The 70,740-nt window shown below is 32.1% G+C and overlaps 8 protein-coding genes and 1 non-coding gene across 15 annotated transcripts in view; 6 read left to right on the forward strand and 3 right to left on the reverse strand.

The window, feature by feature from the left end:
• The window catches only part of LOC129903764 (pentatricopeptide repeat-containing protein At2g30780-like), a 4,949-nt gene extending 2,004 nt beyond the window's left edge, over nucleotides 1-2,945 (forward strand). The window contains exons 4-6 of the mRNA XM_055979299.1: nucleotides 1-143; nucleotides 823-977; nucleotides 2,599-2,945. The exon at nucleotides 1-143 is cut by the window's left edge and continues 136 nt beyond it. The gene's annotated coding sequence lies outside the window, so the exon portion shown is untranslated. The remainder of the gene's footprint in view (nucleotides 144-822; nucleotides 978-2,598) is intronic.
• Nucleotides 2,946-5,544: 2,599 nt separating this feature from the next.
• On the forward strand, nucleotides 5,545-8,356 carry LOC129903483 (ankyrin repeat-containing protein At5g02620-like). The gene is made up of 3 exons (XM_055979049.1): nucleotides 5,545-6,076; nucleotides 6,512-6,921; nucleotides 7,376-8,356. The coding sequence occupies exons 1-3, from the start codon at nucleotides 5,743-5,745 to the stop codon at nucleotides 8,240-8,242; spliced, it is 1,611 nt and encodes a 536-aa protein (XP_055835024.1). The 5' UTR covers nucleotides 5,545-5,742; the 3' UTR covers nucleotides 8,243-8,356.
• A 1,377-nt stretch (nucleotides 8,357-9,733) lies between these two features.
• On the forward strand, nucleotides 9,734-18,108 carry LOC129902695 (E3 UFM1-protein ligase 1 homolog). The gene is made up of 20 exons (XM_055978064.1): nucleotides 9,734-10,029; nucleotides 10,296-10,607; nucleotides 10,690-10,956; nucleotides 11,066-11,113; nucleotides 12,838-12,903; nucleotides 12,985-13,088; nucleotides 13,720-13,813; nucleotides 14,075-14,131; nucleotides 14,267-14,687; nucleotides 14,783-14,937; nucleotides 15,529-15,594; nucleotides 15,680-15,748; nucleotides 15,849-15,938; nucleotides 16,034-16,099; nucleotides 16,499-16,545; nucleotides 16,635-16,698; nucleotides 16,905-16,982; nucleotides 17,097-17,159; nucleotides 17,615-17,707; nucleotides 17,826-18,108. The coding sequence occupies exons 1-20, from the start codon at nucleotides 9,856-9,858 to the stop codon at nucleotides 17,925-17,927; spliced, it is 2,436 nt and encodes an 811-aa protein (XP_055834039.1). The 5' UTR covers nucleotides 9,734-9,855; the 3' UTR covers nucleotides 17,928-18,108.
• A 1,918-nt stretch (nucleotides 18,109-20,026) lies between these two features.
• LOC129902509 (probable NOT transcription complex subunit VIP2) lies at nucleotides 20,027-29,213 on the reverse strand. Of its 7 annotated transcripts, none has more exons than XM_055977784.1 (15): nucleotides 29,118-29,209; nucleotides 27,846-27,989; nucleotides 27,646-27,722; nucleotides 26,326-26,434; nucleotides 26,075-26,253; nucleotides 25,297-25,678; nucleotides 23,811-24,017; nucleotides 23,625-23,720; nucleotides 22,795-22,883; nucleotides 22,508-22,693; nucleotides 21,176-21,604; nucleotides 21,048-21,100; nucleotides 20,925-20,966; nucleotides 20,582-20,726; nucleotides 20,027-20,464 (listed from the first exon to the last, which is right to left on the reverse strand). In XM_055977784.1, exons 3-15 carry the CDS (start codon nucleotides 27,649-27,651, stop codon nucleotides 20,405-20,407), a joined length of 1,983 nt encoding a protein of 660 aa, XP_055833759.1. In that variant the 5' UTR covers nucleotides 27,652-27,722; nucleotides 27,846-27,989; nucleotides 29,118-29,209; the 3' UTR covers nucleotides 20,027-20,404. The 7 variants fall into 7 exon arrangements, with proteins under 7 accessions (XP_055833759.1, XP_055833757.1, XP_055833758.1 ...); XM_055977782.1 differs by lacking the exon at nucleotides 27,646-27,722 and adding an exon at nucleotides 28,269-28,350 and having other exon boundaries at nucleotides 29,118-29,200; XM_055977783.1 differs by lacking the exon at nucleotides 27,646-27,722 and adding an exon at nucleotides 28,269-28,333 and having other exon boundaries at nucleotides 29,118-29,196.
• Nucleotides 26,326-26,406, forward strand: LOC129904854 (small nucleolar RNA snoR35). Its single transcript, XR_008770521.1, has one exon. It is a non-coding gene; the product is annotated as a small nucleolar RNA snoR35 (small nucleolar RNA).
• Nucleotides 29,214-32,692: 3,479 nt separating the features above from the next.
• Nucleotides 32,693-39,444, reverse strand: LOC129903190 (probable LRR receptor-like serine/threonine-protein kinase At1g05700). Its single transcript, XM_055978693.1, has 9 exons — nucleotides 39,356-39,444; nucleotides 38,048-38,576; nucleotides 36,587-37,065; nucleotides 35,756-35,888; nucleotides 35,538-35,606; nucleotides 35,343-35,414; nucleotides 34,549-34,620; nucleotides 33,739-34,001; nucleotides 32,693-32,951 (listed from the first exon to the last, which is right to left on the reverse strand). Exons 1-9 carry the CDS (start codon nucleotides 39,417-39,419, stop codon nucleotides 32,842-32,844), a joined length of 1,791 nt encoding a protein of 596 aa, XP_055834668.1. The 5' UTR covers nucleotides 39,420-39,444; the 3' UTR covers nucleotides 32,693-32,841.
• An 8,813-nt stretch (nucleotides 39,445-48,257) lies between these two features.
• LOC129902797 (peroxidase 15-like) lies at nucleotides 48,258-49,784 on the forward strand. Its single transcript, XM_055978203.1, has 4 exons — nucleotides 48,258-48,549; nucleotides 48,649-48,846; nucleotides 48,989-49,154; nucleotides 49,244-49,784. The coding sequence occupies exons 1-4, from the start codon at nucleotides 48,337-48,339 to the stop codon at nucleotides 49,648-49,650; spliced, it is 984 nt and encodes a 327-aa protein (XP_055834178.1). The 5' UTR covers nucleotides 48,258-48,336; the 3' UTR covers nucleotides 49,651-49,784.
• Nucleotides 49,785-58,734: 8,950 nt separating this feature from the next.
• LOC129903043 (receptor-like protein kinase HERK 1) lies at nucleotides 58,735-62,072 on the forward strand. The gene has a single exon (XM_055978522.1). It carries the CDS (start codon nucleotides 59,389-59,391, stop codon nucleotides 61,903-61,905), a length of 2,517 nt encoding a protein of 838 aa, XP_055834497.1. The 5' UTR covers nucleotides 58,735-59,388; the 3' UTR covers nucleotides 61,906-62,072.
• A 7,972-nt stretch (nucleotides 62,073-70,044) lies between these two features.
• LOC129902931 (uncharacterized) overlaps nucleotides 70,045-70,740 on the reverse strand; it is an 821-nt gene continuing 125 nt past the window's right edge. The window contains exon 1 of the mRNA XM_055978377.1: nucleotides 70,045-70,740. This exon is cut by the window's right edge and continues 125 nt beyond it. Coding sequence (XP_055834352.1) covers nucleotides 70,140-70,628 — 489 coding nt within the window. The 5' untranslated portion in view covers nucleotides 70,629-70,740 and the 3' untranslated portion in view covers nucleotides 70,045-70,139.

Genomic DNA, 70,740 nt, shown 5'->3' on the forward strand with positions numbered 1-70,740 from the left:
AATACAGCTACTTCTGCTGCTGCAGTGGCGGTGGGAGACTAGTGAAATGGGTCAAGTTTGTAATCTGGAAGGAAACGAATAAGGCTGTTGATAAGTGATAGCACATACTGGATAAATGTGATGTCTAATCAGCTTTGTATCAGGTCTCAGCCTGTTTATCATTCTGGGTTATTATACCAAAATAGTTCTATCACGTCGAATCTTGAGAATTATCATGTTTGTTGTGTTGTCAATTTGTCATATACAGATCTTTATATGATCATGTATTTCGAGTAATGCATAGTTGTGGTCCAACTTTGATCATGTATTATAATCGATGATCGTGTATATCGAGTAGCACATAGTTCTTATTTCTCACTTTATTTGTCAGTAAGATCTACGTCAAAACTGTAATCAAATAAGTTACCGTCATTATAAATATGGTCTTTTCATCCATGATGGAATTTATTTAGGGAACTTTGATATTTGACAAATTTACTACTTAGTAAGGGAGGAAATCGCTTGAGCATAACATGTATAGTTTTTTTAGTTTTTTTGGGAGCTTAATATGCGAAGGTTATCTTTGACAAATGTACTATAACATAATATGTAGGACACATTGTTTGTCAGCTGCAAAATGAAGTTGCATTCATAATATGATCAGTTGGAGACTGGTGAATTATTTATAAATATGGCCCTCTGCAACTCTTGAAGGGGCTGTTTTTACATGCGCACTCAGATTGTCGTTTCCTTTCAGATAAGATTGCATCTTATTAGGATTCATCTTTTGTAGAAGCTATCTAACTCTCGTTCTTTATTCTTTATCTTTGATGTTATACTCAGTCCAGCCCCATCTTTATTGGTCCTGAAGAGTATTGAATGTTAGACCAACTGCTTTTTTCTTCATCAAATGCAATCTTTGGTCAGATGAAATTCACCAACTGTATTCTAGTGCACAGGATGTCTTCAACTCAACTCAACTTTATGCTGTTTCAATGGTTAGTTCTACAAATTGTTAAAATAGTTCTCGTTACTAGTCTTATCTCTTAATTTTTGCTTAACTGCTGTATAGAACCACTTTTGCTGAGCTCTGTGGAGCTTAGCCTAGCGGGAGTCTCATGCGGAGGGGAAATAAGCATCTAGCATGAGGTTGAGGTCTAACAGACAATGCTACCAACGTAATGTAATTTACATTGTTAAAACAAGGCATGTGAGGGTTCCAGCAAGGCAGGAACTATTTAGTTAAAGTTGGAGCCAATTGGAGCTTGTATGTTAAATTTGGAGTCTACATTTAGTACTTAATTTTGGAATATCTGTTTTCTTTCAGATTCTCTCTGGAAACTCTTAGCTTCACTGTCATCTTTGCAATCATACAGAACTTCTGTCGCTCATAGAATATTCTCAAAATGTCTGATTCATCCCAATTTTGTTGGGATTTGCTACTTTTAGTTTCTCTAGAACAGAAATACATTGTTTGCAACATGGATAGGGGTGTCAAATGGGCGGTTTGGGTTGAAATTGAGAAATGGGTCATGAGCCGCCCAATTTGACCCGCTTAATCTCAATAATTTTAACATATTATTTTTTACCTTTTATAACCACAATTTGAATTTCAACCCAAGAAAATAAAAAATAAAAATTACAAATGGATAGATTAATCCTAAAAGATATAAAATGGATAGTAATTCATACATTTAATATTAGAACATACATTACATCAATGCAAATAAAGAGCCTTAAAACGGGTTGAAATTGGAGATTAAGCTGGGTTCAATTAAAAAAAATTTTAAAATGGATTAAGGCTTAAATGGGTTGAGATTGAACCCAATACAAATTATCTTGAGCCCAACAGATAAAAGTTTGGGCAGGTTACCTATATTTGGGCTCATTTTGACACCCTTAAACATGGAGTTTATTTCTGAGTTATTGTTGTGAATGTTTGATATCAGGAAAAAGTTGTAGAATCTGAGAATCGTAGTATGCTTTTTTCTAATTAATTAGAGTTCTGTCTAAATTTTTCACAGAAACTTTTGGTTATTATGAGTTGCATGAATATATAACACTAGGTCACTAGCTGCTTGATGAGTACTAGGAAGTGTTAATTGCAAATCTATCCTTTGGTGTTCTGCCTTGCAGCTTCTTCTTATTCTAAGCATCACTGAAATCCTTAAAGTGGATGAGATCCTTCTAGCCAACTAATCCTCTACCCTTCTGAGCATGAAATTGCATAAAATGAACCTTAGAGGAATGTCCTTTCTGTTTTATCTGTGACCATTTAACAGCTAAAGCTAGCAGATTTGTCATGAGAAGATTCAGGTTGAACATATTAACACTTAAATACATTTGTTTTATTTTTTGAGTTTTGTTCTTTCTTGCATTCTTACTTCATAATCTGTTGGGCATTACGCACATCACCATCTCAAGACTGCTGATGGTGGGTGCATTTTGTTTTTGTGCAATGATCCTTTGTTGAAAGACTTGTTGCTAAAATAGTAAAAGAGGCTGTTTTGCTTTGTTTATAAAAGTAGAGTTCATATTACTTTAAACATTTCGTTCTGTTTTGTCCTACGCAACACTTTTTATCCATGACTTAATTTCCTCCTGTTTCTTTTTTGTCAGAGTGATTCAGAGAATATGGCTTCTAAAATGCCCGGCTACAACAGGGGAGGCTATGCACTCTATAAATTAATGGTACAAGATCGTTTGCTGAATGAGAGGATTTTGTAGGCTCGTAATCTCGTCTACCTGATTTATACACGTTTGTCTCTCAGTCCTTGATGTGCAATCTCATGCTGTGATATTTCATTGATCAAAAGAAAAACTCCCCATGGAAAATATAAATGAGCTAACATGCACAGATTATGCAATTTAGTCATATTGAATTGCAACAAAACGCATTTGTCTTTGCTTCTTTGCTATGTATTGAACTGTATTAGTTTTGTTTTATCACAAGATTTATTCGAATATTGGCTGCCCACGTCTCTTTGCTTGTTCTCAAGGCTTATGTACCGATTTCCAATTTCTGGACCAAGAACTATTATGTTGGCTCATGCACCAACAATAAGGACATTTGTAGTACACGTTCTTGCACACATTTAAATTATCTACTTGCCAAAAAGAAGAAATGAAACAAATTTACTTTAAATATTTCTGGATTTAACAAATTGTATTAATCTCTGAATTTGGATCTACTTTTTCTCAGGACGATAGAGATAACAACAACAACAGTAGTGTATTTTCATAAGTGGGGTTTGATAAGGGTAGAGTGTAGGTAGAGAGGTTTTCAAAAGTTCTTTGGCTCAATTGCATCAAATCAAAATAGTTATGAATGAGGTAATATGACAACTAATATAGAAAGCAATATAAAGCATACATTTGTGCATCTTCATGCTCGTCTATTTGAGGTCACGTCTTTAGTGAGCTATAGTTGTGACATATTTTATTTAATCACCTCTCTCTCTAATAATTCGTCGGCCTATCCCTACCTCTCCTTGTTATACCATATTCAACTTCTCACACTTCCTCATCAGGACATTTGCGCATCTCTTCTTCATATGACCTTGAGAAGGTTGTATTGAAAACTTAGCCAAAGAGTTATCGAGCTCTATGCCAACACTGTTTTTCTCCAAATACGTTCAAAATTAACAAATCATCAGCAGGAAATTACTAAGAAGTATCTTTATGCAAAGTCATAAATAAGAGTGCCAAATGAAGATCGAGTTATAAAAAAAAAATTATGAATTCTATTTGCTCTGTTTGTTTTGCTCTTTGCCGTCTTCTAGTTGTTTCCACACCCTATATTTAACTAACAACAACATATTTAGTGTAATCCACGAGTGAGATCTGACGAGGATAGTGTGAACATAGATTCGTACCCCTTACCTCATAAACTCTTGGCTTAAAAGAATAATTTCAGATTTAATTCACTAAAATACAATAGGTACAAAAAAGATGAGTCTCAATTCTTTAGTCTTATGTCAATTTAAGCACTAGCCTAAAAGGCTTATTCCATTATAATCAATTTCACAATTTTGTAAAAGCACTAGACAAATTGCGTTAATTATATCCAAATTTCATAATCTTGTCTGGTTTCCTTGGCATGCCAAATGCATTACATCACCAAGCTAAAAGTTTCTATATGAACTTTCTAAAATAATATTTTTAAAAAAAGCATCAAAGTTTTATCTATTGACATGTTGGGATGACCAAATAAAATATGTATCACCACAATGGATAAAAAAAATTGGAACACTGATTTGACTAGATAAAAGCTAACTTGAAGAAAACAATTCAAGAGTTTTATTCGTTTTATTTTTGCTTCAATAATTTGAATAAATGTTTTCATCAAATATTTCACAAAATTTGGAAAACTTGGTGGCATTGGTTTCAGAAAGGGTTAAAAATGGGATAAGAGAGAGTTGCTCGTATGATAAACACCCTTCACCTCTAATCAGTGGCGGAGACAGAATTTTGATTCAGGGGTTAAAAATTTGAAGAAGTAGACACATGAACTTATCGAAGGGGGTTCGACATCTACTATATATACATAAAAAATTATTTTTACTATTTATAAATAATATAATTTTTCGCCGAAGGAACTCCTGCTCAAGGTGGCTCCGTCCCTGCCTCTAACCCTAAGATGTGGGTCGAGTCACCAACGGAGCTAAATGGCTTGGAGCTCTTAGGAAGGGGGAAAATGTGACTTATAAACAAAACACCATTCACATAATCTGTTATTTTTGAAAAAAAAACTGAAAAATCATTTCCTTTTTCAAATATCTCATGATCTCTGTCTTTCTAATTTTAGAGTGGCATGTCTAAAAATTTACAGCACAGATATATGTGTGTGATTCTAGACCTTCTGTTAATATGGTTAGTGAAATTATTAACCAACCATAGCAAGCAGTTTTTTCTTCTGTTTCATCTCAAATTATTAAAAAGCAAATAATAATTATAATAAGAATTAACCATTAATATTCTAAATGTGATTCTCAATATTCAAATCATCACACCAACTTCAAAGAAAAAAAGTTCCAAATGGAACTTTTTTTCTCTTTTTGTTCAAGAACTCAAGGTGGTAATTCTAATTTTCCCCTTTTTAGAAGCTTTTCTTCCATTTCTCAAAACCAATATACAGGGATTGTTTAATTTTCATCATAAAAAAAGCTTTCTTTTGGTGGGGTTCTTGAAATTTTATCAAGAATATTGTAAAAAAGCTGGGAGTTTCAGAAGTTTTTTCATGCCCAGGTAAAAAAAATCCCTTTTTTCTTTGACTTAATTTGCAATCTTTGATTGTGTAATGCACTTAAGGAATGAAATAAGACAACAGACATAAGATACCTAGTACTTGTTGGTGAGAGAGACAGGTATCCCATGGAATTAATTAAAGTGCGCAAAACCTGACCAGACACCACTGTTAAAAAAAGCTTCATTTTTTGTTTATCGCTGGCTAGCTAGTGTATTGGAATTCATGAATTAAAGATTGAAAATGAAAGCCCTTTCTTCATGTGGAAAAGAAAATTTTAAAGATTTTGTTGTTGTTGTTGTTGTTGTTTCCAGGCTATTGATAATGTGAGTGAAATTCAAGATTTTGGCTTTTGATGAAATCCAGGAATGTGTGATAATAGAATAAAGTTTGTTTCTTGAAAGTTAACTAGACTTGAAAAATATGATTTGTTGATTTGAGTGTTTGAGGGAAGGAAAACAAAAAGGATTTTTGGTTCAAGATTAGCATATTGGGATTTTTTGGGCACTGTTAATAAGATGGAGGCACCAGCAGCTCAGCCAACTACTCCCCGGAAAAAGATGACGAAACAATTAACAGGGAAACGCGACGATAGTGCCTTGCATTCGGCAGCTAGAGCTGGAAATCTTGTTGCAATTAAAAATACTATCGAGGAAACGGATGAGGAAGAATTGGCAGAGTTGTTGATAAAGCAAAATTCAGCTGGAGAGACCCCTTTGTATGTTGCAGCTGAATATGGTTACTATGAGGTGGTTAGGGAGATGATCATGTATTATGATCTTGTTGCAGCTGGAATCAAAGCAAGGAACGGGTTTGATGCACTGCATATTGCTGCCAAACAAGGAGATTTGGGTAAGTTATCGATGTTCCATCAGAGGCCTATCTAAGATTTAAGCTTGATGGATTAAATCTTTATCGTTCTTAGCGCTAAATTCATTGTACTTTTGAAGTTATGGGTTCAAGACTTGAAATTTTAGAGGTTTTATGTTCCATGTCGAAAATACTGAGTTCAGTTGAACCTTATAGTATATAAGCTCCCCACCTATCATTTTACCCTTTTCCCCAAGAAGGTGTGGTGCACTAAGCATCAGCTATGTGTGGGGTCCGTGGAAGGGCCAGACTACAAGGGTCTATTGTATGTAGCCTTAATTTGCATTTTTGCAAGAGGCTGTTTACACAGCTCGAACCCGTGACATCCTATTCACATGAAGGCAACTTTACCACTGCTGATGTCTAGTTTATGAATTTTTTGGTGAACTAGCATGTTCATTTTTGGTAATGTTGCAGATGTGGTGAAGGTATTGATGGAAGCACATCCCGAGCTCGCGATGACTGTTGATGTAGTAAATACGACAGCTCTGCATACTGCAGCGAACCAAGGGCACATAGAGATGGTGAATTATCTCTTGGAGGAACAAAGCAGTTTGACCACTATAGCTAAAAGTAATGGGAAAACAGCATTACATTCTTCTGCAAGAAATGGACATTTGCAGGTTTTGAAAGCTCTTTTGAGTAAGGAGCCAGGGATTGCAACGCGGATGGATAATAAGGGACAGACCGCACTTCACATGGCTGTCAAAGGACAAAATCTCGAGGTTGTGGAGGAGCTCACTAAAGCTGATCCTTCATTAGTTAACATGGTCGACAATAAGGGAAACACACCGTTGCATATAGCATCTCGTAAAGGCAGGGCTGAGGTATATTTCATCTAAAACTTCTTTCTGTAGCTGCTGTTAGATGGAAAAACAGTACTTAGAAAAATAAAATGAGAAAGAAATAGAAATCAGTCACTATGAATGCAACGTCTGCGCGAAGTTTGTGGAAATGTCATTTATCACACATGTAAGTATAAGACTGAATCCTAGATTTGCTCTCTGTGTCCGGGACAGAAAACGAAAGCTGTACAATATTTCAACTTCAAGTGGTACAATCTTTACCTGGAAGCTGTGCAATGTTGCTGTTCTTTTCGCACCGTTCACTTAGAGACAAAAATTTACACTCTTTTCGTGTCTACGTCTGTCATTAGCATGTCATTGATGTATTTCTTGCACTTGAACAAGTTACTTCATATATGAGCCAAATTGTTGATAGTATAAATGAAGAGGAATTGTTAATCACAGAGGAGAACTGACTCATTTTGAGCTTATGCAGGTTGTCAAATTGCTGCTTGCACAGAAAGAAACAGATGCGAAAGTTATCAATAGGTCACACGAGACAGCTCTAGACACTGCTGAGAAAATGTCACATGCTGACACCGTAGCTATCCTGCAGGAATACGGGGTTCAGAGTGCCCGAGTCCTCAAGCCACAGGCAATGAATCCAGCTAGAGAGTTGAAGCAAACCGTTAGTGACATTAAGCACGAGGTGCACGATCAGTTAAAACACACAAAACAGACAAGAAAACGCATACAAGGCATAGCCAAGCGGTTGCACAAGATGCACCGGGAAGGCCTTAACAACGCGATCAACTCAACCACAGTTGTAGCTGTACTCATTGCCACAGTTGCCTTTGCAGGAATATTTCAAGTGCCAGGGCAATACTATATGGATCCGGATAACCTCCCAGAGGGCCATATAATCGGAGAAGCAAACATATCAAACCATCCTGGATTCCTCGTCTTCTTTGTCTTTGATTCAATCGCGTTATTCATCTCACTAGCAGTTGTGGTTGTCCAGACAACAGTGGTGGCAATAGAGAGCAAAGCAAAGAAGAAGCTGATGTCAATCATAAACAAGCTAATGTGGACAGCATGTGTGTTTGTATCAGTTGCATACTTGGCTCTATCATTTGTAGTCGTTGGCACGCGTTATAGGCTGATGGCGATTATTGTAACCATTCTCGGAGCAACAATAATGGCTTCAACAATCGGAGTAATGTTATATTGGGTCATTAAACATCGGATCGAGTCATCGAACAAGAGGAGCATGAGAAAGAACTCTCTGGCTAGCAAGTCTATGGAATGGTCTGATTCAGCTCTCTCTGATGACAACAATGAATTCAAAATATATGCATTATAAATTAATGTAACTTTTTTTTTTCCTTCTTCAAGTTAGGGGGATTTGACAATTGAAATTTGTTTTTTGGTGGAAAATTTTGAGAGTAGATATATGGCTCGAATCTCCAACTTACTACATGGCGATACGAATGTTCAATCCAAGTGAGATATTGTCTAAACCTTCTAATCAAGTTAATGGGATCATTCCTATTGACATTATAATTTGGTGGATTTCTCTAATTTTGATTATTTGGCATCAAGAGCCACGATCACACAGGTTAGTAATAATAGTTCTTGAATATTTACAGAATTAATCAACTTATAATAAGTTTTGAGTGGCGTGTCACATATATTCCCTACTTCAATAATAAGTTGTATATTCCTAATTTGTTTTGGAATTGAATTTATTGAGCCTAGACATTAAAAGCAAACATCATATTTTGAATTCATCTAATTTCAAACTTTGGGACTGAAAATATATAGTTCTTCGTTATTTAGACTATAATGACGTGGTAAATATAGTCGACGACATCATATTAAAAAAAAATTATACTATGATCTATTGTTTATATTTGTCAATTGAAAAAAGATGTATATATTTTTTCGAAAGGGAAAATGATTGGTTTGTGGATCTCAATAATATATATGACATCATTAATTAGCATGGAGTTGATATATTAATTTAAATAGAGTTATTTTTTATAAAAACAAAAAATTAAGGTAAAATTTGAAGGAAAAAACTACAGTGAGAGTAAAAGAAAAGTGAAAATAAATTGTTGAATTTTTTCAAATTCTAAATAAATTTTCAAATTGTATTTACAATTTTCATAATCAAATGTTGATTTAAAAAAAAAGTAAATAATTTTCATGATCTTAATTACTTAAGTCATATTTTTGTTTACAAAGTATAATACAAAAAGATAAATTTAATCCGTTTTCTTATATATAAAGTAATAAAAATAAATATAGTCTCATAGGATTAGGGCTGTGTATCAATCGGTTTGGTTCAATTTTGAAGTTTATGGATTTGACTTATCGGTTATCGATTTGTAAATATGTTAAACTATTATGAAATCGTTAAGATATTTGCTTATCGGTTATCAGTTTATCGATTATTGATTGTTATAGGTTTGGTTATCAGTTTAATTGTTAGGATTTGACACAAAAAGATATCGTTAAAAATTATTTAGAAACAAGGTGACCACCAAATGAACCATACACATGAGTTGACAGATTGTATCTTGGACAAAAACATACGTTAACATATGGTAGAATAATCAAGAGTTTGAGACAATCAGAAATAGAAGTATGAAACTAAGCTCTAAGTCAAAGAGTTTATATATCGAATAATATAAATATAATTTATTAATTTACTATCGAGTTATCAATTAACCCATTAAAAAATCCCATTAAAAACGTATAATTCAATAATAAAAAAAAATTAAAATCATTACTCCAACAGCGAAACCAATAATGATACTTTTTTTTCGATTTAAATTATCAGTTTCCATCCAATTTTGAGCAAATGGAGTCTTCTACCAGACTTAGGTTATAAATTCCCAATCTTTACCAAAATTGTTTCCTAAACTGCCATCATCGTGATCGTTGGTTTTCTCTCTGCTAAATTCAACTAAAATGGATGAAGAATTGCTAGAACTGCAGAGACAATTTGAATTTGCACAAGAAGTAAAATCCACTGTTCGATTATCAGACCGAAATGTTGTGGAATTGGTCCAGAAACTTCATCAGTTACAAATCATTGACTTTGATCTCCTCCATACTATCTCCGGCAAAGAATACATCACTCCGGTACCATTCTGTCCATCTGACTTTTTAAATTCAAGAATTTGTATGGGTGGCGATATTTTGTTGTGTTTGTAAATGGTTATTTTGAATTTTGTTTACTGGTGTTGTTTAATTGTAGCTATGTGGGTGTGTTGTAGTGGCATAGAGTGGTTCTTTTTATCAAATTTTGTGAAAAAAAGATTTGATTTTTATGGTTTATAGTAAAAATTCTTTCATGGTTTTCTTCATTGGGTGTCGTTTAATTGTAGTTTTATATGGGTGTATTTTAGGAGCAATTGAGAAATGAAATTGTGGCAGAGATCAACAGACTAGGACGTATTTCCGTGATTGATTTAGCTGATTCTACGGGGGTAGACTTGTATCATGTTGAGAAACAAGCTCAGTATGTAGTATCCCATGACTCATCCCTCATGTTAGTTAATGGGGAAATTATCTCGAATACTTACTGGGATACAGCAGCTGAAGAAATCAATGAAAGACTACAAGAATGTAGCCAAATTGCTATTGCTGAAATAGCAGGACAACTACAAGTTGGATCAGAGCTAGTAGCCTCCATTCTCGAACCTCGTCTCGGGACTTTGGTAAATTTCTGTCTTTTCGGTGTAGTAATTTAGGGTTGAAATTATGTGATTGGATTTTTGATATTTTTGTATGAATGTTTAGGTAAAAGGTAGGCTTGAAGGTGGGCAGTTGTATACACCCGCCTATGTTGCCCGTGTAAGTGCAATGGTTCGTGGTGCAGCTAGGGGTATTTTTGTTCCAACGAACACGTCAGCATTATGGAACTCCTTGCAGAGTTTACTGCAAGAGATGGACGGAGCTGTTGGCATTGCTGTTGACACTTCATTTTTCCAGTCCTTGTTTAATGGCTTAGTAAAAGAAGGCCAGATTCTCGGCTCTCTTCACTCAGGAGTTCATTGGACACCTTCCGTATGTGACCTAATTTATGATGTGTTGAATCTCAATTCTAGGTCTTTGCACTCTTCTTTTGTGTGGTATAACTTTCTTCTGCTGCTCTACCTTTTCTCCATTTCTTCAGGTCTTTGCCATAGCTCAAAAGGACTGTATAGAGTCCTTCTTTTCTCAGGTGGGTATATATACTGTCCTTCTACTAATGTTTGATCCAAATTTCTAGTTACTTGCTTCGACATGCAATTTTTTCCCGATGTGGTAGTAGTAATTGGTGCTGCACCTTTTTTCTTTGAAGCATTTCAATTGATTCCTATATCAATTTCTTAACGGAAGTTATTTTAGTGGCTCCTTTTTTTCCAGCTGTATTCATTTGTTTGTGTAGTTAAATGAAATCTCCTGGAAAACCTTCAAACACTTGAGTGTTTCTATGACTTCACGAAATAAAAACAATCACCTAGATACACTTGCCTTTACTTAGACTCTATGTAGTTAAAAGCTTGTTTGGATGGACTTTTGGCCTATAAACCAAAATTCATAAGTGAGAGGCATATACCTTTCATTAGAAACATTATCTTGAGAAAAAGTGAGCTTTTGATGCCAAGTGAGTAGAAGAAAAGATTTCCTTCCTAGTAGAAGCAAATGTAGGTATTGTATATGACTTGATAAAGCTTTTGTAGACCAAATCGTTCCCAATAGAAGACAATCTACTTTTCAGGCATGCTTCCCCCACTGGCAGTAGTGGACTTGGAAAATTTGTTATGTAAAGAATATGTATGTTAACCTAGAAAACTCTTGCATTTGCCGTATGTTATAACTTCATTTAGGACAATTTTTATCTAAGTTGCGCGGACTCTTCACTTTCATTGTTGCACCCATGTGTGTGGAATCCGTACCGATATGGTCAATCAACTTTGGGTACTTTGACCAAAATTGATCGAGAAAGTCGAGACAAATACAATTCGAGACAGATACAATGATTTCTGAAATCAAAACAAATGCTGGGTGAAATTATAATGTAGACATATGTTATTTTGTTGTTAACAGAAATTTATATTAAAAAGTTTGCAACTAGAAGGTGTTTTAAGGATATCTACAGCCTAACATCATTGTTGAATATGCAATGAACTCAAGGAGTCTATCATGACCTCTATATTATTACAACAGTTATGCTGCACCAAAAACACAGTAATGAGATTTATTTGTACTTAATAATAACTACAGATTCAAACATGCTCTCAAAAATTTGTGCATTCCTTTCCTTCCAAATAGTCCACCATAATTTAGGCATATTTTTATAACTCTATTTCAGATATTTGAATTACTTTTAGCCGAACCCTCTCACTGTAGGCATACCCCAGAATCTTTAAATTTAGATCATGAAGGATCCGACCTCTAGATTCGCACCCGTATCAGACACGCTCACCGGAGTCCAAGTAACTTAAGCTTTTTTTTTTATGTATGCCCTTCTAAGGAGGTCGGGCTTCTTTCTTCGAAGCACTTCAAAATGTGTAAAGTGTAACTTTAGTAATTCTTTTTTTTGTGTGGGGAGGGGTTATTATTCTTGTGGAAGTGGTTTCTTCATATTTACACTTGTTTTTACCAAAAAAAAAAAAAAAAGGGAAGAAGAAGAAGAACAGAAAAGCTCCTCTTGACTCTCGAGTGCTTGGACTTTTCTGGGTGTTGTTTTGTGAAACTCTGTTAAAATTAGTACCTCTCGTAGGAAAAGTGTCATACTTACGTATTACAGCCTATTAGGATAGAGAAGTGAAAGGCAGAGGTCCGGATAGTGGTCCTTAACTTTGAAGGAACGCAAATGACTGTTTTACTAAATAAATTTAAGTCCTAAATAATTTTCGTTGATCCTCTTAACTGATTATATATGACTTTATTTTAATGCAGAATTCTTTTGTTACTTATCAAGCTCTTCAAAAACTCGGGATTCCGCAACCTTCTCAATTCCTGCAGGTATTTTGCTTTATTTTTGCCTAGCTGCAATTGTTCCTTGGATTTTTTCTAATTAAGTTCTGGTCATGAATGCTACTCTAGTCCAGATATCCAGATGGTATTTCTCTGGACTCAACTTTTGCTCACCCTTCTATAATTGAGATGCTGGATGCCGCTGTTGAGGATGCCATAGAACGTAATAGCTGGTAAGGGTCCCTAAGTGGGAGGAGTTACTTTGACTGACTTCATTTAGAAAATGCGCGATGAACTTAATCTGTGAAAGTTGTTTCTGTTATATGTGCAGCTCTAATTCATCTAAACATATAAGTTGGATTTACACTTTTGAATGTTCTTATGTTGAAAACCATAAAATTTCCTCTTACATCTTAGCAAAAAGCACCATTCGACATCTAAGTTGGAACTTGGAAAGGAACAAGTGGTACTGTTTCATGCCCTTCTCATGTTTTCATCTGTTCATTGAACCCAAATATTATCTTTGAATTGGGAGTTGTTTGTACGGAGTAGAAATATGACATCTGTTGACACTTGTGCGAACAATATTTACCCAAATACGAAAGCATAGAGATGCACATCCTGTTTGTACAGTACATTTAGTGGGTTGCCCTTCATCTATGGTTTCTTACGTATGATCTATTTGAATGACTTTGTGCACTAAGAGAATCCTAAATGTCATATAAAATGACCTGTATTAGAGATGTACTTTGCTCCTTTCCACTTAACTCAAAAAAGAGACTTGGCCACATAAAACTTCACCACAATCCCTGCATTGCAGGATAATGCATAGTTTGACATCTTGGGGATCTTAAATTGTCGCAGGATTGATTCGCTTTCAGTTTTACCCAATTCCTTTGGTAGCCAAGATGCATTTAAGATTCTGTCATTATGTCCATCAGTTCAAGCAGCACAAAAGGTGATGATTCCTTTTTCCTCTTGTACGCATGCTTCTTAGGTTTAATCCTTTTTGTACTTCCGTGTGCTAGTGATTCTTATGAAGGCGTACTAATTTTTTGTTACCTTTTATGTGGGATAATGTAAACCTATGTAGTATTTGGATTCTGCCATGAAGCAGCACCGTTCCAAATATGTAGTGCATGAGAATTGTGCGTTGACAATTTATAGAGAAATAATTATTTTCTGACATGATCTCACAACCTTGGTTTTACTTTTTCAGTCGAATAAAGCACTTATCTTGGGAGATACATATATTTTTAGCAATGGGTTTGTCAAGGTATTGTAATAATTTGCACTATTGGCAATTTTTATTTAAATCTATTTTCAATTCAAACGTTATATTGCTAAGCTTCTGTGGAAGTTCTGATACCTTAATCTTGTCACTTTTTTGGGGTATAAAATTTCTTAATAGGATCTGTTTGATCTGATGGAAAAGGAGATGGAAACATTAAGCATTCCAGGGCTTGTCGGTTCTGGGACTGTAGATGAGTTTCGTGTTGCTAAAGTTGGATATGATAATAGCACCATTGAAGTAAATGAAACAAGCAGTGATGCCGGTATCAGCAAACAGGCCTCGGAGAAAGGATCTAAGAAGAAAAAAGGAAAATCAGGTGGGAATACTAAGATGGCGCAATCTGTAACTGGGGCAGATAACCAGGAATCTGCCCCTAGTAAATCTAAGAAAAATCAGAGGAAAGGTAAGGTTTCATCTGGTTCACAAACATCAGACTCAAAGTCAGGTGCTAGAAAGGATGAGGACAGCGTTGGCGCTATTTCCGAAGAATGGGTAATTCAGAAGATCACATCTCTCAATCCTGACTTTGAAGAACAAGGTACATTATGATTACTCTTTTCTCAGAGTATTGTAGTTGTCTAGTGGTCTATTCCTAAGTGCCCTTACCCACTAATTTTCTTTTTTCCACCACAGGTCTGGATGACCCGGAGATGATTCTTTTGCCTTTAGCAAGACATCTGAGACCTTTGCTCCTCAATTCATGGAAGGAACGAAAAAAGGCTGCTTTCACTGAAAATACCCAAAAAATAAAAAAACTACTCGATAATTTGCAAAAGAAACTTGATGAGGTGAGCTATGGATAGTCATGTCTACTCCCACTTTAATGAACATTGGATGCATAGCCCGTCTGCTTAGATTCCTTCTGTTAAACTCTCCAAACCCCGGGTAACCTGTGCTTCTGTGCAAAATAGGTTCTCTCACTGCAAATTGGCTTTTTTATTTCAGAGAATGATGTAGTAGGATATCTTGATTCTCAGTGGCAGAGACACCCACTAGAAAGGGGTATCATCTGACACACATCACAAAAAAAATTCCTTATATATGTGGGATGTGGATTTATTTTTCTAAAAGTTGAAATTATATATTACAATAGGTCGACACTGCTTAAAATAAATACAAAGTAAATGTCAATTTGAGAGAGAAAGTAAAGCCTTAACACTAACATAGCCCTAGAGCCCAACCCACTTACGAGCCAGCCAACAGTGCTTGCCTAAAATCCTGCATTCCCCATTGTTCATTCTGCCAATGACGTACACATGCTTGTGTTTTCTTTGTTGGTTTATACTCGCTGCATACATAAAATAATTCTTTCCTTTTATTTTGGAGCAGTCATGTGGTCTATTTTGATTTGTGATTTGATTCCTGGTTTTCTATTGCAGTCATTTTTGAACATGCAACTTTATGAAAAAGCTCTCGATTTGTTTGAAGATGACCCATCAACTTCGGTAAGTTATTCAGCTCCATTACTTAGTAGTTTCTCCGGTTGTACATAAGTACAGAATTTCATTTTAGTTTCTCTTTGACACATAGGTTCTTCTACACAAGCATCTATTGCGAACTACAGGAACCTCAATGGTTGATACATTGTTGCTTAACCTGGTAAGACATGCGAACTACTTCTTTTATTGGTTTTCTTGTATCGGTCTTTGTGAACTTAAAAGCTCCTTCCTACCCCCTTCCCCTTTTATTATTTACTCAGGATATGCTCAATAAACTCAAAAATGGAGTTCCGGTTGAACCTCAAACTCCCGAATCCATTTCACTTAGCCCTGGAGATAGAAGCGCTCTGGTAAATAATATTTCACTTGTTCTTCTGTTATAAATACAGCGTCACTTTGAATAATTCTACTGTTAATATTGACGTTATGACTTTATGCTATCTAGGCTAAGAGTCTGCCAGGTAGTATGTCAGCCAAGGCCATTGATACAGTTGAAGCTTTTGAAGGGAAGGTCAGTTACCATTTTCTCTCTGGTGCCAATGTAACAGCTGCCAATCATGTGAAAGCCCCCCACCCCCAACCAGAATTTCTATACTTGTACCTTTCTTCCAAGCCACATTTCCATTTAAAGCATCAATGCGAAAACGTTTACTCTTTACCGCAGCACGGATATTCCAAGTTTCTCTGCTAAGGAAGAAAATAATATTACAATTCATGTGACTTGTTACTTTTACTTCTGAAGTCAATGTTGTGCTTGCTTCTGTTTCTTACAAATGTTTGCTTGTCTCAAAATCACACTGCTTTCACTTTATACTACAACAATGCTCTCATTTGCTAGGAATACTCACTATCTGTGTTGCATTTTCTTACATTGTCGAGTCTTTAGTAACTTAAATCTTTCAATTGGCAGCGGGTGGAATCATTTATGTCGGCACTGAGAGAAGTTGCCGAGGAAAGGTATTGCGTATTCTTCTACCTTCCACAATCCGTTTAGTTTGCCTCTATATTGAACAAGAAGAATGATATTTAGTCTGGAATATTTGCAGTGGATTAGCTTTAAAGAAGCTTGACAAGAAACTGGAAAGAACCCTTTTGCATTCGTATCGCAAGGTAACAATCAGTTTTACATGATCTGGAACTTGAGTGTTACTGATTTTATCCACTGAATATGGTTGTGAATAAGATTTTTCACTTGAACACAATTATGCAAAGGCTGGAATCTCTCGTCTTCTTTTGACTGCTGACTTGAGGACTTTATAACTATGCTTTAAATAGCTGCTGGCTGATTATATAGAATTATTATTTTCTTTTTATAGGATTTGACATCTCAAGTTTCTGCTGAGACGGATCCAGTTTCCCTCTTACCGCAAGTTATATCCCTGCTTTATGTACAGGTCAGCACTGACCCTAACCCTCTCCTTCTCTGATCCACTTCTCTCTTTCTGTAGCATATCGTCCTTAGAGATCATCCTTATCACTCTTTTGATCCTTACTCCTTATGAACATAGGTTTATGGAAAAGCTCTTCAGGCTCCTGGTAGGGCCATTTCAGCTGCTGTCTCTCGGTTAAAGGTACAATCCTTAAATCTTTTTACACTACATAAATTTTGTCATCATTAATTAAGACATATGATGGATTATGGAAAGGTGACAAGCGTTATATTCTCTAAATTGCAAATTATCTGTATTTGCTTGTGGTAACCATCCCAGTTATGTTACGATGAATAGTAAATTGGACGTCCCTCTAACAAAACTGTCCCATATGGCACTCATTTCTCACCAACTTAAAAAAGGACAACAACATACCCAATATATTCCCACTAGTTGGGGTATGGGGAGGGTAGAGACGTAGAGTATACGCAGAGTCAGAGCCTTACCCCTACCTTGGAAGGTAGAGAAGTTGTTTCTGATAGACCCTCGACTCAAACTAACTTTAAAAAGGAGCTTGGTATTAATGAGATTTTATTGCTTTAATGAATGTAGCCTGCATAAGTAAAACTAATGTTACCATCATGACTACTTTTCAGGATAAACTGGATGACTTGGCATTCAAGACTTTGGTTGATTACCAGAGTGGAACAGTGAGCGTCCTGGCTCTTATGGCTTCTGTAACTGGCGACGTGAGTTATTTCCTGTCCTTCAGATATGATCTTTTGTGTGTTGTGTAAATAAACAAAAGTTGAAGAATGCTAGTTCCCCTATAAAGTTTCTCATTTGTTCATTTTGTGTTGTCTATAGGAGGAAGATTGTACATCTGACAGAATTTTGAGCAAAAGGGAAATGTTAGAGGAATTGATGCCTGCATTGAAGGGATTTGTGCTAGGTACCTCACAGGCATAGATTAAACTTCAGGGAATGATTACAACATATGAAGATGGAAGAAACATTCACATTTCTTTGCTAACCAGAGTTTGAAGAGTTGCTAAACATCAAATAGCTAGCAAGTGATTTTCTTATTAATTTTTAGCCCTTGTCAAAGATTACTTTTAGATGTTGTATGTATCCATCTGTTTTATACAAAGTTTGCACAATCAGTTAATATAGATTTTTACAAATAGTATTCTTTTATTTCTATCTATCGAGAAAAAGTAATCTATTTAGTCTAATGTAGGGGTAAGGTCTACATACATACAGATTCTACTAGTGGAATTATATTAGTATGTTGTCGTGCATGAAGAACCAAATTTATGCATGCACACAAAGCATTAAATTGAAATAAACCCATTTTGTGCTAGATTATTATATACAACATTGCCATTCGTTCATATGAACACTGAAAAATTAGTCGATAATTATTACGATTTTTAAAAGCTTTTTCTTAAAAAAAAAAAGTTAGTCGATGGAAAAGATCTTCCAGCTTTCGAAACACAATGCTTGAAAGAGTGTGATCTTACGGTGAGGTAAGGAAGCTCAGTAGCACACGAGGATGTGTATGGTAGAAAGGGAAATATTTCTACAAAATGAGATGTTTTACTAATTTCGATAAATACGTAAAGTATTATTCCATAAACATTCATATATAATCTACGCAAACAATACAAGGGATGAAGTGAGGCATAGTGGGTGTGGATGTGAGGGCAGGGCCCAAGTGTGAGTTGTAAGGCAGGACCCGCCAATTATGTGCAATGTTACTTATGAAAAAAAAAACTTACTTTCATCGAAAAAGTCATTTTATTGAAATTTATTTTCATAAAATAATTAAAGACAATCTTCAAAAATTTAAAATGATGAATCATCATTTTAAAGAAACTTATTTTTCTTAAAAAAGAAATGAAAAACATTTTATATAAAAAGTTTTTATACATACATGTGGAAAACAAATATCAATAAAGTTAAATATATATTTCAAAATCAGACTTAATTCTGAATCTACCCTTATTTCTCATAATCATTTTTCGACTTTAGCAGCAACCTTTTCCTTCTCAAAGTCGATGCATATGATGATGAAACACTTCTAATGCCATGAGTCTGTTGAGTTTATAACTTCTCTGAAATATTGTCCTTGAGAAGAACTTTTAACTAGGGGGGGCGTTCAGTTCTTCAGTTCAATTTTGCTAAAATTCAATTTAATTCTTTGATGTTCGATTTTGAAAAAGTGTACACCATATTTTAAATCAAACTAGATCAGTTCAGTTCGGTTTTTTCAACTTCAATTCGTTTTATTTCGGTGTTTTTAAAAAAAAATAGTGTAAAAAATTCTTGTATTGATTTATTATTCTACAATTTTCTTCTGGCATAATTCCTAAAAGAACCAACAGGGAGAAAAAGAACAGCAGCAAGAAAACGTTAAGCTAGAAATCAATAGGGAAAAAAAAAGAAATCAAGAATTACCACCTTAGCTGTAAAAAGAAATAACACCTTAGCTGCACCAGACTACTTATTAATGACCGAAAAGCTACTGTGTGTTATTAGTGATCGAAGAGCCACTATCTGTTATTAAGTTTAGTACCAAGAATTACCAAGAAATCAACAGGGAAAATAAACAGAATTACAAAGCGGAAACAAGGGAATGCGGTGACCAGTGAGCTTAATTTAGGGATCCTACATTTGGGCCAAAATTTAAAATGGATCATTAGGTTGGATATAAATTAAAATGCTCCGAGTCAAAAATATATAAATAAAATAATTTAAAATATTATTTCAAATTTATTTAATAAAACTTTGATTCTTTAATGCACCATGATTTCATGACACACCAAACCGAAGAATCAAAGAATCAAAGTTTTCGAGAAAAAGAACAGACACCGAACAAAAAACCGAATTAGTTCAATTCAATTTTTCGGTATTTATGTCCACCCCTACTTTTAACCATGGTTCTGCTCATGGCTTAACAAATTTACAAGCTCTTTAGCATCACAAATTATTTTCTTGGATGCTTAGACTCTATAATTTTTTTCTTGGACAAGCCAAAAAAAAAAAAGCAGACCATCAGAGACTGGTTAGGACAACAACAATACACTCACCTCTAACTTTTATTTTTACTTTGATTGTGCACTAGACTTGTAATTTTCTTGTTTTCTTTGTACCACAATGTTGGTGGTTGAAGTACAAGCCAGCTTCCACAATGTCTTTCTTCAGTAATCTACTATTCTATCAACAGTGCCTTCAAGATGGCATTTCCACCTATGAAATTCTGAGAAATACATTTCTTTCCGATTTGCGACGTCTAAAAGATACAAGGAAATAAATGCCTAAGACAACTCTAATTTTAACAATTGCTGCCAACAGCCCAATTGAGCAGAAACTACAGGTGAACTACCTGGCTCCTAGATTAAGGAATATATAGAAAATGTACACTTGTGAACTGGCACTCCAAATTAGTGTTGAGGTAAGACAGGTCTTTTCTCCAACATTTCATAATGGAGGACAAAATTATCCTGCATCGAAGTTACAGATGAGTTAAAACACTGGAAACTTCATAAAAACTGATGTGCCTTGGCACATGACAAACACAACTAATACGTGAACTCAAAACTGTACTATGATATCCATACCTTACGGATCGTCTCCCATGTGTTTGGATCAAAACAAATGTAAGACCCTCTCTCATATGCATTCGTCTTGACAAGAGGCTCCATGTTGGCGACCCTCATAAACCACAACCGATGTTCTCTGTGATAAAACCAGCCACGGTTATACCTGCACACAGAAAATGCAGACTGTTATTATCTAGACTTCAGCTAAGCACTTAGCACATTGCACATCCAGAAGGTCAACTATGCAGTAAGAGGAGTATCCTATCATGCAATAGCTGACAAATTAGCTCTCAGGAATACAGCAGAAAAAAATATGCACCTAAGAGCAACCAATGTTGTTAAAAAAAAAAAGAAAACATACAGTTCATTTGCAGCATACAGTTGCGCTTCATCTTTTGGCATGCTGTAAAACACAATGGATCCTGTTATTATTGCATTGAAATTTCACAATCAAAGAACATTACCAGTTTACCAAAAGACTTGCCTGTAAAATATGTAAAACAAAGTATCTAGCTGAAACTTTGAGAAGTATGCTTGCTGCATCCAGAATAAAAGAACATTTCAATAGATAAAAGTCAGATCCAAATAAACAAAAATGCAAAGGCAGCTCACGTTTAAAGGTGGTGGTTGCTTCGCATAATAACATTGGGGTGCAGTAAATTCTGGATCCCCTTTGGCAGGCTCATCGGACCATGGGGAACCAAAAGTCTTGTATAAATTTTCAGCAGAGTTCAAATTCAAACCAAGTGTTGTTAGATCAATTCCAAGTGCAAGAGAAGTCAAATCTGGATCGCTCATCCGAATTACACTTAGCAAACCAAGCATACCAAACGGATCAGGAGCAACTTGGGATTGCATGGACTTTAAGCTCTGATCCCTGTATGGCTGACCTAAAGAGGACATTTGCTGCAACCTGAATTGGGATGGACCCTGATGCTGTTGGTACTGCTGAGCCTGAATGAGCTGATCATATGATCCAATACTAGAAACATTACTTGACGAATTAAGAGGCCGTAATCCAATACCAGGAGGTCCACCACTCTGAACCCAAAGAAAGATTAAAAAGATGTTAGCTCCTTCGCTCCTTCAAACCTGAATGAATGCACCTCTCCAGCACACCAGGAATAGACTTGTTCTAGCTTGACCAAATAAACTCCAGTTTCAAATGTAATACTTTTTTTTTCTTTCCCCTGGTAGTCAAGAGGGTAAATCCTGCTTTATTGCTGATACACAGCAACTTTTATGAAGAAGAATTAAAAAAATTTGAAGTGCTGATTAGCAGAAACTTAGTACATAAATCAAACCTCTGACTATCAAAAAAGCTAACTCAAGTGGGGAAGCACTTAGGAAGAAGAAGATTTAACAATGGACCAATCACACACACAAAAAAGAAAGATAGATGAAAGGCGGAAAATGTGTTACAAATGTCTTCTTTGTAAACAAAATCTTTTGTTGGAAACTATGTTGCACAGAATTTACGGGATTGACCTTACTTCGAACAAAGTAAATGCTTCCAATCGGATAGGGTTGATAAGGCTGAAAAGAACCAGCGTAAAAATAGAAGGGATTTACCATGGGCTATTCCAAACACAATATGATCACTTCTAGTGGGACTGAACTCTACAGACTTGATGGAGAATAAAGGAACAACTGCACTTAATCCTAACAAACTTACAGGAGAAGCTAAAACATACTCCTAACCAATTGTTGCATCGAAGTAACACATTTTAGTCTGTTAATCAGCAGGAGAGGGTTCATTTCCAATATACACAATGTGGCATAAAAGACTAATAAGTAGTCTCAAAAAGTTGGACTACATAATCTTTTACTTGGAGCAAACAAGATAAATATTTCTCCCCACCATCCCCTCAATCCAAAACAAGGATTGGAACAAAACACAATAACAGATTATTAAAAAGAAAAACAAAATTAAGAGTAATGCACCTGTTGATGATAACTGGAGTGTGATGATTGGAAGACATCTGGACCATGTAAATTCAGCAGATCCTGGTTGTTTATGTTTGAAAAGGAGACACCACTACTACTAACAGATGGAGCATGTTGCAGCTGCTGCTGCGGACGATGCGACGAGTATGTTCCACCCAAATTAAAACCTGTGGATCTTCCCATCTGCACCATTAGATCAAGGACAGAATCAGCAGGCCGAAGCATTTACTATGAGGTTATGGTTCTATAAAATAGCCAGTGAAGTTTCAGAAATTTATACTTACCGAGAAGTGTTGCTGTTGCATCATAGAAAGAGCATTATCATGAAGCTGCTCTTTCTGGTGAGGATCCATAGCATAATCAGCATTCGCACCTTAGTAAACATGAGAACAATAGTATTATTAGACTCCTAGCATGGAAGTGCAACCAGCAAACCCCCCTCCACACCCAGCCATTCTCCACTACCCCCTTTTCTTTCCGTGGTTCCCCCACCCCTAAAAAATCATTCATACAATAAAGCAAAGACAACATTTACAAATTCTTTTTTCCTCATTAGTAAATATTTCACAAAAATCAGGCAGAAATAACTAATAAAACAGCCATAAATGTGGAAAACCCATGTCCCTTGCCTTGCCTTCTCAAGGGGAAAAGGAACTATATGAAAAAGCAGGATACTCATAATAGAGAAGAAGTTTGAGCCTGTGGGTTGACAGCATCTACTGTCATCAGAATTTGTGAACTTGCAATACACCAAATATTCAAGTAAAGAAAAAGATGAGTTGGAAAGGCTGATTGATAATATCCTTCCCAAGGAGATGTATCGATTATCATGTTTTGGTACAGCCAAAGGGAAGTAAAAAAGACTCCCTTCTCCATTCCATCCTATTAAAAATGAAAAGTCTGACATGGAAGGTTACGAGAATCTCTGATTTCACGTCACCTCCTTAATTACGGAAGGAACAAGGTCCCATAATGTCCTCTTTTAACTCCCTACTCCTGCCCTTACTTTTGTGATCCCAGCTAAAAAGTGCAACAGCAAACATGCGTAGCATATTGCCACTTGATCATCCCACTCAAGACAAATTGTAAGAGCTTTGTGCATTGAGAAAAGCACCTTTAAATCCTGGTAAAGCAGGAAAGTCTTCATTTTGAATGCTGAATTCCTGGTTTTGCTGAACAATAGGACTGAGCCCTGGTTTCCGCAAAGAACCTGAGAAACTTGTATTATCAGTATTCTGTCTAAACTGTATGATAAAAGCACGAGCAAAAAGTGTTTAGAAGGAGAAGGAGCTTTAATTACCTAATTGTCCTTGAGGTCCTCCGGCCGAACTAGGTCGATTGCTTAACTGAGGGAAATCATTCATATCAAAAGGAGATCCATCATTTGAATTTACATCATTCAACAATCCCAAAGAGTTGAGGCTTCCCAATGCTTGGACGTGGTTTTGAGATAGTGGACCACCAGCAGAATAGGAATTTCCTAACATAGAAAGCACCTGTGGAGAGGCTGATTCCAGATACTACCATTAGCATAAGAGGATTCACCTACCTACAAACAGTGGGTGTTACATATACCTAATTAACCTATCTATCTAAACATGACATCTATGTGTGAAATCAAAGAAAAAGGCTGCGATTGACATCCCTATGTGAAAGCAAATGACAAAAACTGTAGGAATTTCTAATCGGTTTATTCAGGTACTCAAATTGAAGAAAAAACAAAACATAGTTTTTCAATCCAAATGAACTTATTGACGAACAACAAAACCATCAACCATTTTTCCACCTCTTTCTGTTGCACCACCCCTATATTTTCTTCTTCTTTGAAGCCATAATTCAGAAATTTCGAATAGAAGGCTGTATTATTTGTATTGCATCTTTTCCTTACTTTTACTTTTTTTTACTGGCATAATCTTTAATTGATGTAGTAGTTTAGTTTTGATCCAATATGTAATGTTTTTGGACAGAATATAAGCTTAGCATCAGTTCCACTCTCAACTCATGTGTGTGAGACTAGGTAGTCAATTACAACCCGACCCACACCACATATAGATATATATCTATGTATCACTTCTAGTCCACAATCTTGAGGAGGTTATTATATATTTTCAAATGCCAAGGAGGTTTTATCACAAATCAAAAACTGAGGACTGTAATTCATATTTAACTCGAACAACTTATCATGTGGAAAAATTCTCAACAATTATAGGCCGACGTAATCAAAATTCAAAAGCACACCTAGTAGAGTTTGGTCAAAGAAAATAAGAAAATATATTAATTAAACCAAAATAGCTCACAAAACTTGAACAGATTTTTGAAAATCTTATATATCCCCATTTCCCTTCCAGTAAAGATAACTTGATATAATGTGGGGGAAAAATGTCTGAAAATGAATGATAGAGAATACTGGGAAAATCCATAATTCCAGCAACTTCATCCACCAAGGTTTGTGGTTAGCAAAATTAGTACATATCACATTTATTTTTCACTACATTGGAAATTAAATAACTCCAAAGCATGAAGTAGTGCAGCAGAAAAAAAACAATAGAATGAAACTAGCTGAGGCTCTGCCAAATATGAGGAAAATCTCTTCATTCTGGATGGTAAAAAAGAGAACAACCAAGAACTCAAGGGAGTAAACAAACTAGATGAGGCCAGAGGGAAACCATCAGTAATTCAAGCTAAATTTTTTTTGAAGAAAAAATTACTAGCTGAACAACAGAGAAAACAAGGGAGCTAACAAACTAGAAGAGGGGAATCATCATATCTATTCAAAGCAAATTTACCTTGCTGAAGAACACCACTCATTATCCTATTAGGTCCTTGAACATTTAAATTTCCAGAACCCGCACTGGCATTCATATTTAACCGTGAAGCAAGACCAGGCACAGACAATCCTGCACCAGAGCTAATGCTTCTGCCAATGTTGCCCCCACCAATAATATTTCCCACTGAGTTTGTCATCCTTGGGCCTGCATTTCCCAAAATTTGGGACACCCCAAGACCTGGCACAGAATTTCGATTACCAATTCCTGCAGAGGTTGGGAGAATCCCAGGAATAGAACCTCCTACACCACTAGCATTATTGCTATATCCCGCATTACCAACAACACTCATACCACCTCTACTTGTCATTCCAGAATGAACGTGAGAATTGCCTTGGGATATCTGCAACACAAATGATAACAGACATATAAGATATGCAATACAAGTGAATGTTGCCTAGGCATATAACGGAGAAGAAAGCAAAGAACATTTCCGCAATAAAATTTAATAAATCCTTGACATGGTTTACAATATAATTAGCAGCATCTCTCAAGAGCTCTTTTCATCTTTATTTCCAAAAAGAGAATTAAATCATTTCCAGAATCAAAATCCCACACCACCCCTCTAAAAGTTCTCCCGTCATTGTTTCCCATCTTAAACTAATCTTCACCAAGTGCAGGAGAGAGCTTAAAAGAGAAAACGACAATGATTTTGAATTCTTTTCCCTCCTTTCCTTTCCACTTAGGTAATATCAGATAAAAAAAGATGGAACAATGATAAGAGAAACATTACACAAACCTGAGAAAGGGCAGCCGGAAGATTGTTTGATGAAAAACGGCCACCAGAAAGGTTATTTCCAGATTGCTGGACACCACTGGAGGGTACGTTATTTATTGCTGTGTTTCTTGAAACAAGTGTCCCGTGCATGTTAGGAATGTTGAAACTCCCATGAATGTTATGCAGTCCCTGAAGACTTCCTGTGAGGAAGAAGTTTATTGATAGATCGGCATAAATATTAGAAAGTAACGAGAATCCAGCAAATAACTCACCAGAGTGATGATAAAGAGGGGAAGCTGCACCAGATAGAGGAGGGAAAGAAGAAGGAAATGAGCGACCGGTGTTGTCAGAAAGATTTGAAGCTGATCCGTTTAGAGAAGACTACAACCAAACAGGAAATACATCATGAGTGGACTGCTAAAAAAATATTCAGCTTAGAATAGCACTTTTTCATGCATGAAGAAATCATCTAAACATTATGCTATCCAAGACATCTAATATACCAGAGAGGAAGATAATGAATCAAATAATAGCAGAAGTGGTCCATAAAGCTGCTCAAACTTCCCTCGACTCAAATATTCAACCTTTAACTTTCCTTCAGCATAAACAAGCAATCATGACATTTTTAAAAATTGCTCATCCAGCAAAAGGAGCTGGTTTCTGTGGAGTGATAGATGCATGGCATTTGATGAAAAGGCCAGTCATCTACAAATGGCTAAGAAAATACATACACCAAAGTCACAATAGGAAGCCCATAACTACGTAGTACTTAGATGCCAAATGATCAGTACAAAGCCATTAAGAGAACACACAATTTAGGAAGTCCATTCACTTTCCCAATGCAATTTAGGAAGTTCATTTATTTTCCCAATGCATCAGCCTGATCTAGGAATTAGTCTTTCCATAACTATTGATAGAAAATTTAACAAATTCCGCATTCAGAAGCCCTATATTGATATCCATGCCTCAAAACTGCTGACAGTTTCAGATAGCAGCGATAAAGGTGTAGATAATGAGAAAGACTTATCAATAACATCTGTCACAAGCTGCCACAAACATTGGACAAGTATGTTTGATTTTTATTAAATTACAGTTCATCTACAAGACAGGTTAATGCCGTGTGAATGATAATTGTCATCTGGATTTCTTGATCAGCATTTCATTCCTCAATCTACTAATGATCAGCCCCAAGGAAGTAGCGAATAAAAAAGAGTGAAAGTATATACAACTAGTATAACAAAATAATTAAAATCAAATATTTCCAGAAGAAAAAAAAAGGATAATAGCCCTACAGAAAAACAAAAGATATTCCTTTTGCGCCAAATTCATGACACCCTTTCATTTTCGGGTGCTCCCATTTGTTTGACACTATTCTATTAACAACAAATTTTATATAACTTCCACAAAGTTAAAAAATGAAATTTAGCTATTGAAAACTTAAAACTTAGATGATTTTTTCTGTATTAAATTAACTTTTCTACCATTACTTTAATACTTCCTTAAACTACATAATATGGAAGATCAGTAAAAGTAACAGCCGTGAATACAAGAGCAATTGTTAAAATCTAGGAGAGGTGGAAATTAGATTCTACCAGCATCGACCAACTTCTTGTACAATATCAGCACCTAGTCCTTCCACGAATAGGAAAGTGAACAGAAAAGGGGCCAACTAAATACAAGAACAGAACTGAATTATCAACAACAACATACCCAATGTAGTCCCACAAAGTGGGGTCCAGGGAAGAACTGAAATATCAGTAAACAAATAAATTTTATCAAGAAAGATAAGTACATTGAGTAATCCTGACATTGCAGAAATGTCAAGATGTCATGCAGAAATTTTTCCTGGTTGTACAGCAGCTTCCCTTATCCTTTTCTTCAGAAAGGTTATGGGAGAAATTATTGGAAGCCTTTCCAATGAGTTAATACCTATTATCTGAAAAGGAATGTGATTGGAACAGCCAGTCAAAAAGTATTATGTATCTCTAGAATCGACTGAGCAAAAAAACAAAGAAAAAGCATCAGAAAGTAATGAAAGAAAAACTTAAGCCTTGAGACATCCAGAGAGAGAGCCACAAAGCAAAAAACACAAAGTTCTATACATGCAAAACATTTGACCATTAAAAGTTTTCAGAAACGAGTTCACCACTTCAAAACAACAGCAAAAATTCGAAAAGGTAAATAACCATTAGAAGTTCCAGGTTTATGTTACTACCATGCAACTTGGAGATCCCCAATTTTTCTATTTACAACATTCAATGTGAAAACATGTGCTCCCACCTGTCAACAGGTTTACACTGAACTTGTGTGAGTAGGACAGCAAGCTACCCAGTGAAATAATGAAAAGCGCACAAATTGGTGCAGTCACCAAAAAAGTGAGCAACAATTAAACTACAAAAAGGTATTATGAAATCTCCCGGCATGCCACTCCATACACAAATTAACAACTTACACGTGCACATCATAAGAACTAAATTATGAAAAATGTGTACTCCCGCCAAATTACTTCCAGATTATTCCAGGAAAAATAATAAGGATAACTAAAATCCTTTTTCACTTGAGCATGAAATTCACATCTTCCAATAAGTAACTTTAATTATTTTTTCCTTTTATTTCTTTTCATAACCGACTTCTAATATTAATTATCACCAGCTACACAAATTTGGAAGAGAGTATTCCAAATTTCCAATGAACTATACACAATGTAAATATATCCAGCTAAACAAAATACAAAATATCACACTTCACAAGCTCAAACCACAGCTAAAAGTAGAACTTATTCACATAACATACTTCAATGACTAAAAAAAACAAATATCCATCCTTCTAAGACTAATCTACGCTTGCTGGTTGTTGCCTCATAGCGCTAAAACAAAAACTAACAATTCGATAGGTAAATACAGCGGAAAAAACTACGTCAAAAGAGAAAAGCCCTAGATGATAAGTAACAGTAAGTATGAACCCTAACATTTTTGCCGGATAAACAAAATCTACAGTTACATATAGGAATATATACATATGTATAGATCGATACACAGATAGAGAGAGAGAAAGAAGAGATTACCCGAGAAGAGAAAGTGCGAGCTACTGATCTTCTTCAATGGTTTCAGGTGATTTTGATGAAAGAGGAGAGGAAAGGAGAAATAGAAAAGAAAAAGGGCCAAATATATAGAGATTTTCGAAACCCGAAAGCCCAACAACAGCAATACCATTTTCAGCTTTAAAATATTTATTCCGTTAAAGTTTTATTATACTATGTATGAAGTAGGGTGTACATGAATCAGGTTGGTTCGTATTTTTTATAAATCAAATTAAATCATTTGTGTTAGGTTATTAAATCTATAAATCAAACCAAATCAATAAATATCGGATTTTTCGATATCAATTTTTTTTGGGTTTTTCAGATTTTTTTTGGGTTTTCGTGATTTTTTGGGTTTTTCATAGTATCTATTAAAAAGAATAGAGCAGTGCTTCTTAAAAAGAGCTCTAGTACAAAATATCAACATATAAGATGGAATTTGAAGTTTTAACTTTATAATATAGCTTTATAAGATGGCATTTTTTGTATGTTATTTAGATGGGCCTCTCAACTCCAAATCTAAATGTAAGAAAGAAAATAAAAATTATGAAAAAAATTTTAAAAATATTTATAAACTACATTTTAATAAATATTTTTATGTATAACATAATTTAAAAGTAGTATATCTATAATCGGGTCGGTTTGGATTCGGTTTAATTTTTTTTAGTTAAAACCAAATCAATCCTATAATGGTCGGGTTTTTTTTCCAAACACCAAACCAAGTCAAACCAAACCACTAGTCAATTTTTTTTTTCCGGTTTGATTCGGTTTATCGGTTTGATGTGGTTTATCGATTTGCCCTGTACAGTTTTATAAAAAATAAAATTGTTTCGATATACTATAATTTTTTTAAATAATGTTTTTGCTAACTCTTAAGTCTTAATTGTAAATAAAGGAACCCGAAATGGAGGGCTTTGAAGGACAATGGACTATTGTTCATTGCACAATAAAAACATAAAAGGAGAATTTAAAGGTATGTGTAACAATCTCGTGAACTCAATGAAATAGAGAACAAATAAGTCAAAAATATCACTACTATCAAAAGTTGTTATAATAGAAAAGATAACATATATGTATAAATTTCTTATTTACTTTGTAGACACTATTCATTCTCACCATGTCAATTAATTATTTTACCAAATTAAATAACTGGTTAAGTTATTGTCATGTTACCAGGAGGTTACGGGTTCAAGCCTTGGAAACAGTCTCTGGCAGAAATGCAAGATAAGGCTGCGTATAATAGACCCTTGTGGTCGGGCTCATCCTCGAACCCTGCGCATAGCGGGAGCTTTAGTGCACCGGACTGCCCTTAAATAAAATACAAATTATATTACAACTATATTAAAAAAAATCGTCCAAGGAATTGACCCCTCGAATGTTCATGTAGGGGTGGACATAAATACCAAAAAAATAAATCGAACCGAATTGATTTGATTTTTTGATTTTCGATTAGGTATCGATTCATATTTTTTGTAACTTCAATATTATGGTTCGATTTTCGATTACATGATTTATGTATTTCGATTTAACCTTAAATTTATACATTAGTATTAGACTATTAGTACTAAGACTTGCATTGTTTATTCCTCTGGAGTTATCTTTGCCATTCTCCTCTCTGATATCTTTTATGTTCATTACGCCCTCTATCTCTTATTACAATTTCTTCAATTATTTGATGAATTTTGTTAACTGAATAAATTTAAAGTTGTATTATATTAGTATTTTTTGATATTGCGTTAGTAACTTTGTAAAAGAATGTCACTCTTGCTTGTGAATATGTAAAGTGTATTGGAAATTTCACTCCCTCCATTTGATTAATTAACGTTTCTTTTGAAATGACCACCTCTTTTCTTTGATTCATAAGTATAAGAGGTCAAATGCACATTTCCTCTTTTCTTTGATTCATAAGTATAAGTGGTCAAATTTCGATTTCTAAAGCTTTTTAGTTCACTGCTTATTGTTGGTTGTTAGTATAGTATAGGTCTATTCTTACTTTTAGCCCATTAAGCTGGAAAATCGAACAAAAAAAGTCATAAAACATAAAATCTAAAAAAGCTCATTAAGCAGGTCTATAAAAAAAGTTAAATTTAATAGATTAAAATCGAATCGAATCGAATTAATTTGATTCAGTGTTCGATACACCAAATCTTGTAACTAAAAATCAAAAAAATTAAAATAAAAAAATCAAACTGAAATACTAAATATCTACCCCTATATTTATGCCTTTCTTAATAAAAGTCAATTAATTCATCGAAAATCAATCGAATCATACCAGCACCAAACTAGTTAAATGGAAAGGGAATAGTTGCACTCCTTAAGTGAAAAACTCAATTCGACCAATTTAAATAAGAAGATACAATTTTAATTGTTAGCCTCAACTACCTTAATAATAATTGTAAATCAATGTAGTAGGTGGAGTACTATTAAGTGAACCTAGAGCTAATAATACAAGAGAGAAGCCATCATATTAAATGCAATGATGATCGAGCAAGTTCTTCAATTCGTTCAAATAAAAAAAAGAAATTAAAGAATTTATTTAACATATAGGAGTAATAAATTATACAAACATCAGATCAGAAAAATTATTTACTATTGTCATGAAATACCTTAGCATATGCAATCCAACTTTTGACCTTATAGAAAAATAATCAAGCACATATACCTAAAATTAAGGATATCAAATATGACTCAAAAATTGATGACCTTCTGGTCCGTCTAAAATCTTATAAATTGGATATAAGATAATTTTATATTACATTGATTTTAGATCTACCCAATACAACTCATTTTAAAAGTAATTTTTAGTTTAACTCAATTCTAACTTACGTTTAAAATTTAGTTTAATTTGAGTTTATTGCTTGAAATTTACTTTGATTTTTTCTATGCGTCTAGGTTTAGGTCCCCAATCAAAGTCGAATCTTAAGACGTTTCGAATTGAAATCAAGTCTCTGATCTCAGATCTAGATGGGATCAAGTCTTAAATATCAAATCAAATTTTGAGTTAGGATCGGGGCTCAAGTCCAAAGAGAAGATAGGATATTGGGTTTTGGCTCAAGATAAGGTCTCAAATTGGGATCAGATATTGAATATCATGTGAAGATTTGAACCACGATCGACTATCATATCCAGATTTATCGTGTGGCTAATGATCGGTACACATGCAATTGTTAATCATTAATAGGATGCTCAAACGAGAATATAAGATTATTTATATAATGATTTTGCATAGTAAAACATTATCTATAAACACGTGTGTGTATGCGGTGTGTGGTGCCTCAGAAAATAATTTGTACTACCGATAATGTTACTAACTAATGACTTAGCTAGCTTTTATATTTGTATCTTAATAAATCAATATGATGTTGCTGACTGTTTGAATGATAAGTTTATATAAGATTATTAACATCGAAAATGTCACTAATAAAATAAATTTAGTTACAAACTTCTAACTAAAAGAAGTTTCTTTAATATTTGCAATAATATAGGTTCTTTCAATATTCTAAGATTAAATTCCTTTGAATTTTCTCCAAATTGAAAGAATCTTGATGGATAATCCCCAAAACAACAAGACCTTTTAATCACAACAAATTACAACCTTAAACATTACATTACATACATTATTTTCTTGCTAACCAACTTCATAATAAATTTGATATTTCTAATTAACCATGCATTATTTTTCATGTTGAAATTAACAAACATTGTTAAGCTAGACATTTGTTGCGTTTTCATGATGGGCAGCATCCTCTGGATCCTTGTCAAATTTGTCAGCCATTTGAACATTATCTACATTAGGGGTGTTGCCACCACTAGTTTGCCCTGAAAATTGTAACTTTTTTAGTGCATATTTAATTGGATTTAAATAATGTTAACAACAATGATTAGTAATGGTAGTGGGTTAGTTATTATTTTTACAAGGTAATTAATTAATAATTTTTTATATTAAAATGTCCAACATGTCCTTAAAGCTATATATTTCAAAGTTTATAAATTAAAAAGTAAAACAATAAAAAGAATGAATGACGAAAATGAAATGAAAAGTGAGTTAGGAGTTTTTTATTGGGAAGAGTATTTTGAAAATTATAGAAAATATTAAAAATAAAATAGATATTTTATCAAATCAAAAGTATTTAAAGTTGGAGTGACCAACTTATTATTGATTTTCCCTTATAAACACTTATTTGATCAACTTATAAATTATATAACAGTATTAGCTAAATCAAACATCCCCACATTCACCTTTAATTGTGTAAATATTTATTTAACATCATAATCCTATATAGGTGACATTTGAACATTAAAAAAAAATGTGATTTTCTTTTTAAACAAAACAATATTTGTTTTTAAGTTGAAAATGATATCTGAAAATTGAAGTTGTGTTTATACATGAATATAAATTAGAGTTATTTTTTAATTTCTGTTTATACATGATTTTCTTTTTGGAGTTTTTCGAATTTCAAAAAATTCCAAAATTGGACTTCAAATTGCATTTCGAAAAATTATAATAATTTTATGTTCGAACGTTTTTTTTTTGAAATTCGAAATTAAAATTATTTAAAAAAAAAAGTTGAAAACTATCCATGATCGAACGGGCAATAAACCTCACCTGGATTGACAATAGATGTAGTAGCCCTTTTGCTTTTGTAGTATAAAATAGCAAAAATACCTACAATAGCCCAGACAAGCAAGAAGGCTGGAATTGTAGTGCCCAATATTATAGGCAGATTATTTTTCTTCTTCTTATTATTATTTTTGGGTGATTTATTATTGGCAGATCCATTTGCTGGCTGATCATTTCCTGGTGATGATGAATTATTATTTTGGCAAGACTCATCAGATTTACTGCATAAATTTGAATTTCCTGAAGTACTGAAAAATAAAAATCAAAACAAAAGCCGAATGAGATGATAAAATTAGCCCATAAAAATAGAAATTGGCCGTTTACAATAAGGTCAATTAGCCAAGCCGTTGAAATCTACTTATTTAAAGTGTTTTTTGAGAAAGTAATTCTGGAGAATAACAATTTGTATTCGACTAAATCATTTGAGATTCTTTTATTAATATCTTACATTTTGTTAATATTTTTAAAAAGTATTTTTATGTGTCAAATTACAAAACAAAGAAGTTATTATTAAATTTAATTTGGTAAAAATGAACTTTTTATATACGCAATCTTGTTATAAAAAATATCAAAGCATTTCCATTTGGAAGAAGTTACTTTTTCGATTTCTATTTAAAAGCTGAAAATTAATTTCTATTATACTGAAAAAATACTTATTTCTTCATCGATAATTTGGAAAAACACCATCATTCTCCTAAATAAATATTTTTCTTTTGAATTAATATTTTTAACCTTTCAATAACTAAATAGTCAAGAAATATAACATAAGATATGTTTAGTGTTGCTTTTTCTTACTCTATGGTTAGGCCATTTTTGTTTGACAATGAAGCAGGGACTGGCCCACTGAACTGATTATTTGCTAAATTCCTGAAAAGAAATTAAACCAAAATCATGTATCATAACAAGATATAAATTAAAGCTTTAGCATATTTATGATAAAGGATATGTTTGAATTTAGCTTATTTCAGGTGCTTTTTAAGTATTGTTATTATATATGGATAAAATAAAAAAGTATTTTTAAACACTTATTTTTAAGTTAAAATAAAATAATAAATCATATGTTAGAAATGTCATAAGTGATTACTAAAGTTAAAAGTCATGAGTCCATTCAAACAGACTCATAATGACTGTAAAAAAAATATTTAAACAATCACTAAGTTATTTATAAAGTAATTTTAATATCGTTAGTATATATAAATTATAGCTTGTTTGGTTAAGTTTTTTAAAGAGCTACGTATTTTGACAAAAAAAATATATTTTTGGAGAGTAGTTTTTTTTTTTATCTAGTCAATTGTAAAAACATTTTTTTTAATATTATAGAGCAGCAATTTGTGCTTGACCAAAATTCCAAAAGTGTTTTGGCAGGAAAACTCTTCTTTTTTTTTTTCAAGAAGAATTGCTTTTTTCAACTTCTAAAAAAAACAACTTCTGTTACTATTTGAAAATACTTATTTTTTTATAATTTTTTTGGTCAAATACCTTAATTCTCTAAAATAAACGATTTTTTTCTTCAAAATACTTTTAGCTTCCGAGAAGATTGACCAAACAAGCTAAATAAATCCATCAAATTATAAAGTTTTGATACTTACAGTTTTTTAAGATTCGGTAAGGTGCCAAGGAAATCAGGAATAGGTCCATCCAAATTGTTGTCACTCAAATCACTGCAATCCAAAAAGAATAATTTTTTTAAAAAATAGTAAGAAATTAATTAAAATAAAATATCCCTATTTGGGAGGAAATGTATTTAAATCAAATTCGAAAAAAAAAAGAACAAGAAATATTACATTGTCTCAAGAGCATCCAAGGAACTAAAATCTGGAAGTGATCCTGACAAATTGAATTTACTCAAGTACCTGCAAAATTAATTTTATTTCAACAAAAAAAAATTACAATTATTTTAAGGGCAAACTTGGAGCAACGATAAAATTATTTCCACTTTTGAGGTACCTGCACCAGACAACTCTTTAAAATCATATATTTAAATGAATTAAATTTTGCTTACAGTGCTGTAATACGAGGTGGGTCATTGCTGCTACAATTAATCCAATCATATGTAAAAGGTGATGGAAGACAAGGATCACCAATCCAGCCTTGTAATACTTCAAATTCCTTTTGCAGTGATATTAAGGTCTCCACTATATATAAAAATATAGTACTTAAGTAAGTGTTATAATTCCTATATATATATATATATATATATATATATAATTTTATTTTTTTTTAAAAAAACAATCAAATAACCCTTCAATAATGTATTTTAACTTGTTATAGCAAGTAACTAAGGTAAAGAGCGTAGAAAAAGCACCTATTTCTGTACCGGTTCCGGAAGAGCGAAGAAAAAGGGGATGTTTTGTTAATAGGAGCGGAGTGCTTTATTTTTCAAGTTATCAATGGTTATTATGGATAGTTATCTATATTAATCTTTTAGGTATCATACTAATGTATTCATTCTTTTATACAATCTATGTACGTATACAAGCCAAAGTCATAGAGATACAAATTTTATATACCGAAAGTGAGTAAAAAACAATTATACTATCAGATTGCCTTAAAGACATAAGACAATTTTTTTTAAAAAAAATGTCTAAGTGTGTATAAGTTATTGTGGACATACAATTATCTAGATAGGTATCTTTTAGGTGACATAATAGTGTATACATTCGTTTATACTATCAAACGCATATAAGTCAAACTCATAAATCAAGATTAATTCCTATAAATTGAAAGAGTTCTCACAATTAGATAACTACTATTAGTAATCTGAAACAAGTTATCCGCTACAACAGATTAAAAATAAAGTAAATAAATAGTAGGAGTAAGAGGGCATACATACCATCTTGGCTATTTGTTCCATTAGTCAATGCATCACCAACAATGAATATTTCCAAGGCATTGATAAGAGGGGGAAGTGTTGAATTTGTGGTTTTCACAACAGAAAAAGTAGTGTCTGGTGAAACAGTAAGATTGCTAACATACATTTGAGTAAAATCTCCATAAGGTGGCAAAATTGGGTCTGAAAAAGATTCTGTGTCTTTGAAAATCCTAAATGATCTTGTTTGGTTATCATCGAGTTGAGTAACTTCAGAGAAGTACATGTTCATGTAGATTGGAACATTATCAATTGGAAGAAAACTCATGTTCCATGTTATGATAGCTAATGAATTGCTAGTGGAAATTGCATTTTGTAACACTTGTTGTGGGGGTTGATCTCCATGACTAGTGTCAATAGTTGTGGCATCACCAGTGAGTGATTCTAATGAATTTCCTGAAATCCCAGGAATCCATATTCTGTCATAGGGATCATCTGTGTTCCTGTCCATTTCAATGAAAAGAATTTTGTTTACAACAACGTAACAACAACAACATATCTAGTGTAATCCTATAAGGGGTTAAAATAAGAATGTATGTAAATTTTATCTTTATGGGGTCTAAAATAATTTTTTGTTTAATGAAGTAAAAAAATACAATGTTGTATAGCTTCGAAAATTAAGTAGCGACTAAGCCTCAATCCCAAATAAATTGAAATCAAATATAGTAAGAGGTGTTAAATGGACGAATTAGGTTGAGATTGAACAAGTTAAATATGACATAAGTGAATAAATGGGTTGGACTAAAATCAACCCAATGGCCTGAAATGGGTTGGATCATGGCCCGCCCAATTTGACCCAATTTTTTCTAATGATCCACCTTCCCCTAACCCACCCCTTACTCCTGTTTATTTGTCTCGTACCATCCATCGAGACTCAAGCCCGACTAGAGATCCGACCTTGACTCGAGATCAGACCCCGACTCGAAATCTAAGACTCAACTTTGACCCAAAGCCCAAGCCCGACCCCGACCCTAACGCAGGACTCAAGACCCGCCCTAACACGAACTCGAGACCTTACTTTGATCGGGAACTCGAGACACTTCGACCCCTAACCAACTCGGGACCCAAGACCCTAAGACCTGACCCGACCTCGACTCTAATCTAGAGTCCTGAGACCCGAACCTTGACCCATAGGAAAAATTAAAGTAAATCTCCAACCGTAAATCCCAAAAATGGAATAGAATTAGGCTAATTTTGGGTTAAAGTTAAGATAACTTTCAAAATGGGTTATAATGAGTTGGGCTAAAATCAATCCAATATGACATTATTTTGTGCCCAACCCTTAAAATTTTGGATTGATTGGACGGGCTTCACTTTTTTGGATCATATTTACCACTAACTGTAAATAGAAGTACTCTAACACAAAGAGAATCAACAAGCTATTAAGCTAACATTGAAGTAGCTAAGTTAACTAGAATATTTTACCTGATAGTTTGGTTGGAACCAAAAGCAACTCTTCTTCTCAAGAACAAAGCATGATTATCATCAACATGACTATACATAGTAGAATCCAAGCCACGAACTTCAAGTGCTGATATAAAAGGAAATTGATTATCCTCTGTCTGAGCAAGACATACAGTAAGGTAATCTCCCTTAACAACATAAATTGTCTCATAATATACAAGCTGATCACTCATAGTTGTCACACTTGCCCAATGATTTCCATCAAATTGAAGTGCAAATGATGGTGGATTTGATTTCCCATCATAATTTCCATAGTAAAAACTAGCTCTAATTAAAACTTTTTCACCCTTTTTGATCTCATCGATTAGGAAGCAATTCTTGTTCCTGCTTGTGAACACTCTTAAAGTGTCCATTACTTGTGATATTGAGTTGTTGGATTGTACAACATAAGATTCTCCATTGGCCACATAGTCATCATCTCCTAACCAATCTATTGAAGTTTCATGATCAGTGTATGCTTCCGATGATCCACAATCGAGGCTCACAAACACTGCAAATAAAAAGGAAGAAAAAAAATCAAGATCAAATAAGCCTTAAGATAATACATTTCACAAAGGGTCTGGTGGAATGGTTGAGATTCCTCCGTCATTAATCAGAGATCTTGAGATTAAATTATGGGAATTGAAAACTTTTCGATAGGTACATTAACCAACCCCCCTTAGTAGACCTTGTTGGTATGAATCTGGGATTATTTAAGTCAGTAGGTTATAGATACCATGTTGTTGATCACCAATCCTACACGAATTTGGATTAGTTTTGCTAAGAAGAAGATATCCATCGTTAATCAAATGTGTTGAGTTTAAATTGTGGGTATTGAATACTTTTGGTAGCTAGGTACGTAGCTTTACCCCCACTATTAAAAAAATACTATATTCCCGCTGAATTTTTCCATTGGAAAATGTTCATTAGCTATTTTCATAGATATTTTTGATTGAATCAATGAGAAAATAAAAAATGGTAATGTTGTCATACAGAAAAATTAAAAAGTTTCTTATTATTTCAGTGAAAATCTCTTTTCCACCATGCATTTTTCTAGTGAACTGGTTCAGTGAGAAATAAGTGAAAAAATCATGTTGTATAGCACAAATTTCTCACTGATTCATGGTGGGAAAAACTTTTATTCTAATAGTGCCCTTAAGTAGACCTATATATGATCTAACACGAATTCAGATTAATCGAGACAAAAAGGTTGCAAACACCAAATGATTAGATAGAGAAAATGAAGAAAGTTTTCAAAAAAAGTACTATAATAATAAGATGCAAGCTTACCATTAGCAGAAACAGAGAAAACACAAAGAACTAAAACAAGTAGGAGAAAATGGCTACTAGCCATGCTGCTGAGCTAGAGAATGATGAGCTCAAAAATTGAATTGAAAGACAATGAACTTTAAGGCTTACTTTATATTGGAAATATTGTGTTATTAGATGAAGTAATTATCAAGTAGGAGCTGGATTATTCTTGACCAGCAGTTTAATGTTGACCCTGTATTTTTGGGTTGTATTACCCTTCTAATTATTCACACACTAGACAATTTGTATCATACTCCTCATAGTTATTGGGTTAGTGATTAAATATTCATACATATTTAATGAATTTTCTAATATGAATATAAAATCTAAACAAAAATTACTGAGTTTGTTTGAACCTGTAACTAACTAATACTCTTCCTTCACCCTTGAGCTAAGGGATTGATCACGTTGGAGGTTTATATATTATATTTTGATGAACTTGATGATTGAGAATTGTATATGTTAGCAAATTCAATTTCAAATATCCTTTTCAACTTAACTCCAAATTAATACTTCCTACTTTTCTTCTTCTTTAAATATCACAATTTTTATGTCCAAACGCTTATTTAATCTGGTTTAGATTCTTCAAATTAGTTTAAAACATAAATATTTGGCTTAAGTTTGATAATTCATGTATTAACTACACATGCATGTTCTAATTTAGTCGAATATTTGACTCCATAGAATTACTTATGCTAGCTAAATAATCTCTTTTAATTTGCTTTGATCATAAATATTTAATTATATCCAAAAATTAATGCTAAATCATGAAACTAGGTAAGTTAACGGTAAACTTCATAGCATTGACTTTATTTTACTGAGTTGACTTCAGAAATTAAGACACGTTAAACTAGGGAAGTCAACTAACATGCCAGGTAATATGCAAGACTTGAAGAGTTTGAACTCGTCAAACTAAGCTGCATGCAGAATAATGGACTGTACTAATAAGTGAATGTATCAAATATATATTAATTTTATTATTAAATATATAATATAAAATTTTAATTATGAACCCCATTGTTAACATATACTCTATCCGTCCATTTTATTCATTTCTTAAGGAACAATGAATAGAATCACTTTCTTCCAACTGAATTTCTCACTGAAAAATGTTCAATGGTTATTTTCATAAATATTTTAATTGAATTGGTGAGGAAAAAAAATAGTATTATTTTCATATAAAAGAATTAGGAAGTTTTCCACCTTGCATTTTTCTACTGATTTGGTTTGGTGGAAAATGAGTGAAAAAATTCATGTTTTATAGCATAAATTTTTCACTGGTTCACGATGGAATTTTTTTTTGTTTCTAGTAGTGAAACGACTATAATTAATAATAAGGGTAAAATTAAAAAAAATTCTTGTTTTTTTTAAAGGAAACATCTATTTTAATATATATAATGAACAAATAAAATATATAAACAGAAAATCATTATAAAAATTCATAATGTTCAAACCTTAAATTCGCCAAATATATCGATATTTCTCTCCAATTGGACTTGTCCACTATACATGTTCCAATCATTTCTACGAACATACCATGCAATTTGCGCAGAAAATGATAAAACGACGATGGCTTTTGTGAGGTATGTAAGCCATCTCTATAATTATTATTGGGATGTTGCGGACAACGTGTGAAAGATTTGTAGACAAAATTGCTTGACACTCTTCATAGCTTTGCCACAACTTGTTATTAGAAATATACAATATCGTACAACAAGTGTATATTAGGATAATATTCACTTGATTTTATAAGATTTTAAAATAAATTTACTCCTACAATTAAGGTTTTGGACTAAGAGCCCGTTTGGATTGATTTGTAAGTTGCTGAAAACAATTTATAAACTGTTTTCAATTTTTTTGAGTGTTTGACTGACCAACTTAAAAGAAATAAGTCCAAAAAGATAATTGTGTATGTTTGGCTTAGCATATCTAAAATAGTTTATAAGTTGCTTTCAACTTATAAGCTGTTTTAGATAAGTGAAGCCAAATAGGCACTAGAAGAGTGTTTGGATTGACTTATTTTAAGTGATTTTGACTTTTACGCTCCTTTTTAGTTTTGAAAGTGTTTGAAAAATACAAAAAAGTGTTTTTAAGCACTTTTTTTTGGCTATAAAAGTGTTTTGTTAAAAAAAGAAGCCAGAAGCCAAAAATTGAGTATCCCCAACTTATGACTTTTAATTTTTAACTTATAAGTCACTTATAAAAAAGTCAATCCAATTTCCAAACACCCCCTAAATATACTTAAACCCGATTTTCTATGTAGAGGTTATTTTTGGAACCAAAATATACATGTAAGAAGGAGTTAGGAATGTACAAAGTCTCATCTCGGGTCATTTTGAATGTATAATGAACTACGAAAACTACCACCATGATATAACACCATAGTCACTTAGGCAAAGTCTTAGCTATTTAGAATATCATAATGGGTCATAAATTTTAAGAAAAAATTATCAAATTAAGCAAAATTATCAATTTATTATAAAAAAATAGCTATAATTTTAAAAAATTATCAAAAAGAGCAATATTTTGGTTGTATAGCAAATTATTTGTATCCTAATTTGATACCTCTCCTCCCTCTCTCTTGCCCTCTCCTTTCTCTCGCACTCTCTCTCTCTCTCTCTCCCCTCTCTCCCTTGCCTCTCCTACCTCTTTCTTGACCTCTATTTTTTGTATCAATTATATTTGTATTAATACAAAAACAATACGACATTCATCATCTTTGTCAAATGTATTTGTATCCAATCAAAGAGATGATGAATATAATTGTATTTCGAATACAATTGATACAAAATAAATACAGAATACAATGCAAAATAGATGTATCAATTGTATTCAATAAATATAGGTGAGAGTTTTGTATTTTATTTCAATTATATTCGAAAACTGTATTTTGTATTTTTTTTATATCAATTATATTGTATTCGTATGAATACAATATGCATTCATCCTCTCTGTCAAATGTATTTGTATCCGATTAAAGAGAGGATGAATACAATTTTATTCATTGTATTTCAAATACAATTGATATAAAATAAATACAGAATACAATGCAAAATAAATACAAAATATAATTTGTTATATTTTGAATACAAATAAATACATAATACAATGCAAAATAAATACAAAATACAATCCGCTCTTTTCCCTCTCTCGATCTCGCTCGCCTCTCTCTTCTCTCTCTCGATCTCGCTCGCCTCTCTCATCCCTCTCTCGATCTCACTCGTCTCTCTTCTCCCTCTCTCGATCTCGCTCGCCTCTCTTCCCGTAATATGTATTCATTTTGATACAAATCAGTTTGTTTTGTATTTTTTTTCTCCAAAATCAGTGAAAAAATACACTCTCTTCTCTTTCTCCCAGAACTCGCTCGCCTCTCTCCTCCCTCTTCCCCTAACATTTTGTTATTATCCATAATTAAGCAAACTATAGCTATAGAGTCCTATTTAATGCTAAAATGTTGTTGTTTTGATAAATGTCCCATTTTTTAACGAAAAAGGATAAAAATTACTCATACTATTCGAAATAGTATAAATATACTTTTATACCCTCTCATTATACTTTAGCACAAATTTATTCTTACTTTTGATGAAAGAAGACGTTACAAGCCTAAAATCAAACGAAAATGACACGCTTCTAATTTAATTTTTTTAAAAAATAAAATAAATAATCCATCCGTTTATATTAGTGAAAACAAGGGCCCAAACATGTATTCACAAAAATAAAAAAGATATGGACTTTTGCATAAGGTTAAGCGCAGAAGCAGATCGGGCCCAAACGTATTCACAAAAACAAGAAAAATTGGTGAAAATTTCATCGCGTGTCCTATTTTGGTCGCACCTTTTAAGTAACATTTATTTTATGTTTTTTTTTTGTATGAATACTCAATATTAGACAATTTTTAAGCGAAAGAATATTTTTTTGCTTCTACATTCAGATACATATAATTAAAATTTTAACATGTCTTTTTAGTTATGTATGTCAGCTGAGTGCAAACATACATGAAAAAATTGAAAGAGCGTTAAATGAATTAGTTAATTTTATTGTTATATTGAGAAATTGATGATTGAAGTTTGTTCCTAATGATACATGAAACTTATGTTTCAAATTTGAATTTATTTAAAGTAGATTTGGATGTTTAATTTTGAAAAATAATTTATTTTTATACTCAATAAAAACTTTCAGACTCACGTGTCTGAGATTTCAGGTCATTTTTAAATGTAGTTCAGTCATGTATGCATGAGTAAAGTGCAGATATGAAAAAAAAACAAAGGGGTATTAAATGAGTTTGTTAGATATGTGTGTTTTAACAAATTGATGATTGCATTTTGTTCTTTATCATATATAGTATTTATGTTTCAAATTTGAATTTATTTAGAGCATATTTGAGTGTTAAATTGTGTGTTGAATTTGTTGAAATTCGAAGCACAAATTAATAGTTTTTGTTCAAACGCACATGTCTAAAATTTCAACCCGTTTTTACACGTACATATGATAGTCATGTATGACTAAGGTGCAAACATGCATTAAAAATTCAGACATACATGACTGAAAGTTAAATCAATTTTACATGTACCTCAATAATAAATATTTGTTTTTTATCTTTATAAGTCATACTAAACATCAATTGAAAACATATGGTGTTTTCAGACGTGAATGCCTAAAGTTATCACGCTTTAGACCCAATTGTTTGACCTTTTGCACAAAGCTAATAAATTTGCAAGACAAATTATGAAGTTGATATTAGTTAAATGACGATATCAAAAACGGGTGTTTGTGCATTCTCCCAGAAAATTAATAGTAATTCATATAAATTTTAAACTCAACATAGCCGTACTTTATTTTGATAACTCCATTATAATGAGCTTCCACATAACGTATAATTATTTTTAGTAAGCCAGACTAATAGTTTGAGTAATTAGAATTTTATTTCTAACTGGTGTTTACAAGGGTAAGGATATATACAAATTTTATATCTCTCTATATTTATTTTAACATGGTATATCTCTCTCTCAATATCAACGCTAATTTTTTATTTAATTTACGAATAACATACATAGATTATATAGTAAAGGGCGGATTTACTAAGGTTCAAAGGGTGTCACGTGACATTGCTTCATCAAATTTTTTTGTTATATATATATGAAACGAAAAGGAATGTAATGAGGAAAAAAAAAAGGAAAATAGAAAAAAATGATTTTTATTAGTAAAATATACACATAAGATGTGTTAACAACAATATATATTGATATAGTTTGAGTATGTTTTATGCCTTTTCTCAAATAATTAAGGAATTTATTAACTGAGAATTCTGAAACTTTCTTTGTATGAGAAATAATGGCGTAGTCACGTATCGAAAATTAAAATATCCTTTGTCAAAAAATTATACTATATATATATAAAAGAATATACGAAGTAATTCGATATATATGTTAAATCTTAAACAAATTTTTTGATTTGGCAATGAAAAAGTCATAAACTTTTTGGTCGACATGAATCTTTTCTTTTAAGTACTATATTCAATATAATATGTTGTACAACGAGTGAAATCTGAAACAATAAATCTCTAGGCATATATTTGCTTGGTTGGCTTGGATAGTCAGTTGAATACGAAAACATTCCAATCAAGTGGAAGTGTACAAAAATAATGTTTAAATTTAGAGGAATGATTTATATCTTGAATTATTAATTATTATGATTTATAGTATTTTTTACGTAGTTTTCAAATATATAAATTTTATTTCAAAAAACTTAAAGATTTCACACCTAAATTTACGATCAAAATTAAATTGTTTGACTTTCAAAATTCGAAGGATACCACATAAATTGAGACATAAGAAGTGAAAAATCTACTCAAACACATAGTTTGTAGGATCATTGAATTTGTTTCACTAGTCTAACAGTGTAATCACATGGTTATGAAACATGAACTACATAAAAAATAGTCACAGTCTATAATCACGTACCTGTTACAAAAGTCTTCCTTTTTGGAGAATAAGTCTACACAAGAATCTTTAAATAGAACTTTTAGGAATTGGAGGGGAAGAAGGAAGAAAGCAAGAATCAAAAATATTTTTTTTTTCTTAAAACTGTCCTTTTATAAAAATAAAGAGATACAACTTTTCAAAAATAATCTGAATAATTATGTTTTTTCTCTTTTATTTATTATAAAAAAATATAACTTTTCAAAAATATTCTAAATATTTATGTTTGTTTCTTTATTTAAATGAATTCGAATTGACCGACGGGTGCTCCAAATTTAATTCCTTCAAGAAGTTATTAGATAGAACTCCTCTGGATATTATAAGGATTTGGTGAAAATGGTTGGAATAAAACTATTTTCTTTGACTATCGATAACCCTAATAATTACCTAATCAAAATAAATTGTTTAAAAGACATATTATATTAATTATGTCAAAAGTGAAGAAAAAAAACAGAAAAGTCAATGCATGTATAGCTAATGGAGCCAAAGAAAGCATTTGTCATTTTGTCAAATAACAATTATTTGCAAACATATTGGCTCATTTTTTTCAAGAAAGATATAGATCAAAATTATCTCAAAATTAATTATGAGATTTTTATCTAAAAAATTATAAAATATTTCTTATAAATTTTATTGTTTGATCTCAATCTAACATTCCTCCTCCTTTTATCACAGGTGAAAAAAACTTAGTTAATCCTGTATTAATTTATCTTAATTTTCTAAATTAATACTTTCTGATTTTCAATTTATATGATTTAGTTTGATTTGACAAGGAGTTTAAGAAATAAATGAAGAATTTTAAAATTGTGTTCTAAAAAAGAAGTCATAGATGTTTACGCGGCTGTAGATCATTTCATTAAGGGTAAAATATATATTTTAAAGTTAAATTGTTACTAAATGTAGAAATGTGTCATTTTTTGAGACTGACTAAAAAAAATGAATCATATAAATTGAGACAAAGTGAATAGATATTTTAGATCAATTATTTATAGTAATCATGATAAGTAAAATGAACAATATAAAACTTGTCCAAAAAGAGACCATATATATTTTTTGAAGCAGATGGATGTGCAAAAGTTTTAAAAACTTGAATGCAGGTTAAATTGCAATGTCCAAATAAAATACCTTAGTCTTTATTTGAAAATGTAATATTGAAATTGGAAAAGGGAATTTATGACTACTAAAATTGAATACAGTAACATATTGCTCACATTCTGATTTTTCCTTAAATTATGGGGAATCTTTGAAAATTTACTATAGAAAATGTTAAATCAACTTTAATGATTTTTATTAGGCTTTCGCAGTCAATCACAACTTGCCTCCATTATGGCCGAAGGTTCAGAAGAAATTTTGAATTTTGAGATTTAAATAATTTTTTATATATTTTTAAATATTTTAAATTATTAATTATTGTGATTTATAATATTTTTTATGTTGAAAATTTAAAGATCACATATCCAAAATTATAATAAAAATTAAAATATTTAATTTTCAAAATTCGAACGATGTCACATAAATTAAAATATAGAGATACATAAAAATCACCGGCTACTTGTTTCACAAGATTTTAATTAAATTAGAAATCTCCGAAATTTTTAATATTTTACTCAAATATTGAACAAGTCATATCATATGTGATATGACTATTTCTTTCCCCCATTTGCCTAGATCATTTTCCACAAAAGTCTGCTGTAGTAGACTAGTAACAGAAGTTTCCTAATAGGTGGAATATAATTTACTACAGTTACATAGAGTGTCCAAATATCATATTAAATCATAAATCTAATCGAAAAAGTATTATTAATTTATTGTTGTTAAATTATTGGAATAACAGTTATTTAATAGTTTTATAAAAAAAATATTGGATTATCAGTTTGATATTTATTTTTTAATATTAGATTATTGGATAAATCGTTAACTCATTAATGCTAAAATAATTTATTATTTTAATTTTTACTCATACATAAATATCAAAGTATTAAACAAAACATATTAATATAATCACTATATCAAACTATCAGTAGTCAATACAATTCACACTATGTATTTACCCTTTACACTTTAGTATTACTTGATGTTGACAACGTCAAAATCTAAAGAACTAAGAACGGCGGCGGCTACAATTTTTAACGACAACGGCAAGGGTTGGGTGATGGATAGGGCTGTGAATTGTGAGTATTCACAACAAGAATGTCTGATTTGCTAGTTTCGTTGTTTGTATGTATCGCGTCAAATTATTGGAGAAATCGTATATCTGTTTTGAAAGCATTTTCTTATTGGTTAAATCGAAAATCAAACCATTAAAGATCAAAAATTGATAAATTGATAAAAATTATCTTATTGGTTTGGTTATCGATTTTGCATATTTAAAAATTGAAAATCGATAAACCAAACTAAAAATACTTAAAACCGAACCAAATCGACCGATAAATACCCTACGGTTACACCCCTAAATTTGTTATTAAAAAAAAATACATCGTTGAAACAAATAGTTATGGGGATAAAGGTTTTTAAATAACTAAGTTCAAAGGTAATTACGACTGAGCATAGATTTTGAGGGAACTAATAATCTGAACCAAGTTTAGGGGTGTTTTAGCTATTCTGCCTTGCTAATAGGAAAGCTAAAGCAAGTTACATTTCTACCAATAGATCAAGAGACTAATTTATTACTGTCTTCCCAACAAATATTACATATATATTTAATAAATCTCTCAATATAAATACATAATTCGATTGAAAATTACTAGATTCTCAAAAATCCACACCCCACAGCCTAGATCCGCCCCCACACGCTTACAGACAAAGTTAATTATTTTGTTTGACTATGATGTTGGAAATTGTCAAGAATAAAAGAGGTAGGCAAGACACTTTTTTTCTGTATATATTGCCTAGATCTATACCTATTCATCACACACAAGTAAAAGAAATTGTCTTAGCTAGCTTCTTTTCTACCTAATTAAGAAGAAATATTAATTAAAAAAAATGTCTCCTTCAACTTTAGCATTTACATGCTTTATTTTGCTATCAACTTGTAGTTTCTATGAATCAAATGCCCAATTGAGTGCCAATTTTTACTCAAGTACATGTCCAAATGTTTCAAGTATTGTCCAAAATGTAATTCAACAAGCTTTACAGTCTGATGTGCGCATTGGAGCCAGCCTAATTCGTCTTCATTTCCATGATTGCTTTGTCAACGTAAATCAATTTCACTCTTTCTTGTTGCTTTTTTTTAACACATGATTTATACTTGTTAGCTCATCTCAAGTGACATTATTTTTATTTGTTGATTCACAGGGATGTGATGCTTCACTTTTGTTGGATAACAATGCTACAACAAATATTGTAAGTGAGAAAGATGCAGCTCCAAATACAAATTCCACAAGAGGTTTCGACGTTGTTGACAACATTAAAACTGCTGTTGAAAGTTCTTGCCCCGGTGTTGTCTCATGTGCAGACATTCTTGCTCTTGCTGCAGAATCCTCTGTTTCTCTGGTATAAAAAGAAGTTACCTTTCTATAATTAGAAAACAATTCAACTTTAAAATTCTCTTTTTACCCTTAATGAACTGATTTATAGACACTAGATCACACATTTCAAAAGTCTTTCTTTCTTTCTTAAACTTTGTAACGTGCAGTCGGGTGGTCCTTCGTGGAATGTTTTATTAGGTAGAAGAGACAGCAGAACAGCAAACCAAGCAGGGGCTAATACTTCAATTCCTTCTTCTACTGAAGGCTTAAGCAACATTACAGCAAAATTTACTGCTGTTGGCCTTAACGTTACTGATGTAGTTGCCTTATCTGGTAATCAATTAGTAATTAGTTTCGTTTTGATTGCATTTCCATTAGGGAAGTCGAACAATTTATTAATTAAATTTCGATTTTGTAATTAGGTGCACACACATTTGGACGTGCCCAATGTCGTATATTCAGTGCCCGGCTTTACAATTTCAATGGCACAGGAAATCCAGATCCAAGTTTAAATACAACTTACTTGGCTAACTTGAGGCAAATTTGTCCTCAAAATGGAAGTGCTACAGCCTTGGCTAATCTTGACCCAACGACGCCGGATAATTTTGATAATAATTATTATGTGAATTTGCAGAACAATCAAGGGCTTTTGCAATCAGATCAAGAGTTATTTTCATCAGCAACAACAGTATCAATTGTCAACACATTTAGTAGTAACCAAAATACATTCTTTCAGAGTTTTGTTCAGTCAATGATTAATATGGGAAATATTAGTCCGTTAACGGGCACAAACGGGGAGATTCGCACAGATTGTAAAAGAGTCAATTGAAGCAAAAAGTTTTGATGATTTAAAGAATTGTTTTTTTTTTTCCTTAATAAGGGAGATTAACAAATATGTTTAAATTTTGATTGGTGTACGACAAGAGTTGATTATGATTATGAAAAGCTTGACTATTATTGATATATGAACATGTTGTATAACTTCAACATCGTCTGTGATAACTTTCTTATGATCTACACAAATCTAAAGATGACAACGGAGAAATCTGATATATCATTAAGAAGAATGAAGAAAAATAGAGGATCTACATTCCATAGAAGCTTACAATATGAATGAGTTCTGCACACTATACATGTGTCGCTTTATAGATAAACCAGGATCACTGACTCTAACAGAATTTTGTAACAAACTCACGTGCTTCTAACAACTTCACGTACAACTAACTAACTGACTTCTGTAACTAACTCCATCAGAAGCTTCTTATTGCTCAATAGTCTAGAAAAAAAGAAGTTAAAGGACCAAGGTCATAAACTGAAAATCTATCACCCAATAACTTAATTGTTGCCTATAACAACAATGTCATCAACATAATCACAATAATAATGAGAGAAACTCCTTAATTTCAATATACCATACTTGTGGGGCTTGGCATGGTCCATAGATAGATTTGTGTAGTTTACACAAATGATTTGGAAATTGGGAATCTATGAAGCCAGGATGTTGTTGTATGAAAACAACACCATGAAGAGTGCCTTGTCAAAAAGGCATTGTTCACATCAAGTTGACGCAATGACCATTTGAGAGACACAGTTAGGGACTGGATGAGGCGAATTGTTGTGGTTTTAATTACTGGGCTGAAGGTGGATTGGAAATCAATTCCATGACGTTGATGGAGTCCTTTAACCACTAGCCTGACCTTATAACGCTCTATATCATTGGTAGGCTTTAGTACTAATATTTGATCCAGGCTCTAATTATTCTTATGTGTCTGCATATTTTGCTTCGGGTTTGGATGCGTTATGCGATTTTGTTGTTGTATCTTTTAATTTACTTGCTTTATTGAAGGAACGAAATGCTCATCTGTATTTGAAGGTTATTCCTTATCCAATTTAAGTTTTCCTTATTAGCATGACTTTGAATTATTGTCTTGCGTTTTAATTTCATTTGTCCCAGTGTTTTAGTGTCATCTGATGATGGAATCTCCAAATATTCTCATAATTGAATCATCATTTTTTGGAAAAATTACTGGTCAATGTCTTTGCGTCATCTAGTTTATAAAAAAACAAAATATGTATAAAGTGTATAAATAGTGTATACTTTATACATATACATATATTATACATACTTATACACAACGTATCAACCGAAGTGTATATATAGTATACTTTATACATTATAATATATATAGTATACATACCTATACATAATATATCAACCAAAGTATATAGGTACTATATACTTAAGCCATGTTGGTAAATTAGATGGTCAAAGAGTACATTTACGCAAGTTTCCCTAACACTTTTTATGTTTTATTTGGCCAATTGAGACTAATCATCATCGTCCAGAAGTGTAACCCTTCAAATTAATAAAGAGGCCACCACAAAGACTGGTTTTAGTTTGGACTTAAGAGAGACTAGGACTTGAAATTGCATTTAAGGTGCAATTACCTTATAATTTTTATTTTTATTTTTGTATCCGTTGCAAGTTAAGAGCTTTCAGCATTAAAATCACCATTATTAATTATTGCAAGTTTAAAGAAGTGAGTTTTGAATTTTGAATATGAAAAATGAAAAGTGAGTTTAAATCTGAAGAAAAATAATAAACTCATAAATTTTCAATAATTTCCATTTAATGGAAATAGCTAGTAGCATTCCTATATAATATAAATATGTAAAACTTTAGATGCGTGATTTACTTCTAAAATTGAGTATTTCAATTACATTAATTTTTAATTACACATAATTACATGTATCTGCTTCGCATGTATTCAAAATACATGTATCTTGATGTTGTATCAGGCGAACTAACTATGGTACGGACTATAATTTCAAAAATACAAAAGAAAACACGCAATTAGATCCTAAATTAATAAAATTTGAGTTTGCTCTTTTTTTCAACTTCTACTCTCTTAAGTCCAAACTAATACCAGTTTTGGTGATTGGCTTTTTGTTAGGGCTTCTTGTGAAAATGTACAACTAGTCACATATGTATGTAATGTATCAATAGTATATATATATATATATGAATTGTATGTACATTCACATACACCATATATAATATTTATGCATAATAATAATTTATTTTCTTCAACAAACTGACTTTTTTCCCCCTCTTCTTTTAACTATTTGCTCCATGAAAATTATCACTACATGAAGTTGATCCAATAACGACAACTTGAAAAAACCAAGCCATTATCATCATAAGCTAAAAAAGGAAAAAAAAAAGGGGATAGAAAATTATGTTGACTTTTTGATAGCTACAAATATGAAGTTTTGAGGGCTATTTAAAGACTGAAAATATTATTTAAATCAGGAAATATTTTTCTCTATTTACATGCAAGCTACTCTACTATTATTATTTTTGTTTTATTTTTTTATTTTTTTTACGGTGGATTTATCAAGTTGGCTTTGTTACAGAGTCAAACGTTATAACGACAGCGGAAGCTAATTAGCAAATAATACACGCTTTTGTATCAGTTTGTGGCTCAAAATTATAATCCTCAAGGGCTCGTTTCGGGAATAAGTTATTCCGAGATTACTTATTTTATTTTTAATATAGGATAAAAATAATACTATAATCTAGGAATAACCTATTCCATGATAAGTTATTCTGCGATTTTATCCCAGCTAAACATGAGATACATTTATTCTAAAATTAATCTCGTGATTAGTTATTCTTTATCTCTCCTACTAAACAAGTCCTTAAGATTTTTAATTAACCCCTGAATAACTCTGCTTGAAACAAACCGACCCCTTAAAACATAACTTAAATCGTGTATACATGCACAATTTTCGATTTTTTAGGTGTAAAAATGAAATATCCTTTATAAGAAAAAGCATAAAATTAAAAATAAATTAACAAAGGACTAAAAAAGGACAGTCCGGTGAACTAAAATTCCGCTATGCACGTGATGACATTTCTGCCAGAGATTATTTTCAAGACTTGAGACAAGAACTTTAACTCTTACGTCAAAGCTCCCCTCCTAATCTCCCGTCTTATTATATATTGCAATAATATTAATGGAGTTATGCTGAATTTGAAACTTGCAAGGAATTTTTCCCACATGGAAAATTGAGATATGGCAACAAATTTCATAAATTAATTATTTTTCCAGCTGGAGATATCCCTCCAGTTGTCCTAAAAAAACATTAAAGAAGCACCTTCCTTTTGATATTTGATTGTTTTGTATTCTTTCTTTATGTCCATTTTTTGTCCCTAAATTCTTTCATTTATGTGTTGCCATTTGTCCTATATTTCTCTTTCTTTTTTCTATATTTTGTTTTCTTATTTTAAGCCATAGTTTGATTTAGTCCTTAATCCCTTTGAAAATCTCATAATAAGTATACTATATATAACCCTTAAACCTACACCTAGTCATAAAAATAACCATGTGGCTCAATATATAAGAAAGTTCACACGCTTTTAAGAAATCAATTATGTATTTATGATTTGCTAGCGTGATGATTACTCATCTTATTATCATAGGCATATTTAGGATTTTACAAAATAGATGCACTAATACGGAGAAGAAGTTGATTCAGAATTTAAATTTAATAGGTTCAATAATTAGGTTTTTACCATGTTAAATATTTGAAATTATAGATCAAAAAGTATTTCTTTTTACAACTTTAATAGTTTTTCTTATCTGTATCTATAAGATGTACAGGACTAGCTTCAACATGAAGCCACGACATTAGCTAATGCTTTTAGAACTGATTTTTTTTATATATACCTTGGCTCGATTCCTACCACCACGGACGGGTATACATTTCATCCATTTATTGTACTTGCGCCTTGAGTTCTGTTTTCCTTAATTGTACCAACTAGTTATGAAGTCGGATTGCCCAAATTTTCTGTCTCTGCCAGCTCTGCCAGCTCTGCCAGCTCGGCCTGCAACGGAATGCAGCTATTTCTGACGGATAACAATTATAGGTTTACAGACTAATAAATTTTTTCTTTTAGAAAATGTTGATTATTCTTTAGAAATTCATAGCATTTAAATTGTCGGTTCAGCTTTAAACAATTATCACATTAAGAATTCAAAACTGATAATTGTTTCCAATTTACCTTTGACATTAGAATAGAGTTTTTCTTAATATTGTTCTATTCTAAGATTGAAAAAAATCTAATAAAATAGAGATAGCTACGTAAACTATATCTTATATTTTTTATTCCCCTTAGCGAACGTGAATCGAATTAAATTGACCGTATGAAGAGAGCAGAAGGGTAAGAAATTTATCAACTAGATTCTTTTTATTATTATTATTTTCCAAATGAATGTATTTCTTATAGAATTTCTATAACAATTTCCTCAACTAATAAAAGAAGATTTTAAAAATTAAATTGATAAGTTTTACTTAAGATCAACAACATTTTAAGAGAAATTAAATGGTCTAGATATACTACTAATTAAAAATAAATTGGGAGGAGGAGGCAAATGCTTTCAGAACAGATCCAGGCTTTACTTCGAGTGTAGCTTCTCTTCTTCTACTATAGAGATTTTGATAGAAAATTGATGATAAAATAATTATCCATAGCTTTACATTTCAGAAAGTTAGAAAAATAGTTTTCAAATAAAACAAAATGGATAACAAAGAAGAAGAAAAGAATTAAAGTACTTAATTAAAATGCAAGAGATGATCGTCCCCTATGGTTTAATCCAATTCTAGAAAAAAATTTGGAAAAAACAATGGTACTTAAATCAGATATGAACCTCCCAACTTCAGTTATAAAGGTGCACTCAATAATTATTACACCGATTATAGGACTCTTTGAGCTTGAATACACACATATATATAAATAATTATAAAAAAAAATAGCATTATTGCATACTGTATATGGATATAAATACAAGGGCAAAGCTAGGATATGAGTTATGAATTTGGTTAAACTCAGTCCCTTTGATCGAAATTCAATTTGTATTGTTTTAAAAAGTCATTGAATATACACAATTTAATTATTAACTTAGAACCTAGTAATAATTTTTAAAAAATTAAAATTTTGAGCTTATAAAAACCTCAAATCTTTATTTTGTCTCTTTATATCGATTAGTGTGGCGTGATATAACTGATAATAAAAATAAAATAAGGTACCTTGTACATATAAGAATGTAGAATTTCATGTAAAAACAACAGAAATGATTATATGCATAGAACTATATAGAAAGTACAATATATTTGATTGAAAGACCAATATATGTTTGTTGACGACATACGTGCATATAAGAAAAATATTATGGACCACTTCACCTACCACTATTTTTCTTGTAAGTGGCCACCATGACATACACAACCTTTATTAGATGCTTATCTTATATATATATATATATATATATATATATATTATTGTATCATTGCGTGAAAAGATTTAAAGATAGTGATACAAATAATATAATAACATATTTAATATAATTTTATAAATATAGAGTTTGGAGTGATAGTATATATGCAGTTTTATTTCTATCTTATAAAAATAAAAAAAAGTTATTTTTGATGAAACTCCTTAATATATGCCTAAGATAATGTTGAATTAGGGAAAGAGTCTATATTAGACGAAGTTAAAAAAGAAAGTGATATAAATTGTTTTTAAAAAAAAATAGGAAATTGCATGGAGATTATGAAATTAATTATATGAAGCAAAATTTCAACATGCTAAGACACTGTCGATCCCAAGCTACCAAGCTACAAATTTCAACTCATTCAAAAGAAAATTTTGACATACCCAATGTAGTTTTATAAATGGATTATGCAAAAGATAGAATGTATTTCATTTCTATTTTTACGGGGTAGATAAATTATTTCTGATAGATTCTTAGCTAAAAAAAAGAGAGAAGGAAAGTAAGAAAAGAAAAAAGCGACAACATACAAAATAACAATGTACAAAACAAGTATACTTACAAATATTAATATATATTGAAGAAAAAGAAACTAAGGGCCCGTTTGACCATGCGATATGAAATCATGATATTAAATTATGAGATTAAGTTGAAGGTTTGTTTGGACATGCGATTTGGACTTTTTATATTGTATGTTTTCTTAACATAAAAAAAACCATAAGTTGTATAACTATTAAAATTGTCCAATTCTTTATTCAATCTTACCAAATAAACAAAAGTTTATAAAATCGAATAATATGCTATTAGAAAACTATTCTTGAAAAAATACAATATTTATTGATCAAACCTTAATTAATTTAACAAAAAAATAGAATTAAACATAAATTGTAGTGTACTAGTCTTTAATACAATCCTCTTACATAGTACGGACAATCTCCTCACGTTGAACTTACATTTCTCGATCATATGACCGAGACGGCGAACCAACATTGCTGCTTTGAGCCATTTGTTGGTCAAAGTATGTCTTATCGCATTGTGAAATTAATGTCATTGTTGTGAGTCTTGTGCACTCAATATAATGATGAAAAATTATTTTTTATTAAACGTTGATTTGAATGAAGTAGTAAAAAAATCGATTGGTAAATAAATTTGATAAAAAATAATGAATTTGATGAATTAAATAGTAAAATATGAATTAATTTTATTTACATATGAAACAAATGGTAAGTAGATATAAATGTGGGGTTATTTTTATAAAATATAAATTTGTGGGTCAATTTTTATATTTAAAAATTTTCAACTCATGATTTGAAACTCCCAAATCATGATTTTTGGAGAATTTGAGATTTCATCTCATGATATTAAATCATGAGATAAAATCAGCGTGAAATCGCATATCCAAACGCTGATTTCATCTCACGATTTCACATTGCATGTCCAAACGCCTACCAAATAATACCTTAATCATACTACTAAAAATATGACAACATTTAATTACTTACTTCCTTTTTATCATAATCTTCGATTTTCATGTCTTTCTATGGAAGAATCATGTTTTTAGACTTTAGTCTATTAACCATTATAAATCAATCATAATTAATATAAACAAGCATCTAAGATATCTTTTAATATTAGAGGAGAACGTAACAATATTTGATGTTCAAGAAAAAAGATAAAAAGAATCATGATAGGATGTTATATCACAACTCATAAATAGAACTTCGTATTTAATTTCGACCATAATTTATAAAAAAGAAATTCAAAAAAATCAAATATTATTCATAAAAAACCTTTTGACGTACTTACAACTTCCAAAGTTTTAAGTTATCAAGTTTGCTACATACATCAAATGCAAACAAATTTTATGAGCACCCACAAGGATTCTTTCGTTTATGTTTCTTCGGCCAAACTTAATTAAAAAAAAACATAATTTATATATTGATTATGTATATTATATGTATATTTATATTTAAATATATAAAACCTAGATATTTATTGATTATTAGCAAACTAGATTACTTAAAGGTATTATACTGTTATTATTCCGTATTGAAAAATCATCATGAGGTACACGTGAAAGTGAAATTAAATCTAAAGGAAGTGGCCTTGGACTCAGCTTGCTTTGTTGGGTAATTACATTAATTAAGCAATTAATTATGGGTGGAAAATGTCAAATTTTGATGTGAACAACCACTAAATGTCTATCTTATTGTCAATTTGTAACTAATTAAATTAAATTAAAGAATGACTGTGTCATAGTTATGTTAAGTGAAAGTGGTTGGTCCAAGTTTAATTTGTTGCCTAATTGCTTTCTTATAGTGACTTGTGATTTATATTAGTCAATAAAAAAGACAATTTATAGGATGGGATTTGAAAAATAAAAAACACTTTGCTTATATAAGTATCATTTTAGCAAAAAAAAAAAAAAGAGGTCTTTTTTTAAAATATGGAAGGTGTGTGGAAGTATATGTTGAAATAATTGGAATCTCTCGAGCAAAAAGTAACCAAAAGAATTTACGTTTGGTTAGCTTGACCTAAGTTTAAATTCGTGGCCTGAAAATTTAAGAGAATATTACGTATTTAATCTAATGGTCATAAATCATTTTATTTGCTAGTATATATTATACTAGTTTAATGACATTTACGTTTTTCTTTAAATTTAGAATTCATTGACATTCTATATGAATTAAAGTTTAATTTTTGAATTGAATTTCACCTATATAATTCTACTCCAAGAAGAGGAGCCTTGGAGTAACTGGTAAAGTTGCTGCCATATGATGATCAGGTCACGAGTTTAAGCCTTGAAAACAACAGAAATGCAAGGTAAGACTGTCTTTTTTTTATTAATCAAACTTAACTCCAATAAGATATGCAAGTGAAAATTAATACGATAGGCAAGTGGAAAACAAATTAAACCATAATTACTTGGAAAGCATTATAAAATTCTAGAAACTGTAACACACAAAATTGTATTAGACACAACAAAACATGCACATAAAAACACTTTAGAAATAGAGTAAAATTAGCAGAAACTATAAGAAATAATACCTTCAAATATGAGTTTCTATTAATTTTTTTTTCTTAAACTCTCGTTAAATCTAATAAATAGAATTTGTTAAATATTTAATGAAAGACTAAAAATATTTACTTTCGAAAACTCTAGGGGATGTTTTGAGTCTATCCCCCGCCCCCCCCCCCCCCGCCCCCCCCACTAAACACAAGGGGTCATTTTGTTGTTTTCTTCAATAAAAACACATATAAAATCGATCTATGATTTTTATTTTTAACTTTAAATCCATTTCAATTTATTTATTTTATTTTAAAAAAATATTTTTTTATTGTTATTTTAACTTTTTATATTAATATATTTACATTAAAAATAATTTAATATACTCAATATATTTTGAACTTAAGAATACATAAACAAAATAAATTAAAATTATATATCAAATCAAAATTAGATAATCAAATTATGAAAAGGCGAAAGTATTTTTTTAATTTAATTTTTTAAAATAAAAGTGAATTGCTCCACTAATTGAGCTTTTTCCTCCTTTTTCTTTTAGCCCATAACTCTTTACTCTGATCAAATAAATATTGTCTGTTACTGTTACACCCTTATGCCACCTTCTTTTTCTCTCTCCTCTTCACCCTCCATGAATGAGCTGAACAACCTAACTCAAACTCCCATACCCAGAAACAGTCAAACACCCCATAACCCTCAAAAAATATATTTATTTTTAGCACAAATATTTATACAAAATGGCCCTTTTGACTCCATGAATTGCTAGTTTTCACGTTCTTGAAAATGATGTTTTTGCTTTCTTTGAATTTAAAATTCTATTAATTTGTTTGTATCTGAGCTGGGGTTTTCAGTTAAAGCATAAACCTGCCTGTTGAGGTTCCAAAATATCATTCTCTTTCTATTCTTTTCCACCTGAAAAAAAATAAAAATAAAAAATTCTCTGGTACCCCTCAAGAATTTTTCTTCTGATTTATGTTCTGTTTGTTCATTTTTGATCTGGGTTTCTCTTATTTCTCAGTTTTAGAGCTCTTTTGATTGAAAAAGGTGACATCTTTACCCTTCTGCTGATGTTTCTTTTAATGGGTATTTCATATTTTGTGCTTCTGTGGTGGTGAAATAGTGGATATTTAGTTCTTTGTGTTACTGTTCCTTTTCAAGAACTTCTGGTTTTAGTCTTTTTGGTCTAATTTTGTGTCTTTTTGGGATTTGAATGATGATGGAATCTTGGGGTTTTGGATTGTTAATGAAGAGTTTATTTATATTGGTGTTGGGAGTTTTGTGTGTTTCTGGTTTTGATCCTGCAGATAATTTCTTAATAGATTGTGGATCATCTAAAGATACTGATGTTGGTAATAGGGTTTTTATGGCTGATAAATCAGCTTCAAAGTTTTTGTCAACTTCACAAGATATATTAGCTGATACCCCTTCAAATTCAATTACAAAATCTGATGATTCACCCCTTTATCAAACTGCTAGAATTTTTACTCAACAATCCAGCTATAAATTCTCAATTAGCCTGACGGGTAGGCATTGGATTCGCCTTTATTTTTACCCGTTTGTTTACCAAGATTATGATATGAGTACAGCAATGTTCTCTGTTTCCACTCAAAAGAATGTCCTCCTTGGCAATTTTTCTCCAAAAAATGTTTCTGTCAAGGAATTTTCAGTAAACGTTACCTCGAATGACCTTGTAGTAACGTTCTCTCCTTCGAGCAATTCATTTGCTTATATAAATGCCATGGAAATTGTTTCTGTACCTGATGTCCTTATAACTGATGATGCCTCCACCATTAGTCCAGCTGGGACATTTAATGGTATGTATGCACAGGCTCTTGAAACGGTTGCTAGGGTAAACATGGGTGGATCACTGGTGTCGTTTGAAAATGATACACTTTGGAGAACTTGGGATACTGATCAAAGTTTCTTGATGCAGCCGAGTTCTGCTAAGTCGGTTAGTAAGATTGGATCCGTAAAATATCCAACGGATGGAGCAACACCAGATGTTGCACCACCATCAGTTTATGGTACTTGTAGTAAAATGAACGTGGCTGGTACTGGTGACGATCCTAATGCTAATTTTAACGTAACCTGGACGTTCAATGTGGATCCTGGGTTCCAATATTTCATTCGCTTACACTTTTGTGACATAGTGAGTGCAGCTGCCAATCAGCTGCTGTTTAACATTTATGTGAACTCCTGGAACGTGGCTCCTGATTTTGATCCTGGTCAGAAAGCTCAGGGAATTTTGGCCACAGCTTATTACAATGATTATGTTACTCCAACAGCTAAAAGTAATAGGCTTAACGTTAGTGTTGGCCCATCTCGAAGGAGTGCTTATCCTGACGCCTTTCTAAATGGACTGGAACTTCTGAAGTTGAATAATTCTCAGGGCAGCCTTAGTCAGGTAGCTTCTGTTCCTACTAACCCGGGTTCAAAGGCAAAGAAGAATGTCGGAGTCATCGTGGGTGTGTGTGTAGGCGTCCCAGTTGTTTTGGTGATGGTTGGCATCTTATTTTGCATGCATAGAAGAAGAAAACAAGAAAAGCTTGCCCAGTCAAAAATATGGATTCCTTTATCCATTAATGGTGGCACTTCACACACCATGGGAAGCAAGTATTCAAACGGAACAACTATAAGTGCTGCTTCAAACATGAGTTATCGCGTTCCTTTTGCAGCTTTGCTGGAAGCAACGAGCAACTTCGATGAGAGTTTGGTCATTGGAATAGGTGGCTTTGGGAAGGTATACAGGGGTGTTTTGTATGATGGAACAAAGGTGGCTGTGAAAAGGGGTAATCCCAAGTCCCAACAAGGTCTTGCAGAGTTCCGAACAGAAATTGATATGCTTTCTCAGTTCCGCCATCGGCATCTGGTTTCATTGATAGGATACTGTGATGAAAAAAATGAAATGATTCTAGTTTATGAGTACATGGAGAATGGGACCCTCAAGAGCCATCTGTATGGGTCAGAACTACCAAGTATGAGCTGGAAGCAGAGGCTGGAGATATGCATCGGGTCAGCCAGAGGTCTGCACTACCTTCATACTGGCTATGCTAAAGCAGTTATACATCGTGATGTCAAGTCCGCAAACATATTGCTTGATGAGAGTTTTATGGCAAAAGTTGCTGATTTTGGACTATCCAAGACAGGGCCTGAGCTTGATCAAACTCATGTTAGCACAGCCGTGAAAGGGAGTTTTGGCTACCTAGATCCTGAATATTTTAGAAGGCAACAGCTGACAGAAAAATCTGATGTTTATTCTTTCGGTGTTGTTCTATTCGAAGTTCTTTGTGCTAGGCCTGTCATTGATCCATCTCTTCCGAGAGAGATGGTCAACTTAGCTGAATGGGCAATGAAGTGGCAGAAGAAGGGACAACTGGAGCAAATTATAGATCCCAATCTTGTGGGCAAAATAAGACCAGATTCCCTCAGGAAGTTTGGAGAAACAGCAGAGAAATGCTTAGCTGATTTTGGTGTAGACAGGCCATCAATGGGCGATGTGCTGTGGAATCTGGAGTATGCACTTCAACTTCAAGAGGCTGTCATTCAAGATGATCCTGAAGAAAACAGCACCATCCTTATTGGCGAGCTCTCTCCGCAAGTCAATGATTTCAGTCAAGTTGATGCTGGTGCTTCTGCTGCTCATATTGGAACACCAAATTTGGATGATCTCTCTGGTGTTTCCATGAGTAAGGTTTTTTCGCAATTGGTCAAGTCCGAGGGTAGATAATTAAGTGAAAAAGGTACATACAGTCTTTAGGTGTTTGTTGATTCCACTTGTTTGTGGATCATATAAAGTTTGATCTTTTCTTTCTTTTGTAACAGTTTATTATACAAATTCCCGAGTATTAAATAGGAATGTTAACTTTGAAAATATGCATTGTTCTGCCTGTGGAATCCTATTTTCGGGTGCTAGGGTTAGGTTTGATAATGTGGCTGAGTTATTTTAATACTTTTCTTTCAATTACACAATAACAATGATGTATATACAATTTCCAGTTTTCGTGAGAAGTTTCTATCGGCAAGTAGTAGGTTTGGGACAGTAAAGTTGCTTCCTATTTGGTCGGTCTCTTTAGAAGATCCAAATAGTTTGCTTATTGCTGTCATACATGTTTAAATCTTCTTTGAAGATGAAGGTAGGGAGATATGTCAATTCATTGGCTGAATTGATCTTTTTCACGATAAGCCCTGTGGCACTGATCTAGTGGTAAGGACACAATGTGTGATGTGTGGGTTAGGCTCACGTCACATCTTCAAACCCTGTTATGGACAAAAGCTTACTATGTAAGTGGAGAAGGGCGGGACCATTATCCACAAGTTCTGAACCATGCCACTGGCCCTTGAGGATTTCTTTGTAAGGTCTTGTGGATAATGGCCCTTGAGGATTTCTTTGTAAGGTCTATATACACTCTACCCGTATGTTGTTGTTGTGGCAGTCAAAGTGAATGGCATAAGTTTAACACTCGAAAATTCCTCCATCTTCTAGGAAAAAAGTAGAGCATGTTCGTAAGAATGACTAGTCATAGTCATTCTTTACACAGCATTAAAACACAGGAGAGCCTCTGGTTAAAAGACATACAGGAAACTTGTTGCAGCTTGAACTTTTCAAGATGGAAGCAAATGATTTGACGGGCTTCTTACCGCACCTTGAGGTTGGAGAAGGGAGGGCGAGAGGGTGTAATCAGGGATTCAGGGTCATCATGTCTTTTGCTTAAAGCAATGGCCATTAAAAAGGTAGAGTTGTTTTTTTCATGCACTCTTTATTCAGATTCGAGATGCTCCTCGTGTGATGAATCTATTTCATCTGCAATTGCTGCGGTAGGGTTCCATCTGCTGTTTTCCTGAATAGCAGCTGGGAGGTAGAGTGATATACTGGTATAACTAAGTTCCTGAAATGTGGTTCAGACAATGATCAATAAGCTGAGTCTTCGTTGACTTAAATCAGTAGATCAAGAACTATACAATGCAAGATACTGTATGTATCATTTGGTTTGCATTACCAGATTATAAATGCAGAATAAGGCGACCGTCCGCTACTTCCTTGGACTCTGCACATAGCAGGATCTTAGCACACTGGGCTGCCCCTTTTTGATCAACTCTGTTTTACAGGTCGTTTGAGTGGTAATTGCAAGACAAGCTTATATCAGATTCATTACAATTAATTGACACCTTATCTATAACCTTCAGCTGCAATATCAACTGTTGTTTCTTTCAGCTCCCTAACATTTTAGTAAATCCTTAATGGATATCCTATTTAGAGTCTAATTCTTTTATTTCAGTTAGTTCGACATATCCACAAGATGACTGTTACAGAAAAATGAACGTAAAGAGATGGCTTTGTAACGGAGGATGAAATTAGTAGATAAAATATATAACGAAATATGGTAATCGAAGATGATCTTGAGTCTATATTGGAACAATTATTCGTGCAGTAGTAAGTGAAGGGAGCCTTGGAGCGACAATTGCTAATGTTTGTGTCAGATAGACTATTATGCATTACATCCTCTTGAAATACGGACTAACGCACTATGCTTTGTGTATTGGGCTGCATTAGTAATAAGTGAGAGATTTAGAGAACCCATACTTTACCTTGAAAGACAAATCAGCTTGGGCCTTATTTGGTTTGTGAACATAGAAAAATATGTTTCAACTTGTTCCTTTATAATTTTTTTCTTCACCAACTAAACAAAGAAAAGAAATAGATACTTCTCTTTTTCCTTTCCTTTCTTAAATATCCTATCAAAGTTACATAGATATTAATAATGTAGGATTTAGTTATGAGAAATTCATGCATTTTTTATGAAGAGCTTAGACATTCATGTATTAGTTATTTCATCTTTTATTCTGCATAAAATAATATATAGTTTTCCTTATAACTTATACACATATAAGTTTTGTGTGTTTCTAAATAACAAACCAAATACAGTATCAAATGATTCGTATTTTATACCTAACAAAAGAATATTATTAAATAGGCAGCCTATTAAATATGGTATTACTTTGACCTTTTATCAGTTAACCAAAGTCACCTTGTCAATGACATTAACAAAAGAAATATTTTTTCCATTTTGACCACATTCCCTTTTATTTTCTCAAGGTGACTTCTTTAGTGATACTACATAGGCAAATACTCATAAATCATTTGTAACAGAATAGAAGTTACACTCATTGTAACTTCTTTGGAAAAAATAACACAATATCATGATGAAAAATAATTACATGAAATGTGGAGAACTTTATACGGATGTTAGATTTCTGAATACTGGCATTAATTTTATTGTTCTTTCAAAGAAAAAGTGAAAAGAAAAGGCACCTACGGGTGTACTCTATGCTTAATGAAGTGATTGAGAATAGTGAAGTCGGATGTTCAATTTTAGAAGCAAAAAACGTTAATACTAGATAGTTTCTTCTCATTTATCCAAATCTTGATGGATAAATTACCCGATGATTAAGAGATATAGCAGGTACCATAGAATTAATTGAGATGCGTGCAAGCTGGTCTAACCTGAACACGACAATCATCATGGCATATAGATGTAAAAAATTTCCCTTTTTCAGAATTTTAAAATGTTATATCTTGATTGAACTACTTCGAAAAAGATATCCATTCTATATTATTTCTCCTTTTTCTACTTATTACTAGTGAACAGTTGTCAAGATCAATGCTATCAATTACGTATACATGATTGTGTTCTGAGCCCACATATGAGAAAAGGCCATTGTGAATGAATTTTTATTGCTGTAAATTCAAGTGTGGTAACACACTGGAAATTTCAAGTGTGTGATGGAATATAAATATATAATGAAACTCATCATAACCCAACATTATAGAATGCACCATTAATAATCATGTTTACATTTCATTCCTTTTTTTACAAGGCATAAGGATCCTCTTCCTGAATTAAGGTGAGATTCTCAGTTGCACGCCTAAATTATATGATGGTATTATTACCTCTTCAAATTTGTTTTTTTAATATTATTTAAACTTTGAAATTATGTAAGAGTTCTATTACCATCTTAAATTTAATTGTCAAGATTGCATGGATCTCTGTGTTTAAATTGTTGCACTTTTGCATTGATTTTTGTATCTACGATATCATTTGTTTTAGATATCTATAAAATTATTTTTGATATTTTGCATAGATTTCCTTCATTTACAAAGTTATCATACTTAAAACAACAACAAAAAAAACAAAAAAAAAAAGGACCAAAAACTGCACTTAGACAACACCAAGAACAAGACCAAAATAATTTAAAGGTTTAAATTATATGGAAAAAAGTTAAGTTTAGGAGAGTACTAAGACCCTCACATACATAGTTTAAGGACGTAAATAATTCAGAAAAAAATTAAATTCAGGAGGCAGTAAAATCCTCATATAATTTAGATATCTAATTAATAATTTCGTCATAATTCAGAAGGTTCTCATGCCTTAACCCTTTTTTTTTCTTTCCTTTCTTCATCTACAAATTAATTGGCATATACTTCATTGAGTTGGTTTGGCACTAATGTAACTGATCTATTCAGATCAAATGCATTCAACAAGGAAATTTGACTCCTCATTATGACAATAATTAAATTAAAGTACTCAAATATCAATCATATACCATTGAGATGAATTGTATTTTAATCAAGTTTAATTTATATGCCAAATTATTCTGAAGTTCCACAAAATTTCACACGTGTACTGAATAAAAGTTATTTTAAAAAAAATTCACGTTTAATTGGTCAAAATATATTTTTTAAAATATGTTTTTTCGAGAAAAATAAGTTTTCTAAAAATGAAAAAAATAACTATTCTGATGAAAGTAGAAAAAAAGGTTTTACAAGTGGATTTTCAAGCTCATTGTTTCTTTCGTACTCCCCTAAAGCTCTGCGCTCATTGATTACCCCCCCCCCCCCCCGAATTGATTTCACTCTCCATCACATAATATTTTTCTAAATTACATAGAAATATTCTTGAAACATTATTTTGTATTTACGTATCAAATACTAAAAAAAAAGCTCAATTAATTTCTATGAATAACATTTTTTCGTACCAACCACACTTGGTCTTATAATACGATACTCTAAAGAAGTTGTTTCAACTGTTTTCCTATTTCTGTTTTTTAATAAATAAATTTAAAAAATACGTTAGGTCGGTGCGTGACCGGAATTTTTATGTTGTTTCTTGATGTTTAAGTATTGATATGACGTATCTACACTATTTTTGTTAATTTATGTTGAGTTTAAATAATTATGTTCATATATATACACTTCTGTTTTAATTTTATGTTGGGTCGTGAAATTATTCGACATGATAAATTTTTGCAATATCCAACCAAAATATCAAATGAGTCTAAATAAATGTAGCGGGGCTAAAATTTCAAGAGAAATTATGTTTTAAAAAAAATATTCTCAATTTAATTTAATACTTCAAACTAGTAGTATATATACGTAGTACGAACATAGTAACAATGGCCAACCACATTTTAAAATATACAAACAAGAAAAGCCTTTCACAATATATAGAACAAAGAAATTATCAAACAAAATGCTACCAACTAGAGTAAATATAATAAAAATGACGATTAAGATTCTTAAAATGGGTCCAAGTGTGCACTAAATGATAATTATATTGTCCCATACTTCGTTGACACATATTATGATAAGAAAGACAATCATTTTACTTTACTTTAAAAGAAGAGGTTAAATAGAAATTTTAATCCTTGTATTATTGCGTTATTTCAATTTTAATCTTTATATTATTCGACTGAGCACGATAAATATTTAATTAATTGAAACGTATGGTATTGATTCTCAGAGGCGGATCAAGTATATTCAAATGGCCTAAAGAGAAAATCGAATGGAAACCTTAAATTTTAAAAATAAATTAATATATTTTTCTTAGGAAGTTCATTCTTTTACCTCTTTGATATGCAGATTTTTTTTTTTTATAACTGATTCTTTTTTTAAAAAATTCAATTGATAATATAATCGATCAATTTAATTTTTATTCCAAATTTGCCAAATTTCTTCTAATAATTCTCTTTTATATATATAAAATCTTTTTATAAATAGTCTCAATATTTTTTCCTTAAAAAATCTATAATCTGTTATTGCTATAAAAAAAAATGGTCCCCTGGCCTTCAAATTTGAAATCCTAAGATGTTTTTTTTTTTCTAATCTTATTGAGTCACATTGTTGATCCTTCAAACTAATGGAAGTTAAATATTTAACGGAAGAAAATGAAAGTAGACATACTCCAAGAATACTTGCATTGTAAGCTCCAATAATTTCATATTTCATAATCAAAACTTTATAGTATCTTTTCGTTTCTTTGTCGGTCCATTCCTTTTTGCACCCTTATCTTTTGGCACACTTCTTCTCTTAATCATATTCTCCACTGAGCCCACACCCCACCCCGTGGTTAAGCTTGGGGGTATATATATATATATATATATATATATATGGGTGGTAATCGACGAGAGTTTATGGTGGAACGATAAGTATATCTTCATGCTTAATTAAAAGTTTTGAGTTCAAGTTTTGCTGAGTATGGAGTCATTACCTTGAATATGAAATTTTTCTATGTGAATTCAAATTTATTCTGATCTCAAAATAAATATTGAATACAGTAAAATAATAATAATAATAATAATAATAATAATAATAATAATAATAATAATAATAATAATAATAATAATATATGTATGGTGGTAATAGGTGAGCATAATTGCCATTTGACAAAATGAATGTTAAATGTGTTTGTGGCGAAACAAACGTAGACCTTGTAAATTATGAAGTGGATTTCAAAGAAAAAAAACAATTATTGTACAAATAGCAAATCAGAAAGTTGACCTTCTTTGCAATTATAACAGTGTTTAGTTTTTTGGTAACTTTAAAAATTGCAGTATAAGTTAAATAGCCCATTATATATAATTTGTTAAAATATACTGCTTAAATAAAAATGTTTAAACTATCAATTTATATAAGTTAAATTCGTAAAAAATTAAAGAGGTACAACAAGAAAGTTTTTGTATTAAGATTGTGGATTTCTTTAACTAGAAGTGGTTGATTTTTCCAATGTGTCCATATATGGGCCACTTACCTTGAGAAAACGTGTATACAATTGTGCTTCTTTATTTTTTTTTATCGTTAACTTTTCCTTTGGTTTTTTTATTGGTAACAAGGGATCTCAGGCACTACTCTCTTCGAGTATAAAAAAGACAGTTTGGTGTACTAAAGCTTTCTCTATACACAAGATTTGGGAAAGGGCCCAACCACAATAGGCACTACTCTTGAGTATGTTAGGATAAAATTCCACTTCAGTATAATAGTTCACACAAGAGATGTAAACCGTGAATGCTCTTTGATGGTTGTGGCTAGGGCTATACAGGGCAAACCGATAAACCGCATCAAACCGACAAATCGAACCAAGCCGGAAAAAAGCCCGACTAGTGGTTTGGTGTTTGACTTGGTTTGGTATTTGAAAAAAAAAAACCAACCATTATAGGATTGGTTTGGTTTTAACTAAAAAAAGTCAAACCGAACCCAAACCGACCCGATTATAGATATACTACTTTTAAATTATGTTATACATAAAAATATTTATTAAAATGTAATTTATAAATATTTTTTTAAAATTTTTCATAATTTTTGTTTTCTTTCTTATATTTAGATTTGAACTTGAGAAGCTCATCTAAATAATATACAAAAAAAGCCTATCTTATAAAGTTATATTATAAAGTTAAAAACTTCAAACAGTGTTTTGCCTCCATCTTTTATGTTGATATTTTGTATTAGAACTCTTTTTAAGAAGCACTGTTCTGTGCTTTTTATTAGATATTATGAAAAATACGAGAAACTCAAAAAAATCCGAAAAATTCGAAAAAACTCAAAAAATTCGAGAAAAATTGATATCGAAAAACCCGAATTTTATTGATTTGGTTTGGTTTATAGATTTTATAATCCGACACAAATAATTTGATTTAATTTGTAAAAAATCCGAATCAACCCGCTCCATGTACCCCCTGGATGTGGCCTTTTTGCAGGATAAAATCAGATTTTTACAGTCCAAAAGGTTAGACTCTTTGATGAGTAGAAAGGATTATATTGAATATTTTGTATTTAAGAAAATTACTGTAGTAAGGTATAGAAAGAGATGTCACTCTAATTTTGACAAGAAAAGGATATTTTTCATTTATTGCTATAGAAACAGATCATAGATACAGCATTGGAAGACGGATTAACTGCTATAAAAATTTATATAACTAGGGTAAAAATCTTTTATATATACTATCTATGTCCCAATTTATTCGATAATTTAAATTTCGACAGTCAAATTTTTTTATTTTAATCGTGCATTCGGACATACAATCTTTAAGATTTTTGAAAAATAATATACATATTTAAAAATCAGATACAAGGATTAATAATTTAGAATATTTAAAAGATATACCAAATAAATCACGATCAAAGATTTTCTTGTCTGACACTCGAAATTCGAGCTATATCATATAAATTGGCATTGAGAGAGTATATACCATCATTGTATATAAGTAAATAAATCCTTGTTCTTGCTATTAAATTTTTACATATAATTGAACCTACATAATATCATAAATTCAATGATATAATTTTATCCAAGCAAATATACCCTCCTTCATGATCAACTGAACCGTATGATCCGAAAAATGTCGTTCTTGTAAAGTTTCAGTACGTAAATTAATTTCAAATATTCGAACAAGGTCCTGTGTAAACAAAAACCAAGACAAAGTAGACGAGAAAAAAAAATAGAAAGGAAATTAAAATTCTATATGATGTTTAAAGTAAATATAATTAAAACATTTAATAAGGTGATTTCTCAGAAATTCACCGAAGTAATAGTCATTATCTCATAAAATTATCTTTTCTTTTTTAATTAAAAAATTAATATTACATAATTATTATAAATTGATGGATCATACGAGAAATCAACACGTCAATTAACTGACCACATCAACCTTAGCAGTACAAGATAGTAACCTCCGAAAAATCGAAGTCAAAGCCGCGCAAGATAACTCCTTAGCCTTTCTAAACCCTTTGCACTTCCTTCTCGTACTCCGCCTCCGGACACCACCACTCGAACCACCACTATAACCACCACCGCAACCATTATTCCGACGAGGTAATTTCCTCTTTCTTTTACCATAACATTTCACTTGAGATTTCTTCTCATCACTTACATTTTCTTGATCTTCCCTTGAAAAAGTATAGCTCCTCAAATATAATTGCCTACACGAAATACTATCGACCACTTTGGGACCATTACGATCACGACCATGACCACGAATATGACCACGACCATTATTTTTTAAGCTGACCGATCTTATAAATTCAGCATCCGATTCGGGCCACTTGTACAAGTTTACGTATGTGGCCCGAACCGGAGCACGAGCGTCGTTAACGCAACTGGATATGCATGCGGAGGCCATTTCTTGATTTTTCGATCGACGTTTGAATTAGTTAAAAATTTTGTTTATATATATATATATATAGGGATGGAAAAGAAAGCTTAGTTTAAAGTCATGGCTTTTTTTTTAGAGG

The sequence above is a fragment of the Solanum dulcamara genome, chromosome 9 (assembly GCF_947179165.1).
Source record: "Solanum dulcamara chromosome 9, daSolDulc1.2, whole genome shotgun sequence".
Taxonomy (NCBI): Eukaryota; Viridiplantae; Streptophyta; class Magnoliopsida; order Solanales; family Solanaceae; genus Solanum; species Solanum dulcamara.

What these genes read in the sequence shown, in the direction of transcription:
- LOC129903043 (XM_055978522.1), top strand. Translation starts at nt 59,389, where the DNA reads ATGATGATGGAATCTTGGGGTTTTGGATTGTTAATGAAGAGTTTATTT.
- LOC129903483 (XM_055979049.1), top strand. Translation starts at nt 5,743, where the DNA reads ATGGAGGCACCAGCAGCTCAGCCAACTACTCCCCGGAAAAAGATGACG. An exon ending in TGCCAAACAAGGAGATTTGG is followed by an intron (nt 6,077 to 6,511) that starts GTAAGTTATCGA and finishes GTAATGTTGCAG; the next exon opens with ATGTGGTGAAGGTATTGATG. An exon ending in CTCGTAAAGGCAGGGCTGAG is followed by an intron (nt 6,922 to 7,375) that starts GTATATTTCATC and finishes GAGCTTATGCAG; the next exon opens with GTTGTCAAATTGCTGCTTGC.
- LOC129902797 (XM_055978203.1), top strand. Translation starts at nt 48,337, where the DNA reads ATGTCTCCTTCAACTTTAGCATTTACATGCTTTATTTTGCTATCAACT. An exon ending in TCCATGATTGCTTTGTCAAC is followed by an intron (nt 48,550 to 48,648) that starts GTAAATCAATTT and finishes GTTGATTCACAG; the next exon opens with GGATGTGATGCTTCACTTTT. An exon ending in TGATGTAGTTGCCTTATCTG is followed by an intron (nt 49,155 to 49,243) that starts GTAATCAATTAG and finishes TTTTGTAATTAG; the next exon opens with GTGCACACACATTTGGACGT.
- LOC129903190 (XM_055978693.1), bottom strand. Translation starts at nt 39,419, where the DNA reads ATGGCTAGTAGCCATTTTCTCCTACTTGTTTTAGTTCTTTGTGTTTTC. An exon ending in TTTCTCTGTTTCTGCTAATG is followed by an intron (nt 38,577 to 39,355) that starts GTAAGCTTGCAT and finishes TTTTATTTGCAG; the next exon opens with TGTTTGTGAGCCTCGATTGT. An exon ending in TTGGATGCTCTTGAGACAAT is followed by an intron (nt 35,415 to 35,537) that starts GTAATATTTCTT and finishes TTTGGATTGCAG; the next exon opens with TGATTTGAGTGACAACAATT.
- LOC129902695 (XM_055978064.1), top strand. Translation starts at nt 9,856, where the DNA reads ATGGATGAAGAATTGCTAGAACTGCAGAGACAATTTGAATTTGCACAA. An exon ending in GCAAAGAATACATCACTCCG is followed by an intron (nt 10,030 to 10,295) that starts GTACCATTCTGT and finishes GGTGTATTTTAG; the next exon opens with GAGCAATTGAGAAATGAAAT. An exon ending in TCCTGACTTTGAAGAACAAG is followed by an intron (nt 14,688 to 14,782) that starts GTACATTATGAT and finishes TTTCCACCACAG; the next exon opens with GTCTGGATGACCCGGAGATG.
- LOC129902509 (XM_055977781.1), bottom strand. An exon ending in TTCCGGCTGCCCTTTCTCAG is followed by an intron (nt 25,679 to 26,074) that starts GTTTGTGTAATG and finishes TTTGTGTTGCAG; the next exon opens with ATATCCCAAGGCAATTCTCA. An exon ending in TTGTTTTACATATTTTACAG is followed by an intron (nt 20,967 to 21,047) that starts GCAAGTCTTTTG and finishes TGTGTTTTACAG; the next exon opens with CATGCCAAAAGATGAAGCGC.